The 56,603-nt window shown below is 43.0% G+C and overlaps 1 protein-coding gene and 1 non-coding gene across 3 annotated transcripts; one reads left to right on the top strand and one right to left on the bottom strand.

Moving 5' to 3' along the window:
- Positions 1-2,650: 2,650 nt before the first annotated feature.
- Positions 2,651-20,824, top strand: LOC104679107 (L-threonine 3-dehydrogenase, mitochondrial). 2 transcript variants are annotated; one of them, XM_010384582.2, is made up of 9 exons: positions 2,651-2,701; positions 11,213-11,399; positions 13,525-13,567; positions 14,623-14,693; positions 16,158-16,307; positions 16,403-16,575; positions 17,632-17,722; positions 19,452-19,721; positions 20,395-20,824. In XM_010384582.2, the coding sequence occupies exons 2-9, from the start codon at positions 11,228-11,230 to the stop codon at positions 20,454-20,456; spliced, it is 1,032 nt and encodes a 343-aa protein (XP_010382884.1). In that variant the 5' UTR covers positions 2,651-2,701; positions 11,213-11,227; the 3' UTR covers positions 20,457-20,824. The 2 variants fall into 2 exon arrangements, with proteins under 2 accessions (XP_010382884.1, XP_010382883.1); XM_010384581.2 differs by having other exon boundaries at positions 20,317-20,824.
- A 30,733-nt stretch (positions 20,825-51,557) lies between these two features.
- LOC115899740 lies at positions 51,558-51,663 on the bottom strand. The gene has a single exon (XR_004059352.1). It is a non-coding gene; the product is annotated as a U6 spliceosomal RNA (small nuclear RNA).
- Between the last annotated feature and the right edge of the window lie 4,940 nt (positions 51,664-56,603).

The following is a 56,603-nucleotide window of genomic DNA, read 5'->3' as shown; positions in this document are numbered from 1 at the left end:
TACATGTATTAATTGGAATTCTGCAAGAAAGAGTTGTTGGCCAGGCTGCAGTGAGCTGATAGCACCTCACTGCCCTCCAGTCTGGGCAACAGAGTGAGATCTTGCCTCAAAGAAAACAAAAAGCTGCTCCTTCCCCCAACTTAGTCACTCATTCAGTTATTTATTTATATGAATACATACTAGAGGGTATTTGTACTTATTTTATTTATTTTTGTTATTTGGGTTTGTGATTTTAGAGCCAAAATCTCAACCGTGAAAATGGAGAGAAATTCTGAACATTATCACTCTGTAAGTTAGGACAGAAACTTATTTTGCAGACAGAAGCCAAAGGGTCTGAGGAGGACACAGACTCACTGGGAGGACTGGAAAAGCAGCCTGAAGGGGCAGAAACCCAAGGTGGTCCTAGAGCCAGGAAGCCCATAGGCAGTGTCCCTGGGCGGAACTGGCCCCAGAGGGCCTCGAGGGCCTCTGCTAGTGGGGACAGGATTTAAATCTCAGATAGTGTCTGTCCCTTGACTGAGGAGGGCGAGGACTGACGCCATTCACTTCAGCCTCTTTGCATGGGGAAGAGAGGAAGTAGATGCGAGGTAGCCAGAAACCACCCACTTTTCAGTCCCTGGAATCACACCTTCCCCCTGTCCTGTCCCCAAGAACAAAGGTCGAAGCTATGGTCTGTGCCTCCGCCCCACCGTCCGCCATTCCCCAATGCAGAGCAGAGGCAGTATCAGTGGATCACTCTATTCCACAACGTTCCCGCCTGTAATCCTGATGGGGCTTCGACCAGGAGGGTTCTTGGCTTTGCCCAGGAGAGAATTCAAGGGCAAGCCAGAGGTCAAAGAAAACAGCTTTATTGAAGAGGCAGAGTTACAGCTTCGTGATTGCTCCTGCAGAGCAGGGCTCCCCCATAGGCAGAGAGGAGCAGCTCTGGGCAGTTTTGCAGTCATATTTACACCCACTTTTAATTACATGCAGATTAAGGGGCGGTTTATGCGGAAATATCTAGGGAAGGGGTGGTAATTATTGGATTACTGCGATGGAAACGGGCAGTAACGCCCTGGTATTGCCATGGCAACGGTAAACTGACGTGGCACCCTGGTGAGCCTATCTGAGGGAAAGCTGCTTTGGCCCTGACCCTGCTTTAGTTAGTCCTCAATCTGGTCTGGTGTCTGAGCCCTGCCTCCTACCTCAATCCCACTCAAAGCGGGCTTGATATCCTCTTCCATTCACCACCAAGTTTGCGGAGAACGAAAACTAGCTCCTCATGATATGATACGGAGTATTACAAAGGGCAGCGCGGCAGGGAGAGGTTGCCTGGGTCAGCATTCTGGTCCCCCGTGGCCTTGATCCCACCTCGTCACGTCTCTGGATGAGGCCTCACCTTTTCCTCTTGAAGTGGGTATCTTGGTCTCGGTGATCTCAAGTCTCTTGAGATGCCAAAATTCTGAAACCTACCCCCGTGGGCAGTTCGGTAGACCGCAGAACCGCAGTCATTTTAGATTGCATTAGTAACACTTCTCCAGGCGGGGGGACTACCCTGAGCAGACTGCACGGTGATCGTGACCTAGTCGATATATTTCAAGCGCGCCAAGGCAGAGCCATCTTCGGGGATCAAGTCAAAGGAGAAGCTGAAAAAACGGGGTGTGGCTAGCCCGCTAAACAAAACGAGACAGATTTCACAAAATCACAGATTCTTAATGTGAGAAGACACCTTAGAGTTGTTTCTCCCAAACAGAAGGCGCCTGCAAGTCACTCGGGATCCTGTGAAAATGCAGATTCCCTGGTTCGGTAGGTCTGGAGTGGGGGCTGCTTTGTCCAGGGACGATACCTTGAGTCCAACCTTCAAGCACACTGGAATCGCTTTCAGAGCTTAAAAGAGATGCTTACGTCTGGACTTGTCTGTCCTCGTTCCCCCAGCCCCGGAGATTGTCATTTGGTCCAGGGGCAGCCTGGGCGTTTGGAGGTTAAAAAGCTCCCGGGTAATTGCAATATGCAGCGGAGTCTGAGAACCAGCGCCCTGGACCCGCGCTTCTCAAGCTACTGCGCGCACCGGCGTCCCGCTGGGGGCGCGCGGGCGCCACCCCCAGAGATGCTGACTCAGCAGGTCCGGAGGGGTTGGGGTGGGCCCTGCCAATTTGCATTTCCAGCCCGCGCCCAGGTGACGCTGACTCTGCTGGCGTTTGGCCTTGGAGGTCACCTAATTTTTCAGCGATGCCTCCCACCTGGGAGGCCAAGAAGTGCCTCGCTCAAGGTTTCCCCACACCTGACCTCCAGACCCTCGATCCTGGGGCAGCTACTCCGCAAACGTTTCCAGCTGTCTCTCCTGCGCCCTGCGTTCCTTCCCCACGTCACTTGCCAGGGAGCCGCTAAACACGGCAAGACCGCGCGCTCTGCGGCTCCAGAGTGCGGATTTCGGTCGCGTGCGGCTCTGACCGGGGTCGCCCCTCTCTGGCGGGGCCACGCGCAGACGCCAGGGCTGGCGCCGCGGAGAGGGCGATGCGCGCGGACTCTCCCGCGGCCCTGACTGTCCCTGAGTCCTCCCTGCGGGGGGCGTGCGCGGCCCGCTCCCCGCCGCGCCACGCGGTCGCCTCCTCCGCCGGGGATTGGTGCGCCTGGCGGGGCGGGGCGGGATAAAGACGCGGGGGTTGGCCTGCGCTGGGTCTGCGGGCAGCTCCGGTTCTGGGTTCGCTGGGTGCGCAGGAAGGTCAGTATGGGGGTCGCCCGACATTTCCCCGAGCGGAGGCGGGAGCCGAGCCCCCTCTTGGAGTGGGGACGGGCCGCGGAGCGGGTGGCCAGGGGCTGGCCGAAGTCGGGGCGAGCCCTGCACGGCGCCGCAGATTCTGCGCTCCCGGGCGCGCGCAGGTGTCCCGGCCGTCGCCGCATAGTCCGGAGGGCGGCGCGGGAGCCCGGTGCAGGGAGGGCCCAGGCGCAGCCCGGTTTGGCAGGGCGCGACACCCGCTCCCCTCCACTTTTGAAAAGGCTTCCCACGCTGGGAAGAGGGGCAGGCGTGGCCGGCCCCGCGAAACCGGTTTATCCAGACTTTGGGAAGCCATCGCCTGCGGAGGGTAGGACCCTACACCCTGTCCACCCGCCCAGGCTGAGACCTCGCGTCCTCGTCCTGGATGCCCCATGGGCTTCCCGTCCCGGGCAGCCGGGCGCGAGAGGAGGAGACTCCCTCTCTGCAGTCAGACCTCCTTCTGAGACTCCCTAGCTCACGTTTAGAGCGTTGGGATTTTCTCCATCCTTTCTAGCTTTCGGATCATCCCCACTTAAAGCCCAGACTTTACCAGCTAAGAGACTTAAGAGAGAAAGCGAATGTGGATTGAGCCTTTACATAGACCGCGCAGTTTGCACAGTGCTTTTCATAGATTGACTGCTTTTATTAAATGCTCTCAACAATCTATTGGGATGGCACGGTGATTGCCCCCTTTCTGAGGACGCGGAACATAGCGAGGCCGACCGCGGGTCCAGAACCCCTGGCTGATCTGTGCTCTCCCCCTGAGGAGGGGTGCAGGCTGCCAGGAAAGGTGCCCCCTGCGTGGCCCTGGGGGTGTTTCTTCTTTGCCTTCTCTTAGGCATCTGAACTCATCTCTTCTCTTGAGTGGGAAGAGTCGGGGTGGTGGAGGTAGAGGGTTTGGGACATGGTGGACCTACCTCTCTTGGTAGTTAGTAACTGCCTGACCTTGGGCTGGTCAGTGGATTCTGAAAAAAGGGGAAAAGGTCCCAGCTTCAGGGTTGCTGTGAGGGTTAAATAAGAGTTCAGGAAAGCAGATGCTTTGCCAATGCTCCATAGTTACGAGGCGCCTGATTTTTCCTTGGATCATTACTATTAAAAGGATGTGTTGGTGATGATGATAATGTAATGAGTCAGGTTTTAAAGCCCAGACTGCCTTGCAAATACGTCTGGTAAACGTTCTTGCTCCTTAAAGCAGAATAAGATTGGAGTGCGGGAACCCAGTGAAAATGAAGGTGAGCATGGACATAGGTATTAAGTTAGAAGTGGGGAGGGGGCAGGGGGCATTGGCGCCAGGAAGTTGTCAACGGGGCAGTTATCACTGAGTTCAGAGCAGGGAAGGCCCGATGTGAGGAGCTAGGCGTGAGCACCAGCAGCGGAAATGCTCCTGCAGAGCCCTGAGGCTGGAAGGAAGGAGCGGGCAGCGGGAGAGTAGTAGGTTTAAACAGGGTTGCAAATGGACGAGGGGAAAAGGACAAGGGCTGGGGCTTTGGAGTTTGCCGGGTCTTTGGGGGCAACACTGATCTGTTAGGCGAGTTGTCTGGCTCTTCAGATATATCTATATTTACACACACACGCACATACGCATGCAGGTCATTTCGTGGTGCTGAACACTGTAAAACTTTTTTCTATTGTAATTTTGTGATTCCTATCACATAACATTAGATTTACCATCCTAAACATTTCTAAGCGTACAGTTCGGAAGCGTTAAGTATATTCACGTTGTTGTTTAATCAATCTCCAGCATTTGTTCATCTTGCAAAACTGAAACTGTGCGCTCACTAAACACTAATTTCTCTGCCTCTACCCCAGCCCTTGGCAACCAGCCACCTTTCTACTTTGTTTCTATGATTTTTTGAGTCCTTTAAATCATGCACATCAGTGGAGTCGCACAGTGTTTGTCCCTCGGTGACTGATTTATTTCACTTAGCCTGATGACTTTGAGCTTCATCCATGTTGTAGCAAGTGTCAGAATTCCCTCCTTTTTTAAGACTGAAAAACTTTCGTTGTATGTGTAGACCTTATTTTCTTTATCCATTCCTCTGTTGGAGGCTGGATATCTTAGTTTCACGCTTAATTGCTAAAGACATTACTTAATATGTCTTTTACTGTCTCCATACCTAAGAATAATTACAGACAGAAATGTTGGGAGATCTCATGACAGCAAGAACATGGAGGAAAACTGATGCTGCATATCTAGTTGTCTTCGGTATTATGGGTGGAAGTTTCCTTAATAGCTAAAAAAAATCTGTCTTCAGAGCAATCACAGTTGAATTAAGTCCCCCCACCCCGCCCCCACTGCCACATCCCAAGAAACTGAGGTAACTTTTTTTTTTTTTTTTTGCAGAGAATAGGGTCATTTGATTTTTGAGATGTAAACCTGTGATGGTTTCCCCTTCCTGTCTGCCTCTGAGACACAGCATTGAGTACGAACATGCATCACAACCTCCTGGGAGAGGCACATATGTCATCTCTGGCACCTAAACCTAACATATCCAAAACCAAACTCACTTGACTTCTGTCTTCTCACCTGATCTGCTTCTCCAGAAAGCCCATTCTTGCAGCGGCCCAAATTAGAGACCTTCATATTCTTGACACCTTCACCACCCACCCATGTGCAAGCAATCACTCAAGTCATCTGGGCTGTGGTCTGTATCTTTATCGCCCCCTCAATCCCCGATGCCGCTGCTGTGTGACTGCTGCTGTTAATGCAGAGAAGTGGATATGCAGGGGTACGGAAGAAGTTGTGACCTTCCATGACAGCCTCAGAGAGGCCCAGGTTGGGAAAGTGCTTCATTATTTGTGGAGGAGAGTATGTTAACCTTTTCCTCTTTATCCCTTGCAATTAAAGTAAACAAGGTGCTTGGGACAGAAAGTTCATGGGCTCTCATTTGATCTTTAGGTAGGAGGGACTGAAAATCATCTTTGCCTTTCTTTATATAAATTTAGTATCTAGCTTGGCAAAGAAAGTTTTACTTTAGAGCAGCTGTTCTCCAATTGTAATCTGGGGAACTGTGGAGGGTCTCTGAAACCTTTCGTAGGGTCCCTGAGGTCAAAACTATTTTTTAAAAGAATACTAAGATGTTATTTACCTTTTTCATTCTTTCTCTCACAAGTGTGCAGTGAGTTTCCCAGAGATTACATGACTTGCAAAGAGCTTTGCCTGTGATGACTAATGGAATTCGTGCTTGTGTATTCTGCTGTTTCTCAGATCTTGTAAGGTGTTAGGGTTAGGATAAAAATATCTGCATTTTCAGAGATGAACTCAATTTGCGCTTAGTATTTCTACCGTGCACTTACTGGCTATCTTCACTTATACCTGTTGTATCTGTGACCTAATTTTCTATTAATAAGTTACTAATTTGAAATCCCAGAGTTTTCTGTGCCTATGTGACAAAACAGCAAAAGGCACACTCTGTAGTCTTGATTGGAAAGCCTTTCTAAAATTTCACATGGCATAAAATGATTTTTGAATGTAATAATATTTTATTCTAAAATAAAAGAATATTTAGATGTTTTTCTATTTAAGGACAGATTCTTGGTTTAAAAGGGGGATATTAGAAAACTTGATTTTTCAGCTTACAGCTGCACCACCTATGCCTAAAATGCTGAAAAAAAATGAAATGAATATATCAGAGTATTCCTGACTCATGGAAGGGAGGAATTTACTCCAGAGAAATGGGCAAAACTAAGGCAAGGTGAAAGCTTTCTGAGCTTTATAGCTGTTAGTAATTGGTCGTATGTGTCTTACGCCACAGAACCATTTTCAATAGTATTATGGTGCCAGTAGCATTATTTTGAGACCAACCATTCCAAGTCCTCTAAAGAAAAATGAACTGAATCGCTTAAGTGTGGATATAATGAGCTTTTTAAAAGCCGGAGATTTTTGTCATGACTTTTCAAACTAAAAACGACAACGTTGAAGCATAAAGCAGGATAAATTGTCAAGTTGCATTGGTTGCAGAAACACATGATAAAGCCTTGTTTAGATGAAAAAGCATTGAACGAGCTCACAGCACTTCAGCTTTCCAATGATACAGTAATCTGCCAAATTAAAGATTTAGCTGAAACATGAAGACCCAGTTAGTATATGGACTGTAGAAGTGTATTTCTGCCTTACAAATGGAAGAAAGACTAGAGGTGCCATTTTGCTTGTATTCTTCTGGTATCAGCACCAAACCAATCAATACCTTTTTAGATAATCTTTTTATTGTAATATGTAATAGCAATATAGAATCGTTTATTTTTACAATAGACAGTAGCTTTTTAGTGAATGCTTGGTGGCAAACATGAGTAGTGCCAAGATATTCAAAGTTGAATAACTTTTTTAAATTTTATGATTCATTCTGGAACAAGTGCATTGAATTTGCATTGATGATGCCAGAGCAATGCTGGGTAAAACTCCTGGTGCCTTTGTGCAAATCAAGGCAGTTGGTACCAAGCTGTTCTAGTCATCACTGTATTCTTTACTGCCCTATGCTTTCAATAAAAAATGAGAGAAAATGGACAGTTTTACTTAAGAATGTCCTGATGAAACAGTAAAAATGACTGTCTGGATTAAATCCTGACTTCTGAGTATGCATCTCTTTGATATGCTGCATAGTGTAGGGAAGTGCCTATAAGTGATATGCTGCATAGTGTAGGGAAGTGCCTCTATGGCATATTTCAAAGTGTGGTGGTTGTCTTCAGGTGAAGCAGTGTGTGATTGAATTGTGAGCTGAACTGGCCACTTTTCTTCATAGAAAACCATTTTTGCTTGACAGACTGACAAACAATGAGTATTCATACTTGGATAATTGCCAGACATATTCTAAAACATGAAGGAAGTGAGCCTGTCACTTCAAGGAAACAACTAACAGTGTTTGTTGCCAATTAATTTGTATCTACCACCATGAACTTGACAGCTTCCCCATACTTAGGAATTTTCTGACGAGATCAGTGGTGATATTAACTAGTAGGACTTTTTAATATCATATAGTGAAGTGTGTTAATATTTGGACAATGCAAATAACGTACTGAACCAATATTTTCCAAAAGGCTAATGCATGAAGGTACAGAGTCATGCAGGGCTAAAAGATCCATTTAAAGCAGTGCCAGCCCATGAGCTGTCAGGAGTCAGACTGCACAGCAGGAGGTGAGCGGCAGTGATTGAGTGAACGAATAAAGCTTCACCTGTATTTACAGCTGCTCCCCATTGCTCACCTGAGCTCTGCCTCCTGTCAGATCAGCTGCAGCATTAGAGTCTCATAGAAGTGCAAATCCTACAGTGAACTGCACATGCGAGGGATCTAGGTTGCACACTCCTTATGAGAATCTAATGCCTGATGATCTGTTACTAGATGGGATCATCTAGTTGCAGGAAAACAACCTCAGGGCTCCCACTGATTCTAGATTATGGTGAGTTGTATGATTATTTTTTTATATATTACAATGCAATAATAATAGAAATAAAGTGCACAATAAATGGAATGTGCTTGAATCATCCCGAAACCACCCCCCTTCCTCCCAGTCTATGGAAAATTGTCTTCCACAAAACTGGTCCCTGGTGCTAAAAAGGTTGGGGACCACTGGTTTAAAACATTAAATTAAGTTTTAATGTAGCAAAGTACAAAAAGTTCATTGATAAGCTTTCAGATTCCGCATCACAACTAACCTTTAAGAAGACCGATGCATTGAGTTTTGGAGTGATAGCAAAGATGAACTTCCAGAATTATTTGAAAAAATGAATAAAATACCATTTCCTCTTTTCACTGCTTTGCTGTGTTTGGATTTTTTTTCAATTAGAGAAACAAATTGCAGAAGCAGATATGAAAATCCAGGGTTTTTTTGTTTTTTATTTTAATCAAAGAGAAATATAAAGTTTAAAATAATGGCACTCCTTCCACTGAATATTTTTTGTATTGGAAAACAGGTTTTGTTTTGTTTTTTTTTTTTTTTTTTTGAGATGTAACCTTGCTCTGTTTACCAGGCTGGGGTGGAGTACAGAGGTACCATCTCGGCTCACTGCAACCTCCACATCCCCACTTCAAGCAATTCTTCTATCTCAGGCTCCTGAAAATAGTTATTTTAATGATGTTTATGTTAACATGTTTATTGTTTTTAAATGAATAAAGATGTTAAACATTTATTTGTTTTGCTTTCTAACACTAAATATTAATAGATACAACCAACATAAACAGTAACTTTTTGAAGTTCTCCATTTTTAAGAGTATAAAGGAGTTATATATGTAGACCATAATTTTTTGATCCATAGACCAAATATATAGACCATAATATACAGACTCTATTTTTTTGGTCTTTATATAGATATGAAACATAGATACATGTAAAGACCAAAAAATTAGAGAACTTCTGCCTTAAGAGTATTAAGTTTAACTTGGCAGGATCAACAAGAAAAGCTACATGCTGTAGATGGTTGGAGGGTTTTTAAATTATTTTTGTTTATAATACCTATGTATTAAAGTGATTCTGTAATAGAGGCAGTATTGCTGTGCGGTGGTTAAGAACTAGGTTTTCTAGGGGAGTGGTGCTTGTGGTAGTACCGTTAAGCACTCACCAGCTTGTGGCATATAAACAGCAAAAAATGTTAGCTACTTGTAATAGTGAATTAAGAAGAACCAACTCCGCTACGAACTGTCCATGTTGTTGAACCGAACCTCACATTCATTTAACAATTTGTTGGGTGCCTCCTTCACACTTTCCTTTCGTGGAGAGAGCGATGAATACAGTTGTATGTGTTTTGTATCTTCAGGGTTTGCTGTTCCCCCGCAGCTCCCATCTTTTCCATTTTTAAATTAAAAAACCCTTTTAAACTGTGACCGTTCGTTATTTTGCTTTCGGGACTTGGAATTGTCTTTCAGTCTCGAATATTCTGGGAAACGTTGTCTCTGGGCTTCCTCAATATCCCTTTGCACTTGCTGAAATAAGTGACTTTAAGCATCCAAGTTCTTACCTGGTTTCAGGTGTCAGCAGTGGCTACACTTAGCATTCCTCTAAGGTCTGCTTGAGAAAAAGCTGAGGCCTTTCCCGTAATGCCCATCCTGGACACCTGCCTCATCACTCTGGGCCTGTGCAGTGAAAGCAGAGATGTGCCCACGGTGAGAAGGTTCTCTTCTCACTTATTTGAGAACATTAGCTGGGGTGAAGGGCCTCAGGTGTCTTTTAGATGCTGGACACCTGGTGGGTCCAGTCACTGACCCACAGAAGCCACCAGGCAGCTTCCACCTGTCTTGTTTTGGAGTACTAAAAAGCAAAACCTTCCTGACCCAGAAAGGTATGTGTTTTGAAAAGACATTATTTTCCTTTTGTTTCCTGTAATTTGGGTTTTGGTATGATTAGGGTTTGCAAGAAAGCTTCTGCTACTTCTGGCATTTAACTTGGAATGACTGTCAGATCTACTTGAGGCACTGAGTACCTTCCTATGAGTTTATATCTTACAGGAAATGTCTCTAACTGTGGTTTACTTTTTCTCCCTTTATCATGCAAAATAGAAGATGCTTGAGGGGATGGGACACCTGAGTTGGCTTTGAAGCTCACCTGCTTTTTCTGTTGGAAGAGAGCTTCCTCTTCCAGCGGGTGAGAAAGTAGAGGCCACAGGTCAGTGTGTAGCCTGTGATAGGCCAGCCGGTAGGGAGGGTGGGGGTTTGCTGTTAGAACCAGCAAAGCAAGCTGGGCAGCTACTCTCAAGACATGCCTGCCTGGGTATTGGGGACAGGTTGAGGAACATGGCAGTCTCAAGCCATATGTGACTGGACCGTCTTGACCTCTAAGGCCAGGGCTGATTTCATGGTCAGCTGGTACTAAAGCTGATGAGGAGGAGGAGCTGGACTAAATTAAATTATGTGATCTCTGAACAATAAGAAAATGGCTTTTCTACGTGACGCTTTCTACAGAGATGATGGAAAAACAAAAATCCTTCCCAGCTTACTAAATATTGCTACAGGCCTTTTTATCTTAACCCTCTGCTTTTCTAGGCTGGTTCATTGTAACATGTGAGTGTTAATGCAAGATTTATAGGGCACTTTGTATTTAATATTTAGTCTGGGACCCATTCGTATCCTCAGATGTCGTGTGGGCAAGTTGATAACAGTTGTAGTCAAGACTTAAAGCCTTTGCTAGGATCCACCGACTGTCTCTGTGGTGTGCAGGTTCTCCGTGCAGTCACCGCCTCTGTTGCATTAGATCCCAGCTGGTGTCAGCGTTGTGCGGTGTCAGTTCTGAATCTCAGTTCGGCCTTTGTTTGGCCGGACTTTGTGTGAGCAACACTTTATCCCTTTATCACAGGGCCTGGCTCACAGGAGGCCCTTGCCTGGCTTCCTATCGGCGAACTCAGCAGTCTCTTTAGTTCGATTCCTGAATCTAAAAGCGTAGCTTTGCTCATTTGCTGACAATATTAGTGTTCATTTCCGTTGAAGAGTTTGTTTTGAAGAGCTGGAGGGATAAAAGGTCACATCATTAACTCCGCTCCTTTTTTCTCACAAGGTATTTGAAAAGAAAATGCTGTTCGTTAGGATGCTGAGGCGAGTGGGGCAGAGCCCAGCCTGTGGCTGTTGGACACCTGTCCTGCCGGTCCGCTTTCTGGGCGTCTCTCCTCGGCAAATTCCAGCAGATGCTAACTTCCACTCTGCGTTTTTCTCTGGCACAGACCATCCGCGAGTCTTAATTACAGGTTAGTTTTTCTTTTCTTTTTTCTGCTTCCATGGCTTGATTCTTTCCTGTGCTATGTGTCTGTGCCTTTGTTTTGAGAATGTGTAATGTGCCATCCGAAACATACTGCCTGTCTCTGTAGCCGATAATGCAGCAAAAACAGACTTGGCCTGATGGCAGCATCTGGATTTACTGTCTGTACTATGGAAAGGATTTCAGAATGAGGTATTTTACAATACAAAGTTTTAAATTAGAGCAGCTGACCTTGTTGATCAGACAGTGCCTTTCTCACCATTGGCTTTTTTGTTTGTTTGGTTTTTAGAATTTTGCAAATCCAAATCCTTATTTCATCACTGTTCCCAGCACTTGGTTTTCCCTGCCACAAATTTTATTGTTGCTCAAAGGAATCTAGGAACCTGGGGGCCAAACAGCTGCTCTGGAACTTGGTTCCCTTCCATATTAGGATCAGTCTGGGGAGCGAAGGCTAGTGGACAGGAAGGTGCCAGGGCTAGAACATTGATTCTGGTGTTAGGCACGCTGTTCCTTGGCCAGACTCCTGAACTCAGAGTCCTTAATCCCAAACTGTTATTGCACATTTGCGTGTTGGAAATAGAGAAGGTAAGTTAGTGTCTGGCCAAGGGACTTGTTGCCGCAGCACTCACTGTTGCCCTTGAGCTCATCGTTGCCAGTGACTCGCTCCCTGAACCTCCTCACCTCAAATATGTTTGGCCCCTGATTTTGTATCCTTCTCACTCCAGACTTTACTCTGTCACTTCCAGCCAGCCCAAGCCTCCCTCCAGTTTGATGGACATGTTTTCTTTCTTTCTCTTTCTTGCCAGGCTTTCTTCCCTTGGTTTTACAGCATCATCCTTCTCATTTTCATGTGCATGCGTGTGTGTGGTGCGTGTGCCCTTTTACTGCCTTCTCCACTTCTGATGCTGAAATAGGTTTCAAGCTTAGTAGATTTCCCTCTGTGCCTTTCTTCAGATTCTCCCATCGTGTTGTCCGAGTGTTTTATTCCCTCTCACCTCCACTAATGATGCCTCTTTCAGGGTGTCCTGGTTTTATTCCCAAGTTAACAAATGCTTACAGGAAGTCCCACTTTTTTTTTTTTTTTTTTTTTTTTTTGAGGCGGAGTCTCACTCTGTCGCCCGGACTGGAGTGCAGTGGCCGGATCTCAGCTCACTGCAACCTCCACCTCCTGGGTTTGCACCATTCTCCCGCCTCAGCCTCCCGAGTAGCTGGGACTACAGGCGCCGCCACCTCGCCCGGGTAGTTTTTGTATTTTTAGTAGAGACGGGGTTTCACTGTGTTAGCCAGGATGGTCTCGATCTCCTGACCTTGTGATCCGCCCGTCTCGGCCTCCCAAAGTGCTGGGATTACAGGCTTGAGCCACCGCGCCCGGCCAGGAAGTCCCACTTTTATATCTTCCTGCCTCATCAGTTTCTCTCAACTGAAATGGGCTGTTGTCCTTTTCCAAATGTGCTCCTAGCCCACTGGCCTCCTGTTTCTATCAATGGCATGTTTAATCCTTCAAACTGGAAGCTGTGCTATTCATGCTAACTTTCTCAGTGGCACCTTGTTGATTGAGTTGTCTGTCCCTTTTCCAAATGACTTCTTGGTTTCTCCCTGCCTCTCGGCCCTTTCATATCCCAGTCCACTTCTGATGGAGGATGGGATTCTGCCTCATCCCGCCAGAGGTGGACAGGAATCTGTTCATACTGGTTTTGAATGATTTTGTCAGCCACAGCAGACAAGCTTCAAAGTTCATCAAAGTGATGAAGGCCAGGATTGAGTTCCTGCCCCGAGAAATTCCAGACCTGTGCCTGGCTTTCATGAGATTTTCCTCTTCTTACGCCCTTGCTTCTCCTCTTTCTCAGAACCACTCCATGCTGGTGAGAGTGTTGTCTCTGAAACCAGGATTACCTGTATTGGTCTCTGTCCTAGCCTGGGGGAGATTATTGCATTTCTAAGTGCTGTACCACGTTCCTGGGAAGATTGGAAGTAAGCAGCAGTTACATCAGCTCAACCTAGGACTTACGTAGTTAGCTAAGACTGAAAACTAGTCTCACTCAGTTACTACATTCTGGGAATAATTGAACTGGTTAGATTTGCATTAAAGCTTTTTTTTCTTCTTCTTCATCTAGGGGGTCTTGGCCAGCTGGGAGTGGGGCTTGCTAATCTTTTGAGGTAAGAGCCCTAAAAACTTGAAATTTAAAATCTGAGTTCTTAAGTATATGGAGCTCATCTGTGATGCCTTTTAAACGACTTTTCTCTCCTCTTGCTCCTTACCATTGTTAAGATATATCTAAATAACTGCTGTATATATAGATATATAGATATTTATATATCTATATATAAATTATATAATTGTAGATATTTATATATAAATATAAATATATATATTTATCTTTTTTTTGTTTGAGATGGAGCCTCGCTCTGTCACTCAGGCTGAAGTGCAGTGGTGCAATTCTGGCTCCCTCTAACCTCCACCTCCTGGGTTCAAGTGATTCTCCTGCCTCAGCCTCCTGAGTAACTGGGACTACAGGCGCCCACCACCATGCCTGGCTAATTTTTTGTATTTTTGGTAGAGACGGGCTCTTGCTATGTTGCCCAGGCTGGTCTTCTAACTCCTGGCCTCAAGTGATCTGCCCACCTTGCCTTCCCAAAGTGCTGGGATTACAGATGTGAGCTACCGTGCCCAGCCTAAAATACATTTTATTTTGCCTCTGAATATCACAGACTTGTCACAGGCCCTTGACTCAACATCTCCAGACTGGTTCTTTGCTCTCTCTCTCTATCTTTTCCTAACTTAGGCAATGAGACACACTTTTCCCAGTGAATCACTTTGACTTTTAGTTGTTTGGGAACCAAGGGAAGTACAGGTGCAAACTGGAAGGGAAGAGTGTGGGATTTGGAGAGAATGGGATAAGAGAACAAGAAGAGGGAGAGAAAAGAAGAATGATGAGGAAGAGGTAAAAACTCTCGGGAGTAATAGGAAGAAACTGGTGACAAGCGTAGGGTTACAGTCAGGCGAGAGGAGAAACAGAAGACAGAGCCCTGGGCAGGGAAGTAGAGGCCTGAGTGTGAGAGAGACAAGAACAGAAGGTGTAGGAATTGAGGAGGAAGAGGAAGTAGAGATTTGGAGGCTGGCAGAAAATTACAGTTCTTATTTTAAAAGACTTTTCACAGGACTCATTGCATCCTAGATGTTGCCAACTTGTGTGTGTTGATTTTCCCTTTAGGAAACGATTCGGAAAGGACAATGTGGTTTTGTCTGACATAAGGAAACCGCCCGATCATGTCTTTCACAGTGGTAAGAGATCAATAGGTCTTGCTTTTATTTTTATCTCTAATTTTCAAAGCACAAAGAGGTAGCTCATGAAATTGTTGCGTGCAACAGCTCATAGCTGAATTTACGACTCAAAGAGAAGTGATTGAGGCACTGGTATTTCACTTAAAAATAAGTATTTTTAATGCTGCTGCTTGTTCAGGTGATAAAAGAACAGAAGAGTTCTTTTGATCTTGAAGTTTTTGGAATAATCTATTTCGATGTTGTTTGAAATAAAAACTTTGTTTCCTGTCTTTTTGTGTTTTACGTTAACTTATTGACTCGGAGAGAATACAAACAAAAATCAAGTTCTGTACTGAAGAAAAGGAATTTTAGAAATTTGGAAAAATAAATCCTGATGTTACAGTGTAGAATTGCTCTTAAAGTACTACACATACACACACACATGCACGTGCGCGCGCACACACACACACACACACACACACACCCCCCAACAAAATCAAGCTCTTCTAGTCAGGTTTTTTACTGCTTCAAAAATGTTTTTATGACTAGGCATGGTGGCTCATACCTATAATCTCAACAATTTGGGAGGCTGAAGTGGGAGGATCACTTGAGTCCAGGAGTTCAAGACTAGCCTGGGCAATATAGTGAGACCCTGTCTCCACAAGAAATAAAAAATTAGCTTGGCATGGTGGCACATGCCTGCAGTCCTAGCTACTTGGGAGGACCGCTTGAGCCCAGGAGATGGAGGCTGCAGTGAGCCATGATTGCATCACTGCATTCCAGCCTGAGCAACAGAGCAAGACTGTCCCTGCTGCCCCAGAAATATGGTTTTGTAATGCCCCCTAGTCTTTCCTGGTTCAGCATCAGCCTTTTGCTGCTCACCATGGGGGAAGAGTGACAGTTTGCTGTAAGTGGGGAAAATTGGCACAGAACAAAATCAACTTTACCTCTGTGTAATTAAGTATGATAAACTCATGATTTGTGGCTCTTCTATACCAAGGTGGTGGTGGTGTTTAATAAGTCCGTTTCTCTATTCCTTTTCAAATGTGCACCTTAGAAGCAGAGTGAAGCCACTCTGTGTATACAGGGCTGGGAGGAACAGCACCCACTCTGGAGCCCAATGCCTAGCTGCAACCCCAATTCCTCCACTTGTTCTCTGATCCTGGCGAGTTGCTTAACCTCTTTGTGCCTGTTTCCTCATCAGCAAAATGTGTTTACCTCCAAGGCTGTATGGGAAAGAAATGTACATAAAGTCCTTAGAACAGGGCCTGGCCCAGGCAGGTCCTATAGGAGCGTTTGCTGTCATTACCTGGGGGTTGATTGTGACTTGTGATTCTTCCATAAGAAAAATGCTGCCTAGTGCCCAGCTGGCTTGGTTACCGCGTGGCTACCAATGAAATTCACAAGTCAACGGGGGAAAGGGGAAAGGTCCATTTAGTTCACAACCCTTTTCACGTTCGTGGTTTCAATTTTTATTCCTTGCAGGTCCGTTCATTTATTCTGATATCTTGGATTACAAGAATCTTCGGGAGATTGTGGTAAACAACCGCATCACCTGGCTGTTTCATTACAGCGCTTTGCTCAGCGCCATTGGAGAAGCAAATGTTTCCCTGGCGAGGGCAGTGAATATAACTGGTAAGCATCTGGCTCTGGCTGGATGTGATTTGCCAGTTTTTCCAGTTCTTTAAGAAGAGATGTTTTCAGATTCTGATAGTGTCTGTTCATTTCAGGCCTGCATAACATCCTGGATGTCGCTGCGGAACACAATCTGCGATTGTTTGTGCCTAGCACGATCGGGGCCTTTGGACCCACCTCTCCGCGGAACCCAACCCCCGATCTCTGTATTCAGAGACCCAGGACCATCTATGGGGTGTCCAAGGTCCACGCAGAGCTCATGGGAGAAGTAAGTATCACTCAACGAGATTGCCGAATGTGCCCCGGCTGGCACCATTTGCTGTTTGCTTTCTCATTCTTTTTGCCTCCAAGGCCTGGTGATTCATCCCTGGAGGACCTTTCCCTCTTCTTGGATCTCAGCCCCAGAGTCGCTTGCTTAACTCATTGGGTTTGTCGTGTGGCAGGTGTCTCCAGCTCCTGAAACCTCCTCAGCCGTGTGGGAACACTCAGCACTTCCTGGGTGCCGCGTGCACAGCCCCCATCTCTTCATTTGCTGCTTGTCTTACTTGTACCCCACCATTCTTTCTGGCTCCCAGTATTGGTAGCCATTGGTAGTAACTCTAAAACCTACAGAAAACTTCAAACATCTTGGGTTTTTTGTTTTTTTGTTTGTTTGTTTGTTTTTTGAGACAGAGTCTTGCTCTGTCGCCCAGGTTGGAGTGTGGTGGCGTGATCTCAGCTCATAGCAGCCTCTGCCTCCTGGGTTCAAGGGATTCTCATACCTTAGCCTCCGAAGTAGCTGGGATTATAGGCACATGCCACCACGCCCCGCTAAATTTTATATTTTTAGTAGAGGCAGTGGTTTGCCATGTTGGCCAGGCTGGTCTCAAACTTCTGACCTCAAGTGATCCATCCACATCAGCATCCCAAAGTGCTGGGATTAGAGGCGTGAACTACTGCAAAATACTTATCTTTAGTAGATTTGAGTTGCTGCCTGCTCCTCCAGCTCGGTCATAGCCACGGCCCTCTCGTCTACTGTTCTCTCCTCTGCTTTTCCCCGTGTCATGTGTGGGAACGTACTCAGGCTGAATCGTTTAGGATGATAATCAGTGGCACCTTTCCAAAGAGAGGCTGGAAAGCCCTACTGTAGGCTAATGTGTTATTTACAGCATTGATGTATCACCAAAAAGTTGATTTTTTTTTAAAGATAAAAACTTAGGAGTCTTTATTTTCTTTAGGAGTATTTAAATATAACTGCATGGAATGAGATTTCAGAAAAGCAGATTGTTTTGCATCTATCTGATTTAAAACATCTGTGTTTGAATATGTTTTCTCTTTTTCATAGTATTATCATTACCGGTATGGGTTAGATTTCCGATGCCTGAGATATCCTGGAATCATTTCAGCTGACTCCCAGCCTGGAGGAGGAACAACTGGTTAAGTGTTTTCTATTTTTTACGTCTCTTGTATGATAGATAGGCTTTCTAGCCAGGTGTGGAGGCTCATGCCTGTAATTCCAGCACTTTGGGAAGCTGAGGCAGGAGGATCACTCTAGCCAGAGACCAGCCTGGACAACACAGTGGGACCTTGTCTCTATGAAAAATAAACAAAAATTAGCCAGGCATGATGGCCCACACCTGTAGTCCCAGCTACTGGGGAGCCTGAGGCAGGAGGGTCTCTTGAGCCCAGAAGGCCAAGGCTGCAGTGAGCTGAGATCGTGCCACTGCACTCCAGCCTGGGTGACAGAGTGAGACCCTGTCTCAAAAATAAAAAACAATAAAATCCACCAAAAAAAAAAAAAAAATCGACTGATTGCTAGGAGTTGTCGTCTTTGTGGTAAATGAATGTGCTATCTTTTTAGCTGTATGCCAACCAGAGATTCTGTGTTGTCTCCCGATGTGCATTTTAAAAGCACAGTGAACCCAACTGGCTTACACTCACTAAGGGTAGCACATGCCAGCGTTGTCGGTCCAGCACGGGATTGGCTACCCACAGTGCCAGAATAAAACGTAATATTCAAGAACAAATCTATGACTCAGTGTAGGAAGACCCCAGTAAGCAACAGCCTCTTGTTTCTTAACGCGCAGAGAGAGCCCTATTAAAATAGACTCTAGGCGTTGCGTATGTGAAAGGAACGTAACTATGATTATTACTTTGGACTCAAACACTCATTCTTTCATGAGTCCCACGTCAGGTATCCTTTCCACATCCGTGGTCCTGAGAATGAATATAGAAGATAGTTGACCACATCAGAGAGATTTGGAAGGAGGTCTTACAAAGCTTCTGCTTTTTAATATGGTGCTTCTCCAAGTGTGGTCTGGGGAGCTCCGGGCATCCTCAAGACACTTTCAAGGGGTCTTGAAGGTCAAAACTCTTATCAATATGGAGACGTTACTGGCCTTTTTCACTCTCCTTTCACAAATGCATCGTGGAGTTTTCCAGAGGTGGTGTGGCTTGTAAGATAAGAACGGACTGGATACAGAAGCAGATGGGGGCTCCAGCAGACCCCTGTCAAGCCAGACCCTAAAGAGACTTTTAGAATGTACAACAGACCATCCTTCTCAGTACCTTTTGTTTGTTTAGAAAATATATTCTTTTTCCTATAAAATGTTACACATATTAATATGTGATAGGCTTATTGTCATTTTAAAAGGTAATATTCTAAACAATTCTCAGTTAACTCTGTTACAGTAAATACTGATATAACCCACATTAGTCAGATCTCTTTGGGAGTTCTCAATTCTTTTTTTTTTTTGAGATGGAGTCTCGCTCTGTCCCCCAGGCTGGAGTGCAGTGGCGCCATCTCAGCTCACTGCACTCTCCTGTCTCCTGGGTTCGAGTGATTCTCATGCCTCAGTCTCCCAAGTAGCAGGGATTACAAATGTGTACCATCACACCTGCCTAATTTTTGTGTTTTTAGTAGAGATGGGGTTTCACTATGTTGGACAGGCTGCTCTTGAACTCCTGACCTCAGACAATCTACCTTCCTCAGCCTCCCAAAGTGCTGAGACTACAGGCATGAGTCACTGAGTTTGACTGGAGTTCTTAATTTTTAAGAACCTGTTATAAAAAGGCTCTGAGGCTAGAACATCTGAGAACTGCTGCCTCGATCCAAGAGGCTCGTTCATTATTTTGTTATAATCCACACACGGGGTTCCCTTTCAGACTATGCAGTCCAGATTTTTCATGATGCCGCAAAGCATGGCAAATTCGAGTGCAACCTGGAAGCCCGCACAAGGCTGCCGATGATGTACATTGACGACTGCCTCAGGGCCACCCTGGAGGTCATGGAGGCCCCGGCCGAGTCCCTCTCCATGAGGACCTACAATGTCAGCGCCATGAGCTTCACACCCGAGGAGCTGGCCCAGGAGGTCCTCAAGCACGTGCCGGAATTCCAGATCACATACAACGTGGATGCCGTTCGGCAGGCCATAGGTTCGTACCCACTGGCAAAGGCCTTTACTGTGAGTCCCCGGAGGATGTAAACCTTGGAAGGATAAGGAGAGCATAGATCTTTCCCAAGAGTCCAGACACCTTTTGGAGAAGGAGCCTAGCCCAAAGAAATTGTTGAGCCCAAGCCAGCAGAAGCTTTGATTTGGGGGAATGATCTCTAAAGTGGGTGAAATCAATTCCATTCCAAATAAACAACTTCTTAGCCTTTCGCCTTGTTTACAGTTTAAACATAAAGCAAGGAAAAATAGAAGCAATAGAGGTAGTATGAAAACAGCCACAGGTTTTCAAATACTGTAACTTTGCCAGTTTGTGGGTGGAAGCACCTCTTTGAGTATAAAACTTCTTATGAAGTTGTGTGAGATTTTAATAATGTGTGAAAATTCACAGTGCCTGACAAAAGATGGGTTAATAGTCTTCGGCCCTAAGAGGGTGACTGTGCATAACAGCGGTTCTGCTTTACTCGAAGGAATTTCCTGTTTTATACTTTGTACTGTAGACCTTTATATAAAATGGTCAAGACCTTTTTGCAAATCCACAACCTGAATAACTTAAGCTACTCTTGCGTATATTTTCCTAGCGGATAGTTGGCCAATGAAATTTGATGACAGCAATGCTCGGAAGGACTGGGGGTGGAAACACAATTTTGATCTTCCAGAGTTGGTGACTACCATGTTGAACTTCCATGGTTCTGAAACCAGAGTTGCCCAAGCCAACTGAAAGAATCTGAAAGAGGAGCTCCTGTGTCCTGGTCCACTGTCAAAGGAGAACTGTCACGACTCCAAGGTTATAGACTCCAAGGAGCCTACATTATTTGGAACTGACTAATTGGACTAAAATTTGGCAGCTCATATTGAACTGCTAGACAAAGAATGGAGTTTAACATTGAAGCATTTTCGGAATCTTGTAGGCATATGGTGGGGAGACTTCTCAGTTTTTGGTGTTTGCCTGAACTTGGCTAAACACATTCCACAGAATAAGACTTAAGTCATCATTAGTTTCCATTTCCTTCATTAGGATGAAGTGACCACTTCTGGGACGAAGGGAGTGTGTGACATTTGTATTTAATTAAATTCAATTTAAATATTCCTCCTAAGACTCAATTATTCTCTTGACTAGAGACCAAAGATTACATTTTAAGGACCTTCAAAGAGGTACTCCTGATTTAAAAGTATTCTTTACCATCCCAGCAGAACGTAAACTGTGTTTGGTATATTCATCCCGTGTCTGTCAACGTTCAAGATATTTTGACACTGCTTCAAAAATGATCACTTCTAGTTTTTCTGTAAGATGCTAGATCCGTGGGAAATGAAGAATTTAAAGATGATGTAACCAGCGAAGGGTAGCCCCTCTCTTATTTTGATTACCCTCCTGTTAGTGAACTAAGTGTAATTCCCAGGAACATAATTCTCTGACCTGGCAACGTCTGCATCTAGGGAGACTGTCTAATATTCAGGTTTCTGGGCTATACCCCTTTAGATTCACTCGTTAAGTGCCAGGTGCCACTGGTTGTTCAAATCCAGCTGAGGCCCACTAGTCAGACCAATTTAGACCAATGTAGTTTTCCAAAGAGCACTTTCTTGTGGCATCTTTTTTTTTTTTTTTTTTTTTTTTAGATTTTGCTGGGTTGAGCCTTCAGAAGGGCTATGCTAAACCCTCTGATGCAATTACCATATAGATACATACAGGTTAACTTTTTAAGTGAGGCCAAATCACCAGTTTGTGATTGTATTTTATGGTAAGGAGGCATGAGTGTGTTCAGAAAATGCTTTCGATCCTGTCACTTAAAAAAATATTTCTGGTGCAATACTATATAGATACATACAGGTTAGCTTTTTTCCAGTGACCTCAGAATGTACTGCATGTAAAATCACTAGGAAGTGAAACTTCCAATTCCACAGATTAATCGTGGATATATTTGGTAACAGCTATCAAGGATTAAAAGGCATATATGTTACATGCTTAGTAACAAAATGTTATGCATTTGGAGTTTTGAACTGTTACGTCAAAGCATGGATTTTTTTGAAGGCATAACTGGATTATAAAATCTATTTGACTGTTAACTGGAGAACTTTTAGGTAATTGAATTGTTTAACAGTTACATTATTATAGCTTTTTCATCCACTTAATATACTTAGGTTTATGTTTGTAGATTTTATTTTTCTTTTGGGCTACTCTTGAGAGGCAGGAAGATCTTATTTTTAAAACCAGTTAGTAATGAATTCTTTTTTTGACAGTTTATTGAGATATAGTTTACATACCATAAAATTCACTCGTTTATAGTTCCATGGTGTTCAATGTATTAAAGAGTTTTGCAACCATCACTGTAATCTGATTTTAGGCCATTTCAACACCCTGCAAAGAAACCATATTATATAAGCCCTTCCCACCCTAGGCAACCACTAATGTACTTCTGTTCCTGGGTTTGCCTTCTGGGCATTTTTTATAAGTGGAATGTGGTTGCCTTTTAGTGGTTTCTTTAATTAAGCAGTCCATTTTCAAGGTGCATCCATGTGTTAGCATGTATCAGTACTTCATTTTTTATTGCTAAGTAATATTCTGTTGTATAGATAATACTCTGTTTTCTTTATCCATTCATCCATTGAGGGACATTTAGTTTTTTTGCACTTTTTAAGCTATTATGAATAATGCTGCTATGAACATTTGGGTAGATAATTGAGTTTTAAAATGATTACTTATTGTTTATAGTTTAAAAAACAGTTCTCAAGTTTGCTTAACTTACTCTCAGTTTTCTTAAAAGAACAAACAGTTCTTCCCTTTCATGAGATTAGAAGAAGCAACTCGAGCGACCTTTGTCTCCTAGACCCTAGCCTTCTAGCGTATCCACCAGGCTCCATCGGATGACCTTTAACTGGGACCCTTTGGAGGGGTTTGTTCCAAACAGCTTCCTTGAGTCTTTCCCAGTCTATAAACACACCTCTAGGGGACCTCAAATAAGAGTGAAAAACAATGAATGCCTTAGCGTCTTTGGATGATTCTTATTCACTGACATCTTTGTACTCCAAGACTAGAGTTAGTTGTCCCCTTCTATCTGAACACTCAATATCTGGTGCACCTCTTGGGATCCCAGAGCCCATCAATGTTTTCCTGTAAAATGCTTTCCTTTCTGTTGGGAGAAAGGGCTTTTTATGGTTAATTTGGAAATAACCCAAAAAGCTACTTAGAAGGAAAAGTGGGTTTAACCACAAAAATAGTTTATTTATAAATAAAAAAGAATACAAAGATTGACTTTGTTCTGATGTTTTACTTAGACTACCTGTGGTTATTAGTTTTCTACTCACGTGTCTGTGTGTGGCATTGCCGGGATGTGCTTTATGTTGCTACACAAACAGCGATCCCGATGTCTGCCAGCAAGATAGATGGCCTGGAGTCTGGAACAGACTCGGTTAGTGAAAGCTACTGAGTGTTTTGGACACCTACTATGGTAGGTGGGAGATATTTAGCATTTTTTAACTCACATAGGCCAAATCACCAATTTGTGATTGTATTTCATGGTAAGGGGATGAGTGTGTTCAGAAAATGCTTTAAATTCTGTCATTTAAAAAAATGTTTATTAAGAGTTCAGACAATTTAAAAGATATATAATAAAGTTGTCTTCCCCTCCAAACCCAATCAATAACATGTTAGCAGTATAGTGTGGGACCCCGTGCAGCAGCTCACAGCTGTAATCACAGTACTTTAGGAGGCTGAGGCAGGATTGCTTAAAGCCAGGAGGTCGAGACCAGGCTGGACAACATAGCAAGACTCCCATCTCTACAAAAGTGATTTAAGTCAGATGTGGTGACACACACCTGTAGCAGCTACTCACATGGTTGAAGCTGGAGGATCACTTGTAGCCAGGAGTTTGAGGCTGCAGTGAACTATGCTTGCACCACCATACTCCAGCCTGAGTCACAGAGCGAGACCATCTCAACACAAAAAAACTAGTGTATTATCTTATATTTTCTCCTATGCTTATACAAGCTAGGACTGGAAGGTGAAACCTTTTTCTTTTACTCTAAAAGTAGTACTAAGGCAATATTGTCAAAAGTTTTGGAAAAGACTCACTTGCAATTTTTGCCATGTCATATAGTAGCTGTTTGAAAATATTCTCCAGTCCTCTATGCATTACAAAGAACTTACATGTAGTTTCAGTATTTGCCATTTAAAGATAGCTGCATAACTCATTGAATGGAGTATCACAATGATGTAATTATTCCACTATTTAATTGCTGAAACCTAGAAGTACAATTAGTGGGTCACAGGGCATAAACACCTACTTGCCTTTTCATTTTACATTGTCAAATTTATCTTCAGAAAGAGTTGGATTAATTTGTAACCAAATTCTCCACCATCAACACCTTCCTCTTGGTGCATATTCATGTACCTCAATATGGTTTACATTTGTTTAAAAGTTTTATTTTTGTGGCTGGGTGCAATGACTCATACTTGTAATCCCAGCACTTTGGGAGGCTGAGGCAAGAGGCTACACTTGAAAGTTTTATTTTTCTAAAAAGTTTGAAGAACATAAACTTTATTTTTTGCTGGAGAATCTTAACATTCTAATACAACAGCTATGAATGGTGGATCCTAGATCTCACATAACCGGATGGTAACTGCCTCTTAATCAGTGAGTTGCTTCCAAAAATCACCTGGGAGAAAGGAATCTTGTTTTTTAATGATTTTTTAATGGTAGTTACTTTTTAAAAAATTGTTTCAGGGCAGTGTTTTTATAGCTTTAGTATGTTTGTCTATAAGGTAGCCAAATAGGCAACCCCTTACCTTCCAATGAGAAGAGCCCAAAAAACGTTTTCACTCAACTTATGCATATAACGTTTAGAACTGTAGATGAAGGACTTAATAGACGCCTTTACTATTAGTTACAGGTGTTTCAGATTTATTAATCTATTAACCAGGATATGGGCTTTCCTTCTTCACATTCGCATTTCAGGAATGTCACTCAGACTTCATATTTGACCTCGGTGTCCCCTTTGGCATCCTGTAATAGGTTAAGAGCAGATGATCTTTTTTCTTTCTAAGTTGTTTGGGATACAGCAGTTTTGGGGTCTATGTATGATGCTGTTGGTGGACATTTATCCCAAACCACAAGTATGCCTGTGTGTAAGTAGCACTAGGGCAGCTGGTTTTCAGAATCCACAGAGCATTGCCTTCGATTTTTAACAGGCTTCTTTCCAGTGACACCAAATACTTGTAATTGTAGCTTTATAATCCTAGAGACCATGACTATTAGTGTGCCTCCTTTACAACTTATCCTACCAGCAGCAATGTTAGCATTGCTTAAGATTGTTTGAGGCTAATATGTTTTACACAAAACAATAACTTGTGTTCTTTTCAGGTTACTGACAGCATATAATATATCGTGAAAGACTGTACTGTTTCAAATATAAGGTGAGCGTCTCTAAGTGAATAGTTTTGGGAGACAACTCTGTCTTATTTTGGGAGTATATGTGATACCTTGTCTATTGATCCATTTGTCTGAAGTCCTTAAGAAAAGTTTTTCTTTTTTGATTTGTTAAAAGATTGTAAATTGAAAAGTTATTTTGCCCAGTTCCTTCTTTACACTGTAAGTACAATTCTTCTGTACCTACATTGCTGTGAGAAGTGTAAATATAATTTGTAATTGTAGTATGAAAGAATGAACCGGAACAAGTAGCCACCTCCAAGGATGTACTTTCCCAACTTTTTAATATTCAAGACACCCAGAAAATATATCATTAAAAATGTATGATTAAAATGTGCCGTTATTTATAATACACACTATTATTTTTATGTTCTAAGAAAGGAATAAAACTTCTTGCATTTAAGTAGACACAATGGCCAGGTGCAGTGGCTCACGCCTGTAATCCCAACACTTTGAGAGGCTGAGGCAGGAGGATTGCTTGAGTCCAGGAGTTCAAGACCAGCCTGGGCAACACAGGGAGACCCTGTCTCTACAAAAATTAGCCACATGTCGTGGTGTGAGCCTGTAGTCCCAGCTACTTGGGAGGCTGAGGTGGGAGGATAACTTCAGCCCGGGAGGTGGAGGCTGAGGTGACTTATGATCACAGCATTGCACTCCACCCTGGGCAGCAGAGCCAGACCCTATCTCTGAAAAAACAAAGAAAAGAAAAAACAGAATGCTTTCTTGTTGTTTGGGCTTTTTACTTTGTATCCCATTGAGGAGCTCTTTGAGACTTTGCTAGATGCAGATGTTATCACTTGTGCATCTGTAGAAAGGGATCTAGAAATATATGTTTGGTTTTCCTAAAACTTCAGGTTTCACTTCTGTGAATCACTTTTTGACTCAGTGGTTGGTGTCTCTGGTTTTTCCACCCAGTGTTGTTCTCTGTGCCAATACGACTTTGATGTTAGAGCACTCCTTAAAAGAATTCATAAAACCTAAAAGTCGCTGGCACTGTAAACCAGCTTTATAATTACTCCAATCTAGCCTACTTTTGACACCTGCTTTAGGAATGTGCTTAACTCTATTTGGTTTCCCCAAAACCTGCAACTCTTTGGTTCCTAGGGGTTCCAATGATGGCTGAATGTTTCTCCTGGCCTCTGACACCCACTGCGCAGGTTTCAGTGCTGTGTTTGGAACGTGCCTATGTCACCAATAGGCAATGCTAGCACGATTACGGTCACGACCTGCACAATAGAGGTTGTAGGATAATCCTGATTTCAAATACGTGAAAATCTGGAAGAAAATGTGAGTCTTAGCAGAGGGTGAGATGTGGTTGCATTTGCAACCACTGGTGTTCTAGGGCAGTCCCCGCCCTGCTCAGGCTGCTACCTCTAGAGCTGAAACTATCCCAGGGAAGCTCTGCAACAGATGGTCACTGCAGGGCTCACACCTGCCTTTCACATGGCTGGGGGGGTGGGGTTAGCAGATGCGGTGGGCACTAAAGAAGTTGCTGAGGTTGGCAGCAGAATGCCAGGCCTCATCGGAGAAAAGAGGAGATGGGATATGAGCTGCCAGGAGACAACGGCTGGGAAGAGCAGATTGTCTCATGGGGTATTAAGTCTTGTGTTGTTCCTAATGTGATCCATCCTTTTTGTTCCATAAAATGTTAGGCGATGCTTCCGTGTCCCATTAGTGGAGGTGCAGCATTGGAGGCTGCTGCAAAGGGCTGGGAGGGGCCGCGAGTAGGTAGTGGGGGCAGGGCTGCCCACTCTCTTGATCACACTACCATCTTCTGAGTTATAGAAGGAAGAAAGGCTCTTGCTATTTCTAGAATATTTTGTTAACGATACAGTGCTCATCTACTAAGGTGTCTAGATCTCTGATGATGTGTCGAGATGAAACCAAAAATCTTCAAGAAAAATGTAGCTGCATGGTCCTTTTTCTTCTTTTTTCTTTTTTGCAATCTTGGCTCACTGCAACCTCTGCCTCCCAGTTCAAGTGATTCTCCTGCCTCAGCCTCCAGAGTAGCTGGGATTGCAGGCACCTGCCACCACACCAGGCTAATTTTTGTATTTTTAGTAGAGACAGGGTTTTGCCATGTTGGCTGGGCTGGTCTTGAACTCCTGGCCTCAGGTGATCCATCCACCTCTGCCTCCCAGTGTGCTGGGATTACAGGCATGAGCCACCGTGCATGGCCAGTACTTTTTTTTTTTCAAGAGTAGTTTTTCCTTTAATAAAAAAAGGTAGAATGTGTATAATGGACAAGGGATAATCAAAATTTGCCAAATGAGACTAGTAAGACAATCCCAACAATTCACAATCATTATTCACTGGTCCATTAATCACAGGACAATACATACAAATGAAACTTACCTGGCTGGGTGCGGTGGCCCATGCCTGTAATCCCAGTACTTTGGGAGGCCGAGGCGGGCAAATCATGAGGTCAGGAGTTCAAGACCAGCCTAGCCAACATGGCGAAACCCCGTCTCTACTAAAAACACAAAGAATTAGCTGGACGTAGTGGCAGGCGCCTGTAGTCCCAGGTACTTGGGAGGCTGAGGCAGGAGAACCGCTTAAACCCAGGAGGCGGAGGTTGCAGTGAGCCGAGATCATACCACCGCACTCCAGCCTGGGCAACAAAGTGAGACTCCATCTCAAAAAAAAAAAAAAAAAAAAAAAAAAAAAGAAATAAAAAAATTAAACTTACCTACATATTAAAAAACATTAAAATTCAACCATGAATCCAGCACATTATCAAATGAATAGACAAAAATTCTACCGACAGACTTAATATCATTGTCTATGAAACTCAAGTGCTGCTGCTTAAAGAGCATTGACAGAACTCCCACCTCAAGGTTTCCCTTCAAAACAGGTGAAATGCATACTCAAGACTCTTTAAGAATGAACCACTGATAAAAACAATATACTTGTAACTTGTGTAACATTTCATACATTTTTTTCAAGCACTGCACCATAATTAATTTGCATCGGGCTTTCCAAATTAGAAAAGCTTCACTTATAGAACTTCTTTCCCGTGGGAGTTTTCACATGACTTTTCAAGTAAATGTGAAAACTTACAATATTCTTGCAGTTTCTAAACTATTAGAGTTTTAATTCTGTGTGCGATCTTGTATTTACAAGGTCCAGGGAGCTACAGTGTGCATTTTCATATGTCCTTGAGTGAGTATGAGAGAAATGAAACATTCCCACATTCTGGATATTCATAGGGTATTTCTCAGGAAAGAGCTGATGTCTTCAAATGGAACTAACGCAACTGAAGGCCTTACCACAAATTTAAATTCAAAAGGCTTTTCTCCACTCTGAGTCCTCCCAAATCTTCAAAAACAGGAAAATCTGAAGACTTGACCACGTTTCCTACATTTTTAAGGTTTCTCTGCAGTGTGAGCTCTTTCATGTTAATGAGGGAATGGGAAAGAGTAAATGTTTTACCACATTTCTTACATTCAAGGGGCTTTATTTATTTATTTTTTTATTGAGATGGAGTCCCACTCTGTCGCCAGGCTGGAGTGCAGCGGCACAATCTCGGCTCACTGCAACCTCTGCCCCCTGGGTTCAAGTGACTTTCCTACCTCTCAGCCCCCCAAGTAGCTGGGACTACAACCATATGCTACCACACCAGCCAATTTTTGTATTTTCAGCAGAGACAAGGTTTCACCATGTTGGCCAGCATGGTCTCGATCTCCTGACCTCGTGATCCGCATGCACAGGGCTTCTCCCCAACCCCCCATGGCTTTTTATGTCCTTGAAAAAGAACTAAGACAACTGAAATGTGCCACCGTGCCCAGCTAATTATTTTCTTTTTCTTTTTTTTTGAGATGGAGTCTCACTCTGTCGCCTGGCCAGTACTTTTCAGTATTTTCTGAAATTAACAACCTGAGAGATTGAGGTCCCATTTTAAGTATCTACCTACTTTTTTTTTTTAGTTTTTAATTTTTTAAAATGTATGAATTTTACATGATAAAATTCAGGCAGCAGAAATAGGTAAATACAGTGAAAAGCATGTCTGTCCTTCAGCTGCCCTCTCCCTAGTCAACCATGACTGGGTGCAGATTTGCACATTCAGCTACATATATACCTACTTACGTGTGTGCGTGTGTATGTGTGTGTATTTCCCTTATTTTTCTAAAGCATGAATATTTTGTACATTCCTTTCTCACTTGAGAGCCTAGGAAACTTTTCAACATCAGTTCTTTGGGATCTACCTCACTTTAAAAGCTGCATCACTTTTTGTACAGATGCACAAAAACGTAGTTAACTGATTCCCTCATTTTGGACAATTTGACTCTTCCCTCTTTCACTGTTGCAAACAATGCTACAAATAACTTCATCGCAAATGTAAGCTGTAAGCTTTTATTGGCTAAGAGATACAAAAATTAGCCAGGTGTGATGGTGCATGCCTGTAAACCTAGCTATTCAGGAGGCTGAGGTACAAGAATAGCTTGAATCTGGGAGGTTGAGGTTGCAATGAACTGAGATCGCACCACTGAACTCCAGCCTGAGTGACAGAGTGAGACTTTGTCTCTGCCCAGATGTTTTTATGAAAAGAGCTATATGGAATAAACATTTCATGTTTTTAATTGGGAGCAGCTGATTGAGAAGTGGACCGACCTATCAATTTGTGGGTACTTACTTCATTATTACCATGGTTTAAATGACTGATACTCATAGTTTATGTTCCATTCCAAATTAATAAGACAAAGTAATCCTTTTGAATTTTTTTATGTTGAAATGTTCACTATGTGAAAGAATACTATTATCAAGATAATAGCACAACAAAGTATTCGTCAATCTTGGCACAAAATCATGAAGTATGTTGAACTGATGACGAATAAATATGTAGGATGGTAGTGAAAGATGGAAAAACGATGGAAGCCTATGTTCCCAGCATAATTTAAAAAGTTCAGGTGCTCATAAACTAGAACATCTGGAAGAAATGGATAAATCCCTGGACACATACACCCTCCCAAGACTAAGCCACAAAGAAATTGAATCCCTGGACAGACTATTAATGAGCTTAGAAATTTAGGCATAATAAATAGCATACCAACCAAAAGAATCTCAAGATCAGACAGATTCATGGTCAAATTCTACCAGATCTACAAAGAAGAGCTGGTACCATTCCTACTGAAACTGTTCCAAAATCCTCCTAACTGATTCTATGAGGCCAGCATCATCCTGATACCAAAACCTGGCAGAGACACAAAAAAGAAAGCTTCAGACTAATAGCCCTGATGAACATTGATGCAAAAATCCTCAACAAAATATTGGCAAACTGAATTGAGCAACACATCAAAAAGCTAATCCACCCCAATCAAGTAGGCTTTATCTCTGGGATGCAAGGTTGGTTCAACATATGCAAGTCAATAAATGTGACTTACCACATAAATGGATCTAAGGACAAAAACCACATGATTATTTCAATAGATTCAGAAAAGGCTTTCAGTAAAATTCAACACTGTGTTAAAAACTTTCAATCAACTAGGTATTAAAGGAACATACCTCAAAATAAAAGCCATCTATGACAAGCCCACAGCCAACATCATACTGAATGGGCAAAAGCTGGAAGCATTCCCATTGAAAAATGGCATAAGATAAGGATGCCCTCTCTCACCACTCCTACTTAACATAGTATTGGACGTCCTGACCAGGGCAATCAGGCAAGAGAAAAAAATAAAGAGCATCCGAAAAGGAAGAGAGGAAGTTAAACTATCCCTGTTTGCAGACGACATAATCCTACACCTTGAAAACCAATCTCTCTTGGATCTCTTGGATAGTCTCGATCCAAAAGCCCCTTAAATTGACAAACAACTTCAGCAAAGTCTCAGGCTACAAAATCAATGTACAAAAATCACCAGCATGCTTGTACACAAACAATAGTGAAGCCAAGAACCAAATCAGAAATGCAATCCCATTCACAATTGCCACAAAAAGAATAAACTACCTAGGAATACAGCTAACCAGGAAAGTGAAAGATCTCTACAAAGAGAACTACAAAACAGTGCTCAAAGAAATCAGAGATGACACAAACAAATGGAAAAACATTCCATGTGCATGGATAGGAAAACTCAATATCGTGAAAATTGCCATACTGCCCAAAGCAATTGATAGATTCAATGCTATTCCTATCAAACTACCAATGACATACTTCACAGAAATAGAAGAAACTATTTTAAAATTCATGTGGAACCAAAAAAGAGCCCTGATAGCCAAGGCAATCCTAAGCAAAAAGAACAAAACTGGAGGCATCACGCTACCTGACTTCAAACTATACCACAGTAACCAAAACAGCATGGTACTGGTACAAAAACAGACACACAGACCAATGGAACAGAATAAAGAGCCCCAAAATAAGGTCACACACCTACAACTATCTGATCTTTGATAAAGCTAACAAAAACAAGCAATGGGAAAAGGACTCCCTATTCAATAAATGGTGCTGGGATAACTGGCCAGTCACATGAACAAGATTGAAGCTGCACCCCTTTCTTACACCATGTAGGAAAATTAACACAAGATGGATGAAAGACTTAAATGTAAAACCCAAAACCGTAAAAAACCTGGAAGACAACCTAGGCAATACCATTCTGGAGACACAGGAACAGGCAAAGATTTCATGACGAAGATGCCAAAAGCAATTGCAACAAAAGCAAACATTGACAAATGGGATCTAATTACACTAAAGAGCTTCTGCACAGCAAAAGAAAACTATCAACAAAGTAAACAGACAACTTACATAATGGGAGAAATTTTTGCAAACTGCGCACATGACAAAGGTCTAATGTCCAACATCTACAAGTAACTTAAATTTACAAGAAAAAAAAAAACTCCATTAAGAAGTAGGCAAAAGACATGAACAGACACTTTTCAAAATAAGATATACATGTGGCCAAAAATCATATGAAGAAAGCTCAACATCACTGATCATTAGATAAATGAAAATTAAAACCACAATGAGATACCATCTCACAACAATCAGAATGGTTATAACTAAAATTTAAAAAACAATAGGTGCTGGTGAGGTTGTGGAGAAAAAAGAAGTCTTATACACTGTTGGTGGGAGTGTAAATTAGTTCAACCATCATGGAAAGCAGTATGGTGATTCCTCAAAAACCTAAAAACAGAACTACCATTTGACTCCGCAATCCCACTACTGCATATATACCCAAAGGAATAGAAACCATTCTGTCATAAAGACACAGGCATGTGTATATTCACTGCAGCACCATTCACAACAGCAAAGACATGGAAGCCACCTGAATGCCCATCAGTGACAGACTGGATAAAGAAAATGTACATATACACAATGGAATGCTATGCTACCATAAAAAGAACAAGACCACATCCTTTGCAGGAAAACGGATGGAGCTGGAGGCCAGTGTACTTAGCAAACTAACACAGAAACAGGAAACCAAATACCACATGTTCTCACTTATAAGTGGGAGCTAAAAGATGAGAACATGTGGACACACAGAGGGGAACACCACACACTGGGGCCTTTTGGGGGGTGGAGGGTAGAAGGAGGGAGAAGATCAGGAAAAATAACTAATGGGTACTAGGCTTAATATCTGGGTGCTGAAATAATCTGTACAACAAACCCCCATGACACGAGTAGTTTACCTGTATAATAAACCTGCACATGTACCCTTGAACTTAAGAAAATTCTTTCATGTTAAACATTCACGCACACACAAAAATTAAAAATTAAAAGTGCAGATGCTGTTTATAAGCATCGCTTACGCATCTAGAACTTTGTTCTGTTGGCTTTTTCTTTTAGGCAGCTCTCAGCTGTCAGTACCACTAAAGCCTGCAGCCAGCACTTGTCTTATTCCTGCATCTCTAAGTTCAGTTTTTGATGAATCATGACCCATGGAACCCACAAGTAGACTCGAAGCCCAGCAAATACCAAGTACATAGAATGCTCTCTTCCTTCTTTCTCTGATGACACTTGCATCTTTAAACATGAGCCTACTGGGAGCACTGAAAATCTGTATTTCTCCCAAACAAGTATAAAAGTGTGTGAATCTGATTTTAGAGGGAGGTTTGATTTTGGGGAAAAGCTTTGCACCTGGGAGAGAAATTACTCTGGCTATCATTTTGCCTCAAATTGTGTAATCTTAACAGAGTCACTTCTTGTCTTGACTTTTCATTTCCTCATCTGCAAAAGACGGTATGAGTCCAGCTTCACAGGCTACTTCCTCCCACCCTGCAAACTGTGATTTTAATCAGGTAATTCTGTGCATACTGAATTATTTTCAATAAAAAATATAGAACATTGGGAATTGAAGAAATATCTGTAACATGTAAATTGTTAAACATGACAACAAAGCAAACTGCTATGAACTCACAACTAATCATTCCCACAAAACCTCCTCTCCTCGCCACTCTTTTGGCCTGCACAGCTTTGCTCATTAGAGGCGCCCATCACAGCATTCCCTCCCTTCACCGGTGGAACGCTAAGGTTCTAATGGAAGATCACTCGATAGTTCCATTTTCTTCTTCTCTTTAGATAAAGCATTGTCAAAATACCTTCATTTAAAAATGACTTTTCTGCTTGTAATCCCAGCCCTTTGGGAGGCCATGGTGGGCAGATCGCTTGAGTCTAGGAGTTCGAGACCAACCAGGGGAACATGGGAAAACCCCGTCTCAACTAAAAATACCAAAATTAGCTGAGCATGGTGGTATGCACACCTGTAGTCAGTCCCAGCTATTCAGGAAGCTGAGGTAGGAAGATCGCTTGAGCCTGGGAAGTTGAGGCTGCAGTGAGCCAAGATTGTGTTATTATGCTCTAGCCTGGGTGGCAAAGCGAGACCCTGTCTCAAAAAAAAAATAAAAATGAAAATGAAAATGACTTTCCTTAAAATTATTCAGCACATCCATATTAAAACAAAATCACTTGGTTATTTTGCTGAGGAACATACTTGTCTAATGGCTAGAATCAGGATTTCCATTCTGTCAAATAGGAAGAAGATTATACTGGAGCAGTTTGAAAATTTCTAGTTTCCTTGTTGGCATATAATTGTTTTTGGAGGGAAAAAACCCCAAACATTTGCTAAATATCTGCCATATGCTTTGAAACTAATTTTGTAATGTTTACCAAATTCTGAAAATGAACTGCTGTGCTGACATAGTTATTCAGTCTTGAAACAGATGGGAGTCTGTGTGAGGGGGAGAAATGATTTTTAGGAATCAAAAGCATTTAGGAAATGGAAGAATTTTAGGAATCTTTTAATAAAAGATTCAAAAATTATCCCTGTTAATATCAAATTTTGCTCATGTGGTTGTTCATATAATTATGTGGAAACTCTTTCCAATGCTTCTGTTCAGGTCAGACAGTTTACAATTTCCTGGGAAGACTCCTTTGTGCCAACAATATTCTTTATTTTATATTTTAACACAGATGTTCTTTGACTTATGATGGGGTTACCTTCTGATAAACCTATCGTAAGGTGGGAATACTGTGTAAATATGAAATAAAAAATGCATTGAATATACCGAATCTACCAATATCCTAGCTCAGTCCACCTTAAACATGCTCAGAAGATTTGTATAGTTGGACAAAATCATCTAACACAAAGCCTATGTTATACTAAAATGGTGACAGTCTCATGTAATGTATTGAATACTGCAGGAAAAGTGAAAAACATGATGGCTTATGTGTGCTCCAAGTACAGCTTCCAAAATGGTAAGTTGAACCATAGTAAATCTGAGACTATCTACTTTAGTAAACTACTTTCCACAGCAAATATTAAGGAACTCAGAACGACCTCATGATTTAAAGAAATAACACCTGTGCCCCTCTTATCTACAATAGAAATTTTAAAACACTGATTTTATTTTTCACCTTTTTACTTAAAAATATGAATGCACATTTAAAAATCTTGTTTCCCTTTCTTCATTTTATTCACCTGTGTGCCAGATGTTGCTATTGACTCTAGTGAGGGCAAATGCATATGGAATTTTACTAGATCCCAATATTCGTATACAATTTTATTAAAGTAAAACCTCATATAAATATGTCCATCTTATGTGTACAGATCAATGCATTTTTATAGATACCTGCGTCTGTGTAACCACTACCCAGGATCAAGATACAGAATATGTCAGCTCCCAGCACTCTAATGCCCCGCCTCATCATGACCAACCCTGCCTCAGAGATAACCACTATCCTCACTTCTATCACTATAGGTAAGTTTTGTTATTTTGGAATTATAGATAAATTATAGTCCTTTTTCGGTATGTGGCTTCTTTTGCTCCACATTATATTTGTGAGATCCATTCATGTGATCATGTTCAGTCATAGTTTGCTCATTTTTACTGCTGTATAGTATTCCAGTGTATGCCAAAACCAACATTTTAGAAAATCTGTTTTAACTTTGATGGACATTTGAGTTCTTCCCAGTTTGGAGCGGTTATGAATAGGAGTACTATGAGCTTCTTTTACTCATCTTTTGGTGACTATGTTTGTATTTCTACTGGGTAGAGACCTAGGGTCTGTAGCATATGCTGGTAGTAGCATAAGTTCAGCTTTAGTATATCCTACTTAACAGTTCTTCAGCCACGTGTGGAGGTGCCTGCCTGTAGTCCCACCTCCTCGGGAAGCTGAAGCATGAGGATCACTTGAGTCCAGGGATTCAGGGCTACACACAAAACATCAATTCTTCATAAGTGGGACATGAGGGCTCCATGTCTTTGCTAACATTTTGTATTGCTAGAGTTTTTTGTTTTAGCCAATCGAGTTGAGTGGGTGGTAGGATCTCACTGTAGTTTTTATTTCTTTGTTAAATTTCCATTGTGATACAATGCACAAGAGTGCAGAAATCTTACGGGCAGAGTTTTGGTAAATGTTTTTTGGAGCTTAATTTTTTTGTCACTTTAATGGACCTTATTTTTTTTTAAAGCAATTTTAGGTTCACAGCAATATAAAGTGGAAAGTGTAGAGAATTCCCATATACCCCTTGCCCTCCCACATGCACAATCTCCCCCCAAACCAACCCCTGGCACCAGAGCAGTCTATTTTTTACAAGTGATGAAACTACCTACATTGACTCATCAGTATCACTCAAAGTCCATAGTTTACATTAGCTTCACTCTTGATGAATGAGTTTTGACAAATGTATTATGACCCGTATCCACCACTACAGTATCACACAGAGGAGTTTCACTGCCCTAACATCCTCCGCATGTTTTTGCCTTTTCCAGAATGTTATATAGTTGGAATCCTACATTATTTAGCCCTTTTAGATTGGATTTTTTTCACTTAGTAATATGCATTGACGGTTCCTCCGTGTCTTTTCATGGCTTGATAGCTCACTTTCTTTTAATGTTGAATGTTATTTCCATGTCTGGATGCACCACCATTTATCCATTCGCCTACTGAAGGACATCTTGGTTGTTTCTGAATTTGGGTAATTATGAATAAAGCTGCTATATACACGTGTGTGCAGGATTTTGTGTGGACATATGTTTTTGAATCATTTAGGTAAATACCAAGGAACATGATTGCTGGGTGATTGCTGGGCAGTATAAGAGTATGTTTAGTTTTCTAAGAAATTGCCAAACTCTTTCCCAAAGAGGCTGTACTGTTTTGCATTCCTACCAGCAATGAACGAGAGGTCCTGTTGTTCTACATCCTTGCCAGCATTTGGTGTTGCCACTGTGCTGGGTTTTGGCCATGCTAATAGGGGTGTAGTGATACCTCACTGTTGCTTTAATTTTCAGTTCCCAAGCTAGGCATGGTGGCTCACGCCTGTAATCCCAGCACTTTGGGAGGTGGAGGCGGACGGATCACCTGAGGTCAGGAGTTTGAGACCAGCCTGACCAACATGGTGAAACCCCATATCTGTTAACAGTACAAAAATTAGCTGGGCATGGTGGCAGGTGCCTGTAATCCCAGCTACTCGGGAGGCTGAGGCAGGAGAATCTCTTGAACCCAGGAGGTAAAGGTTGCAGTGAACCAAGATCGCGACACTGCACTCTAGCCTGGATGACAAAGTGAGACTCTGTCTAAAAAAATAAAAGTTAAGTTTCAGTTCCGTAAGTATACATTTTGTTGAGGATCTTTTTGCATGCTAATTTGCCATCTGTGTATCTTTTTGGTGTAATGCCGTTCTGGTTTTTGGCCCTTTTTAAAATCGAATTGTTTGTTTTCAAATTGGTGAGTGTTAAGAGTTCTTTGTACATTTTGAGTAACAGTCCGTTATCAAATATGCCTTTTGCCAATATTTTCCCTGAGTCTATGGCTTGTCTTCTCATTCTCTTGACATTGTCTTTCATAGAACAGAAATTTTTAATTTTAATAAAGTCCAGCTTATCAATTATTTCTTAGCGCTTAATACATTTTTACATACATATATCCCATGCAACCACCATCCAGATCAAGATATAGAATATTTCTGACATTGCAAAAGATTCTCTTCTGCCCCTGCCTCCAAAGGTAAACCACCATTTTGGGACTTAACATCATGAATTAGTTTTGCCTGTTTTTGAGAGTCACATAAATGGTCATACAGTGTGTACCAGTTTGTGTATGGCTTCTCTTGCTTGATATAATATACTTTTCTTTTGTTGTCAGATAATATTGCATTATAAGAATATATCAAAATTCATTTGCCTTTACATGGGCATTTGAGTTTCCTAATTTGGGGCCACTATGAATAATAATGCTATGACCATCTTTGCATTTATATGGGTATACACCAATGTGTAGAATTGCTGGGACATAGGAATGTGTGTGTATATATAGCATTAGTAGACACAGGCAAGCTGATTTCCAGTGTGGTTGTGTGAATTTACATTCCCATCAGCAGAGTCTGAGAGTTCCAGTGGTTTCACATTCTTGCTAACACTTCATGTTTTCCTTTCTTTCTCATTTTAGTCATTCGGGGATGGGGGGATATGTATGGATATTGCATTGTGATTTTAATTTTTTTATATCCCTGATACAGTGGAAAACTTTTTCATATGTTTGTGAACCATTTTGGGATATGCTTTTTTTTTTTTTTAACTTTTTAAGTTCAGGGCTACATGTGTAGGTTTGTTACATAGGTAAACTTGTGTCATGGGGGTTTGTAGTATACATTATTTTATCACCCAGGTATTAAACCTGGTACCTATTATTTCTCTGATCCTCTCCCTCCTCCTACCCTTCACTCTCCAGTAGACCCCCCTGTGGAGTGCTCCCCTCCATGGCATGTGTTCTCATCTTTTAGCTCCCACTTATAAGTGAGAACACGCAGTATTTGGCTTTCTGTTCCTGGTTAGTTTGCTAAGGATAATGGCCTCCAGCTCCATCCATGTTCCTGCAAAGGGCATGACTTTGTTCTTTTTTTTTTTTTTTTTTTTTTTTTTTTTTTTTTGAGATGGCGTCTCGCTCTGTCGCCCAGGCTGGAGTGTGGAGTGCAGTGGCGCGATCTTGGCTCGCTGCAAGCTCCGCCTCCCAGGTTCATGCCATTCTCCTGCCTCAGCCTCCCGAGAAGCTGGAACTACAGGCATGTGCCACCACACACACCTGGCTAATTTTTTTTGTATTTTTAGTAGAGACAGGGTTTCACCATGTTAGCCAGAACTGGTCTCGATCTCCTGACCTTGTGATCTGCCTGCCTCGGCCTCCCAAAGTGCTGGGATTACAGGTGTGAGCCACCACGCCCAGCCTGACTTTGTTCTTTTTTATGGTGACATAGTATTCCATGGTGTATATGTACCACATTTTCTTTATCCAGTGCACCACTGATGGGCATTTAGGTTGATTCCATGTCTTTGTTATCGTGAATAGTGCTGCAGTGAACCCTCACATGCATGTGTCTTTATGATAGAGCAATTTATATTCCTTTGGTTATATACCCAGTAATGGGATTGCTGGATTTAATGGTAGTTCTGTCTTTAGATATTTGAGGAATCACCACACTGTCTTTCACAATGGTCGAACTAATTTATACTCCCACCACCAGTGCATAGTGTTTCTTTATGACCTCGTCAGCACCTGTTATTTTTTGACTTTTTAATAATTGTCATTCTGACTGGTGTGAGACATTATCTTATTGTGGTTTTGATTTGGGGATATGCTTTTTTCAGTAAAATGTCTATTCAAGGATTTGCCTACTTTTTTTTTTTTTTTTTTTTTTTTTTGAGACAGAGTCTCGCTCTGTCGCCCAGGCTGGAGTGCAGTGGCGCGATCTCGGCTCACTGCAACCTCTACCTCCCAGGGTCAAGTGATCCTCCTGCCTCAGCGTCTTGAGTAGCTGGGATTACAGACATGTGCCACCATGCTTGACTAACTTTTTTTGTATTTTTAGTAAAGACGGTGTTTCACCATGGCAGGCTGGTCTGGAACTCCTAACCTCAAGTGATCTGCCCGCCTCAGCCTCCCAAAGTGCTGGGATTACAGGCATTGCTTACTTTTGTATTGAGTTATCTGTGTTTTTGTTATCATTTTTAGGAACTATTTAGATATTCTAAATGTAAGATCGTTGTTAGATATATGTATTACAAATGTCTTCTCTTACTCTGCAGATTGACTTTTTACTCTCAGTGAAATCTTTTGATTAGCAGAAATTCTTAAGTTTAATGAAGGCGAATTTATCCCTTTCCCTTTGTGGTTAGGGCTTGCTGCGGCTTGTTTGAGAAATCTACACTTATCCTCAATCATGCAGATGATTTCTTTCGTCTGTTACATGCTTTGTTGTTTCGCTTTTCAGATTTAGACTTGCAGTCTACCTGGAACTGGTGTGAGTAGACAGGACTTCAGGTTGACTTGTGGTTGTCTGTGGATACCCATTAGACCCAGCAGATATAGAACCATATTCATGGCACCGGTAACTGAAGAGTCCACACACACCCCACTTGGCTGCAGTGTTACCGTGATCATAAATTAAGTGGGTGAGTGTGGATCTGATCCTCGACTCTGCACTGTTTTATTAATCTGTCTCTTCTTGCGCTAATGCCATCTTAATTACCTTAGCTTTATAAAAAGTCTTGAGATCTGGTAGATCAATTGCCCCAACTTGCCTTTCTTTTTTAAAAGTGTCCTGGCTATTCTTGGCCCTTTGAATTTTTTTATTTTTTATTTTTTATTTTTATTTTTATTTTGTTGTTGTTGTTGTTGTTGTTGTTGAGACGGAGTCTCGCTGTGTCACCCAGGCTGGAGTGCAGTGGCCGGATCTCAGCTCACTGCAAGCTCCGCCTCCCGGGTTTACGCCATTCTCCTGCCTCAGCCTCCCGAGTAGCTGGGACTGCAGGCGCCCGCCACCTCACCCGGCTAGTTTTTGGTATATTTTAGTAGAGACGGGGTTTCACCGTGTTAGCCAGGATGGTCTCGATCTCCTGACCTCATGATCCGCCCGTCTCGGCCTCCCAAAGTGCTGGGATTACAGGCTTGAGCCACCGTGCCCGGCGGCCCTTTGAATTGACACAAGATTTTAAAAATCATCTGGTCAGTTTCTTCAAAATATCTTCTGGAAGTTTTGTTGGGATTGCATTAGTTCTCTAGACCAATTTAGGGAGCAGTCACATCCTGACAACTGAACCTTTAAATTCACAAATAAGGCATGTCTCCCAATTTCTTTAGGTTTTCTGGATTTTTCCCAATAATATTTTCTTGCTTTCTGTAGAGAGTAGTTCTACACCTCTTGCTGGATTTATTCCTAAGTATTCAGGTTTTCTTTTCAAAGCAACTTAAAAAGTATCCCTAACATTTTTACTTTTTTTTTTTCTCTATTTTTATGGAACTAGAGTTGACTTTTATAATTGGTCTTTCTAAATTACTTAGAAAAAACAATTCCATATTATCATTTATTTATAGATTCATTTGGATTTTTTACAAAACATATTATTTGTGAATCCTGACAGTTTTATTTCTTCCTTTTGCAATCCTTATGCCTTTTATTTTTCTATCTTGCATTTTGGCACTGGGTAGGACTTTGAACACGTGGTGAAATGGAAGAGATACTCACAAGCATATTTACTCTTTTCTATCTCGTGAGGACGTCTTTCAATCTATCACTATTAAGTATAATATTTGCCATAGGCTTTTTATAGTTATTGTTGATTAGATTAAGGAAGGTGCCTTCTGTTTCTGGTTTGCTGTAAGTGTCAATTCTCTCCAAATTGATAAGCAGATTTAACACAATTCCTATTAGAATTTCAGCAAGGTGTTTTGAAGATAAAGTCAAGATTATTCTAGAATTATACGGAAAGGCACAGGAAGAAACTAGAATAGCTGAAACGGTTTTGAAAAGAAGAATGAAGCAGGACAAAGCAGTCTATTTGGTTTCAAGACTTGCTCTGTGGCTGCAGAAGCCAAGATCGTGTGCTGTTGGCAGAGAGATAGACATATAGATTCAAGGAACAGAGTAGACAGCGTAGAAACACACTCCCACATGTGTTCCCAAGGCATTTTTTACAAAGGTGCAAAGGCTATCTGATGGAGGAAAGAGAGCCTTTTCAACAAATGGTGCTGGGAGCAATTGGACATCCACAGGTAATAAATAAATAAATACATAAAAACAAAAAAACAAACCTTTAAGTCTCATACTTTATGCAAAAATCAATTTATAATGGATTATGAACTTGAAACATGAAACTATAAAACTTTTAGAAAAAAATTGGAGAAAATCTTCAGGACCTATGGCTATGAAAAGGGTTCTTAGATTTGAAACTAAAAGTACGACCTCTAAAATGATACATTATAGTTTCTCAAAATTAAAAACTTTTACTTTGCAAGTGACTCTGTTATGAAGATGAAAAGATAAGCTACAGATTGGAAGAAAATATTTCCAAATCACCTACCTGCCAAAGGACTAACATCTAGGAAAGATAAAGAATGCTCAAAACTCAATAGTAAAAAATCTCAAAAAACTCAAATAGAAAGCAAGCAAAAGACATGAAGAGGTGACTTCGCCAAAGAAGATATACAGATCGCAAATAAGTACAGGGAGAATATTCAACATAGGAAAATGCAAATTAAAGTCACATTTATTATCATTATATACCTATCAGAATGACTAAAATAAAAAAGTAATGACAGCCCCAAATGCTAGTGAGGATGCATAGAACCTGGATCATTTATACACTGCTGGCAAAAAGGTAAAATATGAATACCACAGCCACTTTGGTGTACAATTTGGCAGTTGCTTAAAAGACTGAAAATGCAACTACCATACAACTCAACAATTGCTCATATAAACCGAATATTTCTAAAATTCCCAGAAAATAAGAAAACTGAATTTCAAATACCAATTCAGAAGCCAAGTTCATATAATTAAGATTAATCTTTGGTGAACAAGACTAGTTTAATAATTTTGATTCAGACTGGGAGTGGTGGCGCACGCCTGTCATCCCAGCACTTTGGGAGGCTGAGGCGGGCGGATCACCTGAGGTCAGGAGTTCGAGACCAGCCGAGCCAACATGGTGAAACCCCGTATCTATTACAAATATAAGAATTAGCTGGGTGTGGTGGTGCACACCTATAATCCCAGTTACTCAGGAGGCTGAGGCAGGAGAATCACTTGAACACGGGAGGCAGAGGTTGCAGTGAGCTGAGATTGTGCTACTGCGCTCCAGCCTGTGTAACAGAGCAAGACTGTGTCTCAAAGTATTAATAATAACAATAATTTTGATTCAAAAAATAGGCATGTTACTTCACTTATTATTGATGTATATAATATAAGCATACATTTTATTTGGTTTGTCTTCCCTAAACTTGTACAGGCTTACTCATCAAAGTACTAACGTTATGTAATGTTAAGGATCATTAAACAAGGAAATTTTGCTCAACTAAATTCATTCGTTATGGTGACAAACTTTTTCTTTTAACAGTAATCATATTTTGTAGCTGGAAGATAATTTGCTAGGTGTTTAGATGACTTAAAACTTGGGGCTGATATTAAATTGAGTTAATTAATGGATAATCACCGTATACTTAGATGACCTCTAAATACTATCAAATTACAAAACATTGATTACTCAACATAATTTTAAGTTTATATGCAATTGGTTTTTATTTGTGTGCTTTAGAGAGGCTGTATCTTGGGGTCAGATGCATGAGTGCTCATTTTGGCACTTTCAGAAGGCGTAAAGGGAATGCGTGTGGCTATAGAAGGTTGATTACAAACTTTGCTATTCTGCTAAAATCTTTGTCTAAGATAAACAGTTCTCACTTCTCTACCCACCATTTTTCTCTGTGAAGTAGAAGACATTTTGGCTAGTAATGAAAATTAATATGGTTAAGATACATTTGTATGAGTTAAAAAAGATTAACATGGTAGTTGGAGCTATGCAACGAGCAACAGTGAGAGAGAAACACAACTGTACCGAGCTTTTGTTTTTCAAGGAAAAAGCATTTCTTTTGCTAATTATCAAACGTTTCGGGAGAGACTTCGGTTCACAAAGGAGAAGCTCCCTGTGTTTCTCATGGGAACTTGTCCAAGCATATCTCTTACACAGCAAATCCCATCTTGCTGCCCCTACTCAGAGGCTAGGTCCATATGGGCCTTCCTTCCCACGAAGACCATTGTCATTGTTCGCACACCTGCCGCCCATTGGACTGGATGCTCTCCTGACAGCCCTGTTTGCACATCTCCATTCAAAACACATTTTCATTACTGAACCAGATGCCAGGAAAACAAACATTTCGTATTCTATGAAAATTGTGTAGGGTCGTATTGGTTTTAGAGGATTGTTGTGAGACAGAGATGAGACAGTGTCAGTGAAACAGAGCAGATGCACGTCAGTGTGGGTCCATTTGAAGTCTGGATGGATGGACTGGCACCCCAGCCTCCCCAAGGAAGCCAGAACCCGAGAGTTGCCTTTCACTTTCGCCTCTCAAGGAACCTGATAGAGCCAACGTGAAAAAAACACACTCAGAGCTCAAGAGTGCTGGCCCTTCCCAGTACAGATGCTGCAGAGCCTGGATGCATTTTTTCCTGCCTAACCAACCTTGGCGACAGGTTGCCGGGCTCTCATCCATGAAGCTACCTGCCTGGGTAAATGAGTCAGTTCAGTTATTAGCTCACCAAGGGCTTTTATTCTTGACAAGGTACTGATACCCTATCTACCTCCACTGCTTGGGAATAGCTGACTTGTACTTAACTGTGAGGGAATCAAGATATCAGGATACCTAGAGAAGCTGGAGAAACCCATTTCCACCTCCCACAGGAGCCAGCTCAGTGTAGAGCCTGGACTGTAGGCACTACTGAGGGATCTGATGTGTAAGTAAATAAGGGTCTGGGAGTACCAGTTTCTCAGTCTAGGGTGTCTGGACTGGGGACAGCATGGAGGCAGGAGGTGGAGCAGGTGATGAAGGGCTGGCAGAAGGGAACCCTGGAAAGGGAAGAGAACATTCAGGAAAAATAGAGAGTACCCAAGTGGAGTCCTGCAGATCTGTCCCCAGAATCCAGGACTTAGACAACAGGCTCTCAATGAGCCATCTAGGAGGGGAGGGGGATTCAGGCCTAAGAAGAGCAGAATGAGAGAGGAATTTGTCCTTGCCAGCAACATGCTCATGGCGGAAAGAAAAAGGGGAGAGCCGTTGTGTGGGGTTTAGCGACTTTGTCCAGGTCAGTACCAGGAGGCAAAAGGATGGGCATGGGAGCCTGGGAGCCAGAAGGAGGACAGGAGCCTCAGGAGATGGTGGAAAGGCATCTCAGGAGCATGGGGAAGAAAGGGAGGAAAGCTTGGGAAGCAGAGGAGAAAGTGGCCTTGAGAGTGTCATGCCAAGCAACCCTTCAGATTCCCTGATGCTCTGTTATAGACAAAGCTCCGTGGTGGTCTGAGTTCTGGGAGGGGCAGGCTGGCATAGGTGGGGTAGGCGTGGTGGAGGGATTACCTTGGGCCCAGGAATTAGGTCCCATGATGCACCAAGTCCTGGTTCTCCTTGGATGGTCCTCATACAAACCAAGTCAGTGATGTGGTCCTTGCTTTCAGGAACTTGTCATGGAAGACAGCAGATCATCAGGGCTCAAGGGCCTTCAAGGATGGAGTCTCCCATCCCCACATGTAACTCTGTAGGGCAGACAGGGTACATGTAGGGACACAAGCCCCCATCTGCCATCTTTGGAGCCTCTTCAAAGCCTTGATACTGAGATTTAAGAGGCTCTTTGAGTGATTCATCCAGCCCAGCACTTGTCTCTGAAATTGTGATGGTAGGTGTTCAATGATTGTATGTTAAATTGAACAGGAGCAAGATGGAATGTTCTTTGAAAGATCAAGAGTAACCTTAAAGCAAAGGGGTCAGGATATTCCTGTACCATCACTTGATGGCCAAAAGGGATCTGCAGTCAGAAGACTGGATTACAACCTCGGATCCATTGCTTGTGATCTAAGTGACTGAGCACACCATGTAACCTCCCTAAGATTCTTTTTATCATCTTTAAACTCTCGTCATCCCTGGCATCACAGTTGGGACCCAACAAATGGCAGTTAAATAGAAGAGTAAACATATATCATCAGATGTTACAGAAATGTTAGTATTATGCCATGAGTAATAAGAAACACACCTGGCTGGGCACGGTGGCTCACGCCTGTAATCCCAGTGCTTTGGGAAGTTGAGGCAGGTGGATCACTTGAGGCCAGGAGTTTGAGACCAGCCTGGCCAACATGGTGAAACCCCATCTCCACCAAAAATACATAAATCATCCAGGTGTGGCGGCGCATGCCGTAGTCCCAGCTACTCAGGAGGCTGAGGCAGGAGAATCACTTGAACCCGGGAGGCAGAGGTTGCAGTGAACCGAGATCGCACAACTGCACTCCAGCCTGGGAAACAGAGTGAGACTCTATCTCAAACAAACAAACAAAAAAGAAACATACCTAAAATAAGTGGAAGCCTGCAAAATCAGCATGTGATTTAGTCATCAGAAATCAGGTTAGCATAACTAATCTGAAGTTATATGAAAGCTCTCCAAATGAGTGTGTTAGGCAGCCTGGGTGATGACAACTCAGAGGTCTTTAAATCTCTCGGACAGGTTTTACCAGCTCTGCTTGTGCAACCATCAGTAGTGACTGCACCTACCACCTCCCTTGTCTCTGTCTTGGAGTCTTTTGAGGAGGAAGCAAATTTGAGTTCTTTGAACTCAAGGCATAATGACTCACAGTCACAGTTCTAGGCATTACATTTAGTTACAGAACCAATTCACAGGACAAAAGGAATTCCTCTTCCAGCATACTCTCCAGGACTTTATAAATGCAAAACTCAAAGCAAACACAGTGATTTCTGTGTTTGTATATTGTGTTTGGATATTTAACCATGTTCCAGAACCTGGATAAATCACTGTCTACTAGTATGGATCCTTATCGTCACTGCAACATGAGAACGGAAAGCCATTTAGCTACTTTCTTTGTCTATGGTTGTAATAGTTATCGATTGCTGTGTAACAAACTTAGTGGCTTGAAACAAGACACATTATCTTGTAGTTTCTGTGGTCAGGGGTCTAGGCACAGCCTAGCTGGGTCCCCTGGTTAGGGGGCTCACACTCCTGGCATTATCTAGGACTGGGTTCTCAGCTGAAAGCTCTATTGAAGCAGAATCTGCTTCTAAACTCACACAATGTTGCTGGCTGAGTTCATTTGCTTGTAGTTTTATGACTAAGGGACCTGGCTTCTTGTGGGTGGGCTGTTGACTGGTGGTTTCCCTCTTGGAAGCCACTTCCAGTTCCTACAGGCTTCTGGAAATTTCTCCCAATGAGGTCCTTTTCCACTTGGCATTTATTCTGTCGAGCCAGAAGGAGAGGTGTCTGCTAGCAAGATGGAGTCTTCCATATGGAACCTAGTCAAGGAGCGAACATCCCATCACCTTCTGTTAGTTCTGCCTCTAACCACCGGACTAGGGTGAAGGTGATGGGATGTCCCAGTGGGAAGGGATTCCCCATAGAAAGGAGCAGCAGCAGGCAGGGGTCACGGGGCCACCTTACTGTCTGTCACAATAGCTGACTTTGAAAGTTGTCCAGCATCTTGATGGCCATGCACAGATTCCATCATGGTGCTTTAAAATTATTTACTAAAACCCGCAGAGAAAAGAGGTAAGAAGATACTTCCATGTTACTCCCAAAGCTTCTTGTGTATAGTCTTATTGGACCCCCGCTGTGATCTTCCCCAGCGGGGTGATCAAGCCAGGACCACCTGAAAATGCTCTCCTAATGCCTCCTAATGCCTAATGCAAGTTTGTTACACAGACTCTATTGTTTGGGAACATGGTGTCCTTTCTTCATTCCCCGGGCACTCTTCGAGAGACCATGCACCCGCCTCTCTCTCCTCCTCAGTGTTGAACTTCAGGTGCTACTTCTCCCAATTCCCACTCCCCATCCTCCAGGGAATCAAAGGCCTTCTGCCTTTTAAAATTCAAACACCCAACTGCACACTAGATGTTACATTTTTTATGGAAGAGAGGGTGCTGGCTTTTTATCAGATTCTCAAAGGGTCCCCTTCTACCCCAAAAGATAAAGAACCATGATGTTAGAGGATGTCCACCTGTACATGTGAAGGAAAAGGCCGACAGCTCTAGTGTGAGGCTACAAGCTTGCCATCTCGCTCCCACCCCCTGCCCAGGGCAACAGGCCTGAGAGCCGGGCAGTCCTTGACAAGCCAGCAGTGCTGGTGCCAGAGGAAAACAGGGTGGGTTGTGCACCTGGGCTGGAGCAGTTCCAGGCCCCACTTAGCTTATCAACTGGCCACTCTGTCTAGGTCTTGAGGCTCAGACCTTGTGAGCTGATAGCATCCTCCCTCTTTCCAGAGTCAACACGGCTGCGGGCCCGAGAAGCTGGCAGCCATTCTCAGGAAGGGGGTCGAATGCCACATTATCGCTGGACAGGCAGGTGTGTGGCCTTCACTGGGACGGGCTCCTTTGGCTTGTTCTCCTTATCTGCTCTCCTCTCAAGGCCCTGCAGTGGTTATTGAGGGCAATGGATCCAAGGGCAGAATCTCTCTCCTGCCTCGGGCTCCCTGAGATCTGTGGCCGACATCCACCATCCCTCAATGTTCCTCACTCTTCTTCAGTCTGATGTCTTAGTCCCCCAGACATTTCTTATTCATCACTGGTAGGCAGCGTTGCAGGGCCCCTGTGCCTCTAGAACCATAGGCATGGGCAGGAATGCAGACTCAGCACCTGGGGAGGGGGCGTTGGACCTGTGTCTGGCAAACATCCTTGGGCTGTGACGGGGTGGGCTGGACTGCTGGGGAAGAGACAGAGACCAGCTGAGCATCGCAGGTTCGGGAATTCTATGTGGTGCCAACAACACAGAGGTCTTCAGTCCTGTGTGAGCAGAGCTTAAAGGGAAATGTCACGTCAGGGAGAGCTGCAAGGTTTCCTGCCACACAACATCAGGAGAAAGAAGTCACTTCTGTATCTGGGTGCGACTGGAAAGGCGAGCCGCAGGACTAGAAGCGGTGGAATGCATTCTGGAAAGCCCATCAGGCCAGATGGGCAAGTTATCCTGGGAGTGATTGACAGCAAAATCACACCCAGGAAATACAGAGACCTGAAGATGGCCCCGCTTCTCATTCTATGTACAACCAGTTTCAGAAGAGAGAGAGAGGGAGGCCACGCTGATTATTCTTGGAAAAGGTCAGCATTGGTGGCACTTGTTCAGACTGGATGAGGGCAGGTACGATGGACGTGACTCAGCTCCCCACAGGCAGTATCCCAGGGAGCAGGGACAAGCAGGTCCCCAGCTCTGGTCAGAAAGCCACCTGGACCCCACGTGGTCTGCTGCTTTGCCTGACAACCCTGCCTATCAACTGCTTGTGAGCAGAACAAGTGAGCAGGTGTTCACCCCTGGCATTCACAGGCCCTGGTTCGAATGGGCCCGATTTTGAAGCAAGGCCTGCCAGGGCCTCAGAGGCAGGAACTTCCGCCTGTTGCTGTGTTGCTGCAGCTCACGGCACGCTGTACCCATACAGGCAACATACTCCTGGGACTCAGGTCAGGGAACAAGGGAGGGGTCAATGGGATGAACAATTCTGGCCGAGAGAGAAGCAGGGATGGGTGGGAGGGGGATGGAGAGAGATAGAGATGAAGGTAGGGCACCCTCTCGGAGACACAGTCGGGCTTGTGCTCTGAGGACTCGGCTCAGAATTCAGCCCCATCTCCAGGTCACCTCGAAGCCCTGATGTTGCTGGGCGCCCCTCAGTGACACTTGCCTTCTCACTCTCACCAGCCTATTCTGATGGCTTCGACTGATGCCCTCTGTCCTTCTGGCAGAATCTGTGAGAAATGCGTGTCCTGGAAAGGAGGGTGAGAGTCTCCACCCAGAACTTCTCAACTGCAGTGCTGTCAACACAGCATGAGTGTGTGAGGTACTGAGGTCTTCGGCCCCAGGGAACCCCAGGTGTGCTCACGGCCTCAGGTGCGGGAGCCTTCTGCATCCCGGCATGTGGCACACAGAGTGTCATGTGCTGTGTGTACCACACGGTGAAACGGGTGGAGACACTGACAGCAGGCTTAGCTTGGAAGCCACGCCCCAAAGGAGCTTCAAAGAAGAACCCCCTCCACATCCTCAGGAGAACGACTCTTGGTTGGAAAAGGCCTGGAAGTGACCATATATATGGTGCTTCATCTCTTTCTCAGGACTCTAAGGACAGAATTTACATTTGAAAAGAAAAAGAACAACATAGAAACCTTTGCAAAGGGCTGCCAGTATTTTTTTCTCTGAGGAACCTGCAATGTGATGAACATTTTATTTCCCAGAAAGCCAGAGGCTGGGCAAAAGCAGAGGGGCCTGGAGGCTGCTCCCGGGTAGGGAAACTACTGGAGCAGGGACTTGACTCCACCTCCCAGAGGGACCATCTGTCCAGAGCGTGCACTTCTGGGAAGTTCTGCAGAGCTAAGAGAAGCTGGTCAGATGCTCGACGCCCTGACACTGAGATGAAGCTGCTCCCTGTCGTCTCCTCCCACCTTTAGTGCCGTTTTCACGGCCTTAAGCTCTCGTGCAGTCTGGGCAGAAGCTGAGCCTTGTGTCTGATCTACACTGGCAGGAAGGAGGCAGCCCCTCTGGGCGAGGGGCCTCCAGGGTGCAACTGGCTCTGGCGAGGATGGTGGTGAGAGGCCCATCTATTTCCTCAACCTTAGCTGACCTACCCTAAAGCAGGGAAAGCGTGGTGATGGGGTGGGTCACATTTAGTCCCACTCTGTCTCCTCTCTTGCATCAGCACTGCAGCACGGTACCCAGGAGCTTGTTAGAAAAGCAGCCTCCCAGGCCCCACCCAGACCTGCTGGGTCAGAAAGAATGAGATCCCCCTGGGCAATGCAAGTGTGCAGACAAGTGTGAGAAACACTGCTGCTCTAGATACTAGGTTAGCAAAGCGCTGCAGAAGTATGGGCAGAAGAGCCGCACAGTCCTGGTTTCAAATTCTGACCCACCACTCCCACCCACAGGACCCACTCCATGTTTCTCAGCTTCTCTGAGCTTCAGTTTCCTCCTCTGCAAAATGAGGACAATCACAGCACCCACTCGTTAGAATTGGGGGAGGACAAAAGTGTCCAAATCATGGGCAGTGCCTGGCCCATGGGAGGTGCTGGGGGTGAGAATCCTCCTTCTGGAAATTCCTTCCTGGTAAGTCCTCTGGAGTGAGGCTGAGGTATAGGTGTTTTTAGAAACTCCAGGTAGCTCCGATGCAAGGCCAGGTGATACCATCCCCTGTCATTTACAGTACCTGACACTGGAATTGTACCCAGGGCACCCTCATGCACTGGGATGAGACTGATGCAGGTTGGAAGGCAGAGCTCTCTGCAGTGGGAGAAGGATGGCAGGGAGCAATGGTCCGGGTCTCAGAAGCATAAGGGAGATGGGTTTGCTGCTGGAAGCCATTGGTGCATTCTCAGCTGAGGCACAGCCTGACATCCACAGCTCACAGAAAGGAAAGGGGAGTGAAAGGGGAGGTGGTGGTTTTAGAATAGCCATCTTAGGAGCTTGGCTGGGAAAGGACAGTTATTTGAAATAACAGAGAATCAGAGAGATTCTTCAGAAACGAGAGAACTGAGATGGTGTTAAGGTAGGGAATGCGATCCTGAATAATAATAATTTCCCCTGAATAACTAAATGTGGGTTTTTGTTGCTGTTGTTTGTTTAAGACAGAGTTTCACTCTGTCGCCCAGGCTGGAGTGCAGTGGTATGATCTTGGCTCATTGCAACCTCCACTTCCCGGGTTCAAGCAATTCTCCTACCTCAGCTTCCCAAGTAGCTGGGATTATAGGCATGTGCCACCGCACCTGGCTAATTTTTGTATTTTCAGTAGAGATGCGATTTCGTCATGTTGGCCAGGTTGGTCTCGAACTCCTGACCTCAGGTGATCCACCTGCCTTGGCCTCTTAAAGTACTGGGATTACAGGCATGAGCCACTGTGCCCAGCCTGAATAGCTAAATGTTTTTCAGCACCTAACATTTTCTTCTACAGGTTTGCTTTTTCAAAAAAAAAAAAAAATGAAATACTTCACGAATGTACATGTTCTCCTTGTGCAGGGTCATGCTAATCTTCTCTGTATCATGCCAATTTTAGTATATGTGCTGCCAAAGCGAGCACCAGGTTTGCTTTTTTATAAGTGTTTTTTTTTAAAGAAATGGTATAATGAAACATACATATAGAAAGTGCATAAACAAAAATGGACAGTTTCACAAATAGTTGTAAAGCAAAGTCCTATGTAGCCCCTAACTAGCTCAAGAAGCAGAACCTTGCCAGCACGCAGAGGCATCTGTAAATCTTGCAGGAGGCAGCGCAGGCACACCATTGACTTTAAGCTTTGCACCTGTGCTGTGAGGTGGGCATGCTTGTTCCTATTTTATGTTTGAGGACACCAGGGTGCAGATGGGTTACCTGGCTCCCCCAGGGTCACACAGCTAGTGGGCAGTAGAGCGAGAATTCAAACCCAGGCGTGTTGGATTTGAATGGAACGGACAGTGCTGTCCCTGCAGGTGCTAAGTGGGAGGCTTGGCCACAGGGGTGGGTGGCAGGGCTGGAGGGCCAGCCTGGACAGTGGGCAGGGAGAGAATGGACTCAGAGATTGAGTTAACCCTGCTGGGCAGGTAACACGGGAGGAGAGACACAGAGCAGGTACTGTGGGGTGAAGAGGAAACCTGCTCTGCTCCCCAAGAATCCCTCTTCACCATGCCTTCCCCTCACTTCTCCCTGACAGTGTCAGGAGAGTCCGCCGTTCAGCTAGGGCTTGGGAGAGGGCGCCCTTGATTCTTCCTATTAGACAAAGAGGAGCTTGGCAGGTGGGTCTGGCGACTTGATAGTGCTGGGTCACTGAGGAGTGTCCTTTAAGACGATGGGAGCTGAGGGGAAGATGGAATTACTCCCAGAGAGAAGGCTCCCAGCCACGCTAGCTCACAGCCCTCAAGTCCACTGCTCTTAAAAGAAAATTCTCTACTGAGTTGCCGAAGGACTCGTGCTGAGTTCCAAGTGAGATAAGACAGAAAACAAGTCACTAGTCAGTGACGGGTCAAGGTAAACCCAGCCAGAAGAGTTATTCCAAGAAGGTCACGAGGCCACTATACAACCTTTGGAATGAGACATTTCTGCTTTCCCATAAGCAGCTGGGAGTTTCTGAGACCTGTTTACAGAGAATTAGAACTTCTAATAAAGGATACGTGACCGATATCACTTTCACCCTTGGCCTCCATCTGCCCAGTTCCCACACCTCCCTAGGTACACTTTATTCTTAGTTTCTCGTGCATCTTTTCAGAGCTTTAAAAGTGCATATTGGAACAAATCAAATACTAGATTTGTATTTCTCCTCCATGACAAGTTTAACAATCTAGACGCTGGGTTGGTGGATTGTCTCCTGTACCACTGAACCTGTCTCTCAGTCCCAAAAATCAGTCAGTCTAATTAAACAGTCAACAGCTGTGTCTTATTTCAGGCAGCAGTGTTCCAGGTGGGCTTCCACCAAAGTTAGGCCACTATCTGGTGCGAGTATTTAACAAGAGGCATTTCTGTGAAAACAAAAGAAAAACAAAAGTTAATCATTAGAATCAACTATAAACTCAGCTTTTGAGCTCAGAAAGCAGCCAGGTGAGAAGATTTCTGGGTTTGGGCTGAAAGCATCCTCAGCTGGAGTGGGTTTGGGCTGAAAGCATCCTCAGCTGGAGTGGGTTTGGGCTGAAAGCATCCTCAGCTGGAGTGGGTTTGGGCTGAAAGCATCCTCAGCTGGAGTGGGTTTGGGCTGAAAGCATCCTCAGCTGGAGTGGGTTTGGGCTGAAAGCATCCTCAGCTGGAGTGGGTTTGGGCTGAAAGCATCCTCAGCTGGAGTGGGTTTGGGCTGAAAGCATCCTCAGCTGGAGTGGGTTTGGGCTGAAAGCATCCTCAGCTGGAGTGGGTTTGGGCTGAAAGCATCCTCAGCTGGAGTGGGTTTGGGCTGAAAGCATCCTCAGCTGGAGTGGGTTTGGGCTGAAAGCATCCTCAGCTGGAGTGGGTTTGGGCTGAAAGCATCCTCAGCTGGAGTGGGTTTGGGCTGAAAGCATCCTCAGCTGGAGTGGGTTTGGGCTGAAAGCATCCTCAGCTGGAGTGGGTTTGGGCTGAAAGCATCCTCAGCTGGAGTGGGTTTGAGCTGAAAGCATCCTCAGCTGGAGTGGGAGCAGGCGGTGGCAATTTGACAGGTTTTTCCACTTTGCAGTTTGCATCAGCTGTTCCAGGGCAGTTTCTGAGTAGTCCGTATAGCGGCAGGCGTGAGGACCATGCGTACATAAGTTGCTGCGCTTTCTCTGCGGCTTGTGTCAAGTCATCCAGCTTTCATTTGCAGAGCTTCAGGAAAAGAGCAGTTCTCATTTCAGTGATTCCAAGCCAGAAGGGTGGGAGAAAAATATTAGTTCAGAGACCTGTAGCCGGACATTGCTGGAAACTAGAAGAATTCAGGATCCCGTCCAGATTGCAGGTAAGTAACAAAAACCTCAAAAACAATGAGCTAGGATCTAACAACGAGTGCATATAGTTTTCTTCTGAAACATAATTTTTCTTTCTAGAGGCATTTCCATTTCTTCCAAAGATTATCAAAGTAAGACCAATTTGTTTGCAAAATAATGTTTGCAAAAGTAATGATTATTTATGCAAGTGCCATAAGAATAGTGATTGACGATATAGGCTCTTTTAAAATTTGCTTTGCTGGAACTTTTGATAAGGGACCTCAGGTTAGACTTTTAAAAGCCTCTGGAGGCCTGAAGCCAGGCCAATAACTTGCCATCAGACTTCGCCTGCAATACTTACAGATTTGGGTGAATTCCTTTCTTCCCAGGATCCCCAAAATATTCTACAGTTCCTGGGCCTGCCAGAAAGTGACATTACTTACTTGTAAGGTTAGAAACTCTTTTAAGCCAAGCCAGTTTTTCCAGTGGGGGCTTTACTGGTTCCAGTAAAGTAAATAAACTTTATTGGTTTTAGTTCCTTAAAACTGTCTGGTCATGTCTGAAAATATGACATTCCAGTTAAAGCCCTTGGCCATATAATCAGTGTTTCCAATTTTGTCCTATTTCAAGGAGACTATATTCTTATTGAACTTCTACAAATAACTGTAACTGTCATAAAAAGAAGAGTACTCATAAATAGTTTCTAAATTCTGGAGGGTCAGGGAGGAAGAAAAAACTAAATGTTTTAATTTTGTTAACAAAAATATACTGAATTGCTGTAAGCTATAGGTAGCTTAAAAGAAAAAAAGGTTTCCTTAAATCTGGAAAACAAAATATTTAAAGAAGAAATGTTTCAAATAAAAGTCATAAAAAATATCCCCTTAATTTCATTTAGTCTCATGTAATTAATATTCTTCTTGATCTTGGTTAGCAGTTTCACGAACCCACCAGTTTCTTCATTAGAGTTCTAGAAATTCATACCCTATCCAATGGTGTGATCTTCAAGTTATCAGAAACCTTTATTCCAGAGTAGTCTTTTTCATGAATCTCCTTGAAGAAGAAGAAATTTTGGACTGTAGCTGATTACAAATGCTTTCAGAGAAGAATCAAAGAAAAACAGTAACTAAATTTTAATACAATAACTAAAATTATGACTGATAGTATTATACTAGGGCATACCAGATATCTAGGAATTACATATAATTTCTGGAACACTTGTATCAATATCATACCCACAAACATAGCATAAAGGTTTAGCATCACCTATTATTTGATGATGTTTCCCATATAATTTAGCATATCCTATAAGCCTAATTAATAGCTCTCTTTTACAAGGTGAGAGACAAATCCTATGGAACTTTCCAGAGGCCCTCTGAAATGTTCCAAAATTAGTTTGAGGTCAAAAACATCGAATTTACAATTTGATTTAGAGAAGTTGTTAAAAATGTTGAAAGGTTTAGGGCATTTGTTTAAAGAGAATCACAGATCACTATAAAACAATACCCAAATGACAAAATATTGTAAAGACAAATACAGAAGGTTACATAATTGTAAAAATGAGCTCTTTATTGAAAAGACTCATTTTTCTTCTTCTTTTTTTTTTTTTTTTTTGAGACAGGATCTCATTTCATCATCTAGGCTGGAGCACACTGGCTCACTACAGCTTTGACTTCCTTGGGATCAGCTGATCCTCCCATCTTAGTCTCCTGAGTAGCTGGGACTACAGGCACATACCACCACACTTGGCTAATTTTTCTATGTTTTGTAGAGATGGGGTTTTGCCATGTTGCCCAGGCTGGTCTTGAACTCCTGACCTCAAGCAATCCGCCCACCTTGGCCTCCTGAAGTGCTGAGATAAGAGGCATGAGCCACCACACCTGGTCTTGCTTTTCTTAAGTAATCAAAGACCTGATAGAAAACAACATGAAGCACAAGAAATTATTTTTGTAAAATAATCTTTGTGTCCTAGTACAATTACTTAAAAGATAAAGAAAAATCTTCACATTCTCAGACGAATACTGCAAAAGACTTTGCCATTTTGACAAAGAGGATGAAAATCTAGTTTTACATCATCATATTAGCAATATGAAAGCTAATTTTAAGAAAACCTTATAAATAAAATTAATCTCATTTTAGCCAGCTTTGTCCACATGATATTCCTCCCCCCCGCCCCCGCTGACCAAGATTCTTTTTCCGCAACCCTTTTAAAATATTTTTAAAACTTGATCTTTATCTATCTTTCTACATTTTTCTTTTTCTTATTCTGGAACAACTGCTCATTACAGTTTAGTACAGAATTAACTATTCCTTTTTCCATTAACAGAAAATACAGCTTCATGCCTTATAATTTTCCTTACCAGAAAACATCTTACTTTCCTTGTATATTTTGCATACAGGATTATTTCCCTTATTATGTCTAGTAGCTTTAATTACATATATTAATTAGAATTTTAATCTTCAGCAATTGTAGTTTATCACATTCCATAGATTAAAGCCATAATTTCTAAAAATCATGTGCTTCTCCATAGTACAATTTTTCATGTCTATTAACAGATCCAAATTTTGGCTTCTCGATACCATATAAAAACCAAAATGCCAACTTATATAAACTTAAATTTATAC

Source organism: Rhinopithecus roxellana, chromosome 9 (genome assembly GCF_007565055.1).
Source record: "Rhinopithecus roxellana isolate Shanxi Qingling chromosome 9, ASM756505v1, whole genome shotgun sequence".
Taxonomy (NCBI): Eukaryota; Metazoa; Chordata; class Mammalia; order Primates; family Cercopithecidae; genus Rhinopithecus; species Rhinopithecus roxellana.
Note: the sequence above shows the minus strand (reverse complement) of the source record. Positions and strands in the feature narration are given on the sequence as shown.

Bases quoted from the DNA above. Each gene is read 5' to 3' on its own strand.
- LOC104679107 (XM_010384581.2), top strand. From the start codon at position 11,228: ATGCTGTTCGTTAGGATGCTGAGGCGAGTGGGGCAGAGCCCAGCCTGT. The intron at 16,576-17,631 runs GTAAGTATCACT...TCTTTTTCATAG, and splicing joins ACGCAGAGCTCATGGGAGAA to TATTATCATTACCGGTATGG. The intron at 17,723-19,451 runs GTTAAGTGTTTT...GTTCCCTTTCAG, and splicing joins GCCTGGAGGAGGAACAACTG to ACTATGCAGTCCAGATTTTT.